Source organism: Vicia villosa, linkage group LG5 (genome assembly GCF_029867415.1).
Source record: "Vicia villosa cultivar HV-30 ecotype Madison, WI linkage group LG5, Vvil1.0, whole genome shotgun sequence".
Taxonomy (NCBI): Eukaryota; Viridiplantae; Streptophyta; class Magnoliopsida; order Fabales; family Fabaceae; genus Vicia; species Vicia villosa.
The window spans coordinates 137,987,507-138,048,454 of record NC_081184.1 but is presented as its reverse complement, the minus strand read 5'-3'; the positions used below and the strand labels follow the sequence as shown (position 1 = coordinate 138,048,454).

Sequence of the window (60,948 nt, the reverse complement as noted above, 5' to 3'; positions counted from 1 at the left end):
CGGTTTGTAAGATAAGTCCAGTCAAAAGCTTATTTTGATTTGAGATCGGTTCATCCCGGTTAAAAGATTTCTTTGGTTCAAGATCAATCAAATTTAAAATATCAACTTGGTTTATGGTTATCCTGGTAAAAACCTCGGTTAGGTTTGTGAGTTTATCCTAGTTCAATAGCTAACTTTTGAGATAAGCCTGTGGAAAATCTCGTTTAAGTTGGGGACTAACCGCTTCAAGTTGCTGTTTGGAAAGAAGACTAATTGCTTCAGTCCGTTGTTTGAAAGAAAGACTAATCACTTCTCTCTGGTGTTTGCTGTTTGGTTGAAAGTTAGCCCAAAACTTCATTTTTTCTTATATAATAGGGTTTAAGAGCTCAACCTACTAAAAGCTCTTAAGAATTAATGGATACTCTCAAGATCAAATATTAGAGAGAGGATTAAGTCAGTTTATTTCGACCAAACTGATCGGTAAAATAGCAAGTGTACTATTTTGCCTCTGTAGTAATAATAGGGAAATTCCCCGAATGTCGATCTCAAGGACTGCGTAGTAATATCGAGTTCAAATTATAGATCAATTAAACAAAAACTAATATTGGGGTTTTGTTTGCAAATTGTCACTAAACAATAATTAAAATAAGCAGAAAAGTAAATTGGCTTTTTGACAAATATGAGTATTATGCTAGGGGTATAGTGTGTGATTGTTCCTGTAATAACCTTGGATTTAAATCTCTTCAACAAGTTCATAACCTTTAATTACCGCCCTTTAGATTATTTTCCCCTAAGTCCTTAGTGGGAAAACCTTTGAACATTCATCCTAACTCCTAAGTCCTTAGAGAATTATGATGAAATCAAGCCTTTATGTTATCAAGAGTTAACCGGTAACTATAGGGTATCCCTAGTCCTAGGTGATATCTACTATAGTCTAATCGTACAAAAACCTTAACAACCGCTGTCCAGCTGGTTGTTAACCATAAATCAATCTTGTTGGTCCGACAAAGAAAGCATAAAAACCTTGTACAATTAAATTAAATAAGAAAACAAATCTATTGATGAACTCAGGAATTCAAAATCATTACAGAGTCAAATCAGGGACACCCCCTAGCATTAGGCTTTAGTTACTCATATTGTTCAAAGAAAACAAATTATAAAATAGATACATTACAAGAATTGAGATGAAAGTTGATCTTCAACCGCTTCCGTTCATGAAGACCTTCTTCTCTCCCAAACCCTTGTTTTCTCCAATCTTCAATCGTGTCTTCTCCTAGCCAAAAAGTGCCTTCTCCTTGTCTCTCAGATCACTTTTAACTTCTCTAGGTTTTCAGATCCCAGCCAGAATACCAAAATTGCCCCTGGGTCTTTAAAATTGTAAAAACATCAAAATTCAGAAATTCTGTCCGCACAGGCTGACACGGCCGTGTCACTTGACACAGTCTGACCGTGTCCGTCTCTGCCTCTTTTGGCTTTTACTTCAACTTCAAAGTTGTAACCCTTTTCGTTAGCGAAATTTTGCCACCAGAACCGCGTCATTCCGAGTTACGAAGCTCCAGTTATGATCAAAATACTACACGCATGTCACGATTTTCAGCTTCTTTTACACCAACACTTGTGCAATTTCCATCTGATCCAGAATTAACCTACAACCACCAAGTAGAGAGATAAAAAGTACCTAATAGACAAAGATAAATGGCACAAAAACAAAATGCACACAAAATAACTAGAACTAGATGAATCAAAGAAAAACACTTAAAAACAACCACGAAGTGTTACCAAGTATGGCGATCTTATGCCGAATTTATGAAGAAATTAAGTAGAAATGGTGACCGATCACAACCCCAAACTTATCTCATTGTTTGTCCTCAAGTGATGCAAGAGATCAAACCGAGGTCACCTTAAACTTTTCTTTTCCACAACATAGTCGATGTCTTTCGCAACTTACTTCCCTTTCTTGATTAAGCTTTTGGGCTTATCAAACCTTGTTGCCCATCACACTTCACAACAGAGTGTATTTCACCTGCAAACTTTTCACACTTCTCACATTGTCTCTCGGGGTTAGAGTGTTTTTCGCTCAACATCACGATATGCAATATCAACCCTTGACTTTGCATACATCCTACTTTCACTACACAAAAAGAATTCACACACTTTTGAGGACTTTTTAGGTTGTAACGGGGTTGAGGTGGAAGGAAGGATAACCAAGAGATTGATATGCAAATGGTTTATGAACTAGCACTTATGTTATTTTTCTTGTCTTTGTGTTCGGTTTTGTGTGAGAGGGTTTCTTCTTAGACTCTCCTTTTTACCTAATTATCGGGTAATCAACATCGTTCGAGTCTTTCAAATCTTTTTAGGCAAGTGTTTCAAACTATTTTTTTTCTTTTTTTTTCTTGTGCTTTACACATTTTTCTTATCTTTTTTTTTTTTCATATCACACTTGTCCTTTATTTTCTTAAGCACCACCCCAAACTTACAATTTCACACAAGTTCAAAAGAAACAATAATTACACAAGTGCCAAACAAAAATGATAGAATTATGGTTAAGGATGACATGTGTGGATTTAAACAAACAAGGGGGAATGGCTCAACGGGTTTAACGAGGGATAAAACAAAAATAAATGAAGGACGGAAAGGCTCTGGGGAGAACAAACAAGTGCCTCAGTGTGTGATTTCATATTTGTACTGTGTCGGTAGGACAAACGCAAAATTAGAGAGATAAAGTCATATCTGATTTCACTCTCATGATGATCTTTACATGTGTTTGGCTTTTTATATTCCTCACCATGTAGGCTAAGTTTGCAGCTTCAACACACCCTTTATGTAATGTGACTTTTCTTTCTGGCTCGATTTCACCACTTACCTTCTCAGTCCAGTTCTTCAAGTTGCGTCCGACACTTTCGGCTATGTCCACTTCCAAAGTACCTCAAGAGATTAAGTTTAGGTTGCACCTTTCATCCACTAACTACCATTCATCATTCATTCGGCATCCATCACTCAATCTATAACACAATGTCAACACAACACACAAACAAAAACAAAAATGGAAAACAACTAAAAGAAAATGAAAAGAACCCCTCCCACACTTGAACTAAACATTGGCCTCAATGTTTTAGAATAAGCCTTGGAGAGGTTACTTACAGAGAGTATTGCACTCCAATGATCACTTCCGAGCTTTCACTAGAGACGCCCTCTTTTATTTCCTGAAAATAAAACAAACAAACAGAGAAATTAATTATTAAAACCGTGGGTTGCCTCCCACGGAGCGCTTCGTTTAACGTCGCATGGCTCGACGGTCCATTCCTCTTGTTAGGGTGGCATATATGTCACAAAGAACACATCATCTTTTTTCTTTCTTTTGTTTGGTAGCAATCCCATGAACTTAAAGTACTGATGATGTTGCTGCCAAATCCTTTTTAGCTGGACTTTATTAAACAAGGCATAAATGTCTTCCAATACTTTGTCAATTTCTTGTCTTTCATCTGCCTTGTTATAAAAATAGTTTTTGGGGATACTCTTTTGTTGAAGATTTTCTTGTGGGATGTCCACATCTTCAAAAATTGTTAAATTTGTGGTTTTATCCAAAACTCGATCATCTTCAAGTCTCCTTATTTCTTCTTCCCCATATTTCTTTTTTACCTCAAATTCTTCTATTCTTACTGCATCCTCTTCATCTGATGTTATGCATTTTTCTCCTGGTTCAACATATTCTTCTTCCAACTCTAACTTTCTCCAAATAAACTTATCTGGATAAAAGTTAGCTTCCTTACATTCATTCATAAGGATTCTTACCTCCTTTTTATATGCTTTAAAAATTTTAGTCGCCTCTTCCAAAGTGACTGCCGAATCAGGCGACCAACATGCAGGAGATATAGGTGGCAATGTATCAAAACAATACATAGCTACAAAACTCAGACAATTTGTTAGTAGCAAAGTATAGAAGAATTCATGAAGCAAAAATAATCAGATTTTTTTTTATCTTTTTTTTTTATAATAAAATCAAATTCAAATAAACAAAAACTGAAAACAAAATTTTAGTTGACGAGCAACAAAATTTTAATTGAACTAAAATTAAAACTCTATATTTTTGGCAGTCCCCGGCAACGGCGCCAAAAACTTGATCGGTAAAATAGCAAGTGTACTATTTTGCCTCTGTAGTAATAATAGGGAAATTCCCCGAATGTCGATCTCAAGGACTGCGTAGTAATATCGAGTTCAAATTATAGATCAATTAAACAAAAACTAATATTGGGGTTTTGTTTGCAAATTGTCACTAAACAATAATTAAAATAAGCAGAAAAGTAAATTGGCTTTTTGACAAATATGAGTATTATGCTAGGGGTATAGTGTGTGATTGTTCCTGTAATAACCTTGGATTTAGATCTCTTCAACAAGTTCATAACCTTTAATTACCGCCCTTTAGATTATTTTCCCCTAAGTCCTTAGTGGGAAAACCTTTGAACATTCATCCTAACTCCTAAGTCCTTAGAGAATTATGATGAAATCAAGCCTTTATGTTATCAAGAGTTAACCGGTAACTATAGGGTATCCCTAGTCCTAGGTGATATCTACTATAGTCTAATCGTACAAAAACCTTAACAACCGCTGTCCAGCTGGTTGTTAACCATAAATCAATCTTGTTGGTCCGACAAAGAAAGCATAAAAACCTTGTACAATTAAATTAAATAAGAAAACAAATCTATTGATGAACTCAGGAATTCAAAATCATTACAGAGTCAAATCAGGGACACCCCCTAGCATTAGGCTTTAGTTACTCATATTGTTCAAAGAAAACAAATTATAAAATAGATACATTACAAGAATTGAGATGAAAGTTGATCTTCAACCGCTTCCGTTCATGAAGACCTTCTTCTCTCCCAAACCCTTGTTTTCTCCAATCTTCAATCGTGTCTTCTCCTAGCCAAAAAGTGCCTTCTCCTTGTCTCTCAGATCACTTTTAACTTCTCTAGGTTTTCAGATCCCAGCCAGAATACCAAAATTGCCCCTGGGTCTTTAAAATTGTAAAAACATCAAAATTCAGAAATTCTGTCCGCACAGGCTGACACGGCCGTGTCACTTGACACGGTCTGACCGTGTCCGTCTCTGCCTCTTTTGGCTTTTACTTCAACATCAAAGTTGTAGCCCTTTTCGTTAGCGAAATTTTGCCACCGGAACCGCGTCATTCCGAGTTACGAAGCTCCAGTTATGATCAAAATACTACACGCATGTCACGATTTTCAGCTTCTTTTACACCAACACTTGTGCAATTTCCATCTGATCCAGAATTAACCTACAACCACCAAGTAGAGAGATAAAAAGTACCTAATAGACAAAGATAAATGGCACAAAAACAAAATGCACACAAAATAACTAGAACTAGATGAATCAAAGAAAAACACTTAAAAACAACCACGAAGTGTTACCAAGTATGGCGATCTTATGCCGAATTTATGACGAAATTAAGTAGAAATGGTGACCGATCACAAACCTCTATAATTCCTAGTGTTATCTGTCTTACCCTTTAAGTCTTTATTTTTTATTTTTTTTATCTTTCCGCTACTAATTTATTAAAACGTTTTAAAAAAAAATTAAACTCTGAAAATAATTGTAAAATATTTTCAAACTACCATTTTTCTAAAACACAAAAGGCAAACACCCCCCCCCCCCCCCGCCTTGTCTAATACACTCGTGGTCAAAAGTATAAACGCCTTGGATTAGTTGTAAAAGTAGTGAGGAGCAAGCGCATTAAATGTCTTTCCATCATTGAAACATTAAGTTATTTTTCCCTAACGGGTGACTTGAGGTGACAAGTTAAGGGGATGGCACTCATCATTGTGTACTTGAGTGCACTCGAGTTTGTTTATGTTCCCTAGGAAAAATTCAATCGTAGATCTTATAACCTCTTGCTTCCATTGATCTGGTCTATTGCGTTTCATATAGAGGATGTAAGTAGGAGGACTTTTTAAATAAGAGATAAGAGGATTAAATCTTGACCATTGGATGTGATAAATGATCTTGATGAAGTCACATTCAAGCAATGATAATAAATGTTCATCAAGATCAAATATTAAATCTAATGCTTAACATTTAATTCTCTTATCTCTTATTTAAAAAATCCTCCTAATAATATATATATATATATATATATATATATATATATATATATATATATATATATATGTATATATATATATATATATATATATATATATATATATATATATATATATATATATATATATATATATATGGCATTTCTCTCTTCCTTTCTAGGAATATTTACTAGAGCGATTTTTGTTTTTTGCATAGAGCTTCCATTCTTCCGCATTAAACTCTTCTTTCTTGTCAACCTCAGGTTCGCCAGGTACCTTCCTTACCTCTAGTTTTTCATATCTTTAGCATTTCCTTTATCTTAGTCAATATGAGTGATAGTCTCGTTAGTTTGCCAAGCCATTCTAAAAGTGATGAATCTCCTGCAGTTAGGGCGGAAGTATCTTTTGGTTTCGAAATTTTCCCCTTTTGTCAATGAGCATCTGGTCCATGAGATCATATCTATAATTGGTGATTCTGGTTTCGAGAGAATCTCGAAACGTTATTCGGAAGAGGTAGCTTCCTCTAGGGATTCTTCTTTCGATGCTCTTTTCTCTTAAGATGAAGTTGAGGGTGATCACGCTCTCTAAAGATGAAGTTGAGGGTGATCACGTGTTCGCTTTCATGCCTCATTCACCTCACGGTACAAGAACTTTAACTTCTCTTGCTTTCTTGACTCCAGAAATGCAGGCTAGCCTGAAGAGGGAGCATGCTAGAGGCTACGTCAAGGCCTATAAGAAAGACCACTGTGATGCAAATATCAAGGATCATTTGGAACGAGGAGCCCAACTAGATGGAGTTTGTTGGCTTAACGCCTTCAAGCATTTTAAGGTCGACACACTATCTCGAAAAGGTGGCGCGGAGATAGTAGGGCTCATCCTCTTTAAGTACTCAAATGGCTGTAGATGCAACCAACATCATGGAGATGGTCATGATCAATACTCTTATTTAAAGAGCTATACAACTGAACTGCTTGAGTAAAATCCAAATAACATGATACTTATGTGCTTATTCCAACACAGGTTCAACTTCTGAGAGAACTTATGTAGCCCAGAGGCACTTAAGGTAGCTTTCACATACATATGGAGACCTCTAGTTGGACTAGATGCTTGCTTTTTAAAAAGGGGAATTAGATATCAATTAATGGTAGTTGTTGTCAAGAATGGAAATAATGAGACAACTTTAATAGCTTATGCAAGTGGTAAAGGAAAACACAAATAAATCATTGATTTGGTATGTAGATCTACTAGTTAAAGATCTATAAATAAAATGTACAACAAAGAGGGTATGCATTCATCTTCGATCAATAAAAGGTATAACACTTATAATTTCATATCTGCAATTCACAGTTGTAATTTTTTTTAATAGAGTGGTATCCTTCCTTCCGTGCCGACTAATCCACCCGAGAGGAGTTTTTTAAGCTCCCCCACGTAGCCTCCGAAAGTTGGCCCCGGGCTCCTTCGAACTAAATGCCTCAAGGGAAGCACGCCCTTGAGGCCCAAGCTCCACCGCTAGACCAACCCTCTCGGGTTTTCACAGTTGTAATTAGTTCATTGTATAACACTTACCATTATTAATTCGATGTCATTTTAGGGATTGGTGTATGCAATTCAAAACATCAATAAATATTGATAATGGGACCGTTTGTTGTGGTTTTTTTAAAAAATTATTTTTATAGTGTAACAAAATTTAGTGAAAAAAATTTTTACAGAGAAATTTTTTATAAAAGCTTTAAATGAAAATTTTATTTGAATAGTTATTCTTAAAATGTGATTTTAGGTATTTCATCTATTTATGGGTAAAAAATTAGGATATCAAAATTTCAAAAAATCACTAAATTTTGAAGCTATTTCAAATAAATTTTCATAAAAATCATTTTTAAAATACAACTTTTTGAAAAAATTGCGATTTTGATAAAGTTTTGATCTTCAATAATCTATGTTTATGTTCTAAGATGTCAAAATTAGTGTTTCATTTTAGAAAAAACGAATATAAAAAAACTTGTAATATTTTGAAAAACAGTTTTGGAAAATCTATTTTCAAAAATACAAAGATAAAATCCATTTTTTTAAAGCTGAAACAAACAGTTCCAATATGTGTATGTCCTCGAAACTTGAGAGATTCATCTTAAATAGTAGAGTAGATATTATGGTTACAAGGACTAGGACAACTATTGCCACAACAACCATTGGAATCCAAGAACTTGTTCAAACTTAGCACGAAATAAAGTACCAATGTTGAAGTTATAGTTGTTGAATACAATCATCAAACCTTCATCCAGTTCATCAATGGATCAATGGATCGCAAAGGGAATGTCATATCCAAGATCACAAGATCATACCAGTTAAAATACAATTTTAGATGATAAGGACAATACCAAAAATTCATATCCTGCAAAGACGAAATGCTGCCTTAAAACCATGGAAAGTGTTGTCGCACCTACCTTTTGCAATAAAATTCTTCTACAGAATTACATGATTGTATAAACATACTGCCATAATAAGCCAATAGAGAAATAAGCACAAACCTAAAAACTCACTGGGAAACTTAATGGAGGCAATTGAATAATTATAAGAGGATGAAACTACAGAAATTTAAATCATTAAAATGTTTGAGTATACAAAGATAGTTGTGCCTGTATCCCAGGGGTGTATATCCTTCATTTGTTTTACAAGTACATACTATGAATAAATATATAAATACAAAAAGCCTTAGCTTCCGTTCCGCAGCAAAATTGATCACAGGTTGTTTTTATTCCCTCTCCCCTCTTAAATAAATGTTTAATTTCCCCTCAATCCGAGGATAATAATGCAGTATGACAAAAAAATCTAAGCATATTTGCTACATATGTTTTATGGCACAATTAAGGAAATAAATGTTTAATTTGCCCTCACTTCTTGCTTTTCTTTCTTCCTTTTACTTGTTTCTCCAAGCTTTTAAGCCTTTGACTGATAACAGCTGCAGAAGAAGAAGAGGATATCTTTTTATTTGACTGTTTGGATGAATCAATTGGAAATGAGCTTTGACCATTTGCCATTGATGCCGCTTGTTTTAGTGCTGGAAATATTGAGAAGGGAGATTTTGGAGAGCTGATGGGTTCTGCAGGAGGCAAGTCAGCAATACCTAAAGTTTTCTTTACACCGGGGACTCTAAGCACTGCAAAATGATGAAACAAAACCAAATTTCAGCATACTGAAAAGGTGAATAATGACGATATGGTATGGCAAATGAGAATTTTGAACTTCCTTACCCATTCCATATGAAAGTGAAAACAAATTTGATGTAATCCAGTAACAAAATATAGCCTGCAAAATTATACATGAACACAAGTTCAAATCACATCAAATGACAAATAAAAAAAATTCTAATGCGTACGCGTGTAGTAGCAAAGGGAAGTTGTTCCATCCAAAAAGAAGGCCTGGCTAGGAAAGTTTACCTTTGGAAAACTCATGGTGAAAGGAACGGAAAGAAGAGCAAGAATCCTTGAGAAATTTTTCATGGTGGCAGCCATAGGATTTCCTTCCATGCCTTCTTGCATATTACACTAAAATAAAAAACGAAATGTACAACCACACACGCATTCAGATAAGATCTCAAAGAGTCAAACTACAAAGATAATTGAAAAGTTGAATGTAAAGTCTCTTGGAAATGAAGTGCGCACCTCTACTACTAATAAAAATGACAATGCAGTTATAACTGGGAAAATGTATAAGGCATCTGGAGTTGTAAGATCAGTGAACCAGAAAGCTCCACCTTGTTTGAATGATGGCATTTTTTCAGACATGTTTGTTATCTGCCATTAAAGAAAGTAAAATAAAATTGTGAGTGGATAGAAACAATATTAAGGCTCATCAGATTCTACAATTAGAGGGACCATCAAAGCAAAAGTCAGCTTACCGCAAGAAAAAAACTAATGAAGACAGGACCTTGAATAAAGAGTCCCTTCATTGGCGTAAATGGAGTCACACCATATCTAATGAAACAAAAGAACCATGAAGTTTTGTTTACTGTTTAAAATAAAGTTTACTTGGAGCCACAGACCAATTACATCATACTTCCTTAAATACTAACCATAATGAACCTTCATATGATTATTGTGATCACAATTGTAACTAAAAGAAATGTTTAAATATCAGATTCATTATTTGACTGTTTAGAGAAGCAACATTTTCATTTTAATGAAAACAGCATAATCAAAATGAGGCCAATAATATAGTGACACACACGGAGTATTAAAAGGGATATTTAAGTTATGGCCATCACAAGCCACCACAAAGATTACTCCGGTGATACATTGTATCACATCACCGAATGTAGTATTTACACTGAATTTGGAGATCGATCCTGGCTATTTGCATTTTGCAGTTATACATTAAACAAACTATGAAAATGCTTACTCTTTGAATAGTTTTGACATCTCCTTCTGACCTTCAGCAACAGCCTCAGGATCCATTGTCTGAAAAATGGATTTTAATGTGACTAGTGAGAAATTGTCTTTTGATATAACAACGTATAACATGCATGTAAGAAAATCTAAAACAAAAAATTCCATTGCTCCAATATGACAAAGAACCCATTTCTTATAGATTATTTCATAGACAAGTCACTTTATTTTAACGGAAAAAGCATTTTTAAAGGATTTTGTTGAAATTGTTGTTTTAGATAAATAAGAAGAGAAACAATAAGAGCATTAAATTATTGCTAATATCCAATGGATATTGAACTGATACAAAAGACTAAACACCAGTCCCGAACTAAAAGGATACAAGACTCCTATTATTGGTTTTTCGGTTTGATTTGTTGTAATGGCCCTTTTGGTTGTTGTTGCGTTTTTTTCAGTTTTGCTTGTTTTTCAGTACTCATTGGGTGGCTTGTCTATTCCTTGTGTTGTACTTGAGGCTTTTAGTGCCTTGTTATTTATATTATTATATATATGATTCTATTTGCTTTTCGAAAAAGAAAAAAAAGACTCTTAATCCTAAATAAATAGGAAAACCATGAAGGAAATCATGATATTAAGTAATATAAAACTAATCCTAGATGAGAAACTAATATACTCTATGATTAGACACAGATCATAGAAGATAAACTAGGATACTCTGAAATTAATAACTCTTAAAGAGTCCCACATTTGATGAGATATGCAAGATCAGTTGAGCCACCTCCTATCAAGTTACACCAACCAAGCTACTCAGATCACACTCCAGATGTCCAATCCTAGACGTGAGGGGTGTTTGTTAAGAGTTCCACATTTGTTAAGAGTTCCTCAACTTACAACCGGGTTTTGAAAGGATGTGTTAGGCACAACCCAAACTCTAATATGCGTTTAAATCCTACCTAAGATCTGTTTGACTACCTCATATCATGTTTCCGCTATCAGACCACTCAGATCATATGCCAAATGTCCAAGTCTTGTCCTAGGCGAGGGGGAGGAGGAAAGGGGTTGGAGTTCCATATTTGAAGAGATATGGCCTGACAATGTGTTTATCAATAGGGTAATTTTTACCTTACAAGTTGGTTTTGTTAAGCCCAACCCAAACTCTAATAATAACAAAGCATTTCAAAGATATTCTATCTTTTTGCAGATCACCATCGCAATACACCGAATGGGCTACAAGAACAATTGAAGATTCTCATATGTTTTTCAAGATCGTAAAAAACTACCTTCTAGAAGACATAATCATGCAATAGTATTGAAGGATAGGGCGCAACCTAAAAGGCACCCCGTAATTATTTAAAAAATTGAGATAGAAAACCCGTTGGTAATGTGATAACACAAAATTATACCGCATTTTCTGTCTCGATTACGACACAATTCGTAATGTTTATTTTATTACAATTTTCTTTAATTATGATTTTACGCCGGTATTTTCATTGTTTCAGGAATTTAATTGAATAAAGAGATTGTTATCAGCGATATCCAGATTGTTTTTCGGAATTTGGTCGGTATTTCACTGGAAGTGTATATATAACAATCTGGATATATATATATATATATATATATATATATATATATATATATATATATATATATATATATATATATATATATATATATATATATATATATATATATATATTCCAGTAAACAACCGCAAGTCTTCCAAACTATAATAAATATGATTTGGTTACTCGCAGGATCGACTAGATTGATCCTAGGACACATAGTCAAGAAGATTGTCATCAACGTTCATTCGAACCATATTCATTATTTGTCTTCTTCAATAAGCGTTGTTCGATTAAAGAACAAATAGTCTTGACAATCACTTTGTTATATATAAATGTGACTTCAGCGAAAAGATAAGTAACATAACATAGAAAATTAAAAGGACTATTGAAACGTAAAGAATCTTAAACTGCAGAAATGTAAAAGACTTTGAAAGTAAATAACATGAAAGTAATTCGAAAGTAAATGACATTAAAGTAAAGATACAGAAATGTAAATGGCAAGAAGTAAACGAAATGCAGTAATTCTGGAAGATATTTAAAAACAAAAGATAATACACATGTATTAAAATGGTGGTGTCATACGTACATTTTCTCAGCGAACTCTTTCTCTTAACGCTTGATACTTGAGTAAATATGTGAGTGATTTGTACAAAATGTATAAATCCAGATTGTTATATATCCAGATTGTTATATATACTTGAGTATATATATATCCAGATTGTTATATATACACTTCCAGTGAAATACCGACCAAATTCCGAAAAACAATCTGGATTTGATGTATTTGTTGTGTCATATCGGCGCTATGGCGTACCATTTCATCGTACATAAAATCGAGAGTCATAGGGATAGGCCTCATTCTTCCTCGTGTATTTGAGGGACCATCTTGATCTTCGGGTGGCATTTGCGTGTTGTCTTGGTTGTTACCACCTTGTTGTTCTAATTCCTCCTCCATTTCGTCCACAACCGCGTTGTCTTCTTGAATGATAGCTCCAGGAGCGGGTGCGTTTAAATCATAGAGCCAATTTTACAAATTCCTTGGGTTGGTACCTGCTCTATTTGGTAGTACGATACTTGGGACTTCTCTGTTACCTACCATCAGCGTATATCCTCTAGCAACTCTGTGCTTAATTAAACGATCGGAACGACAATTGTTGATGTCAAGGTAGGCAGTTATTAGTGCGGCCATTTCCTCTATTCTATTCAACAGGTTCAGCTTGATGGCTACGGACGTAACAAAACCGCCAATACAAAATGGAGTAGTTCCTTCTCTTGAAACAAGGTTGTGGATATGTTGGAAAATGAAGGAGCTAGCGTTTATCTTCCATTCTTTTGAAAAATAACATTAAATGATAAACAACTCTCTCGCATTAACTTTGTTGTTGTTGGAACGAGCCATGATGGTGTTGGATAGAATGCGGTGAAAATACCGTATTGTTGAGTTATGAATTTGAGAGGCAAATAACTTATCCCACCCAGCAGGGCGTTCACCGGTTAGGTGTTCCCATACTCCGAATCCTATTGCCATCCAATCCGTGTCGGAGGGAATACGATAGTGTATACCTGGAGTTCGCAGGAAACGGAACATTTCGCTCAACCGCGTTTGAGTTAAAGAATATTCATTGTTGAGCAATCGAAAATGAGCGAGACATCGGATAGGTACATACTGTCACCGGGGGTGACAAATGAAAAGGAACTGAGAAATTCCAAAGTCAGAGATTCGACGGTGGGGTGCCTCAAATTGCAGACGTATTCCAAGTTGGACCACTGTAACATATCTCTAACATCTTCATATATTCCCAGCCTGCGCATGCACGTCTCATCTGGATATCTTGTAGTTGTAATGGAACGCTGGTAATAGGCTAGGTATCTATCTCTCTGGAGCTCACCGCGTTCACCTTGGCGGAAAACAATTCCGATGAGATCGGGTTCTCCCCGATTTGGTTGAACACGTTGGTTTCCTCTTCTGGCCATGGATATAATTTTTCAAGGTTGATTGTATAAGGCCAAGGAAAAGGAGAAGGGAGAGTGTTTGAGAAATGATAGAGAGTTTGAGAAGGGTTGAAGTATTGTGTAGAAAGGAGGAGATATAAAAGGTTATGGAGAGTTAAATGGGGGAGATTGAAAGTTAAATTTGAATTTTGAATGTGGTGGTTTGACTGTCATACAACATAGGGAATCTTGGAAGAAAAGAATTGGAAGACATGCGTGAATGCTTGTCTGCTACGCAGACTGAGAAAATGAAAAAAAAGGAGTGTCGTGGGGCACACCCACTGCCGAGCGGCAGTGTGTTAAATAAAGAGTGAGTGTCGAGGGGCACTCTGCTTCTTTTTTTTATTTTTCAAAAGGAACAAAGTTTATATCAGTAGCTTCACGCACAGCACCACATGTATGGCATCAGGTTCTCATGCATAGTTCAAATCACTCATCACTTCCTATGCATGCCAAGATTCTTAAATAACAGGCCTTGGGAAGAACATTGTCATGCATGCTGTGACTACAATAAATGCATGCAATGTTATTGGATCAAACAATTAAGTGTGAAATAATATACCACAAATTAAGTCTTTATACACTTTTTTTATAATAGATAATAATTAATTAGCACAGTATAATTATTACTTAAGTAAATGGTATAGAAATAAACATCTACCATATGTAGCAGAAATAAATAAAAGAAAGAAATTCTTTACCATTTACTTAAGTAATAATTATACTGTGCTAATCAATTATTATCTATTATAAAGAAAGTGTATAAAGACTTAATCTGTGGTATATTATTTCACACTTAATTGTTTGATCCAATCACATTGCATGCATTTATAGTAGTCAAACTCTATTAATTGGCAGTAGAACATTGAAACATGTCACAGCATGCATGACAATGTTCTTCCCAAGGCCTGTTAATTAAGAATCTTGGCATGCATAGGAAGTGATGAGCGATTTGAACTATGCATGAGAACCTGATGCCATACATGTGGTGCTGTGCGTGAAACTGCTGACATAAACTTTGTTCCTTTTGAAAAAAAAAAAAAAAGAAAGAAGCAGAGTGCCCCTCGGCAGTAGATGTGCCCCTCGGCACTCACTCTTTATTTATCACACTGCCGCTCGGCAGTGGGTGTGCCCCACGGCACTCCTTTTTTTTTCATTTTCTCAGTTTGCGTAGCAAACAAGCATTCACGCATCTCTTCCAATTCTTTTTCCTTCTTTTCTTCCAAGATTCCCTATGTTGTATGACAGTCAAACCACCACAATAATTGGCATTGATTCCACATTCAAAATTCAAATTTAACTTTCAATCTCCTCCATTTAACTCTCCATAACCTTTTATATCTCCTCCCCCTACACAATACTTCAACCCTTCTCAAACTCTATCATTTCTCAAACACTATCATTTCTCAAACACTCTCCCTTCTCCTTTTCCTTGGCCTTATACAAATCAACCTTGAAAAATTATATTCATGGCTAGAAGAGGAAACCAACGTGTTCAACCAAATCGGGGAGAGCCAGATCTCACCGAAATTGTTTTCCGCCAAGGTGAACGCGGTGAGCTCCAAAGAGAAAGATATCTAGTCTATTACCAGCGTTCCGTTACAGCTACGAGATATCCAGATGAGACGTGCATGCACAGGCTGGGAATATATGAAGATGTTAGAGAGATGTTACAGTGTTCCAACTTGGAATACGTCTGCAATTTGAGGCACCCCACCGTCGAATCTCTGACTTTGGAGTTCCTCAGTTCCTTTTCATACGTCACCCCCGGTGACAGTATGTACCTATCCGGTGTCGCCCATTTTCAATTGCTCAACAATAAATATTCTTTAACTCAAACGCAGTTGAGCGAAATGTTCCGTTTCCCGCAAACTTCAGGTGTACACTATCGTATTCCCTCCGACACGGATTGGATGGCAATAGGATTCGGAGTATGGGAACACCTAACCGGTGAACGCCCTGCTGGGTGGGATAAGTTATTTGCCTCTCAAATTCATAACTCAACAATACGGTATTTTCACCGCATTCTATCCAACACCATCATGGCTCGTTCCAACAACAACAAAGTTAATGCGAGAGAGTTGTTTATCATTCAATGTTATTTTTCACAAGAATGGAAGATAAACGCTAGCTCCTTCAATTTCCAACATATCCACAACCTTGTTTTAAGACAAGGAACTACTCCATTTTGTATTGGCGGTTTTGTTACGTCCATAGCCATCAAGCTGAACCTGTTGAATAGAATAAAGGAAATAGCCGCACTAATAACTACCTACCTTGACATCAACAATTGTCGTTCCGATCGTTTAATTAAGCACAGAGTTGCTAGAGGATATACGCTGATGGTAGGTAACAGAGAAGTCCCAAGTATCGTACTACCAAATAGAGCACGCACCAACCCAAGGAATTTGTAAAATTGGCTCTATGATTTAAACGCACCCGCTCCTGGAGCTATCATTCAAGAAGACAACGCGGCTATGGACGAAATGGAGGAGGAATTAGAACAACAAGGTGGTAACAACCAAGACAACATGCAAATGCCGACCGAAGATCAAGATGGTCCCTCAAACACACAAGGAGGAAGAATGAGGCCTATCCCCATGACTCTCGATTTTATGTACGACGAAATGGTACGCCACAACACCGATATGACACAACGAATACAGCAAGAGCAACATGACTACGCCAATTGGACCAACAACGGTATGTGGGATTTAAGTGACCAAATGCAAGCACTTTTTATGCGGGTGGATGGCCTCTACGATCATTTCAACATCCGACCACCTCCCGACCAAGGCGACCAGTAGTATAAGCATCGAGGACTATGCTTGGATTAAGCATAGGGGAGTTAGAATTTATTTAATGTTTTATGTCTTTTATTTTCTAAGTAGATTTATTTTTCAGCATAATTTCCCTTTTCCGCAATTTCCCTTGAATAAAATTGAGTACTTTCGAGTTCATAATGCAAATTTCGTGTGTTTGTCCAAACTTTCCCTTTTATTTGAACTTGAACCATAACAAAAATCTAAAAATTTAAATGCATAGATCTAAACACCCGAAGAGTACTTAAGTTACCAATCGCTTGAAAATAGGTACGGTCCCAATACTTTAGGACCCCACACATGTTGAATCATTTTGAGTATTCACTTTACCGAAACCTTAGACTTTAAACCTTCTTAATTACCCCGAATAGTTTATTTAGCAGTCGGCACCATCTTAAACATGAACTACGTAGGAAGCCGATGAATATAAGTGAATGATCCCTAAACTTTTAATTAAACTTTATTAACTAACGGCAGCACCTAACTAAGTTAGATGATCCTCACCCGGTCGTTTAGCCCAACAGTGTTGATTCCGGCAAAAAAATTGAAAAATATATATATAATTATTACAACCGCTGCAGATTGGTTCAGTTTTCTCTGGTGCTGAACTCGGTAGGGCGAACTACGGTTGATCCCCCGCAATTTGTTACGGATAAATAAAAGGAGTCGGAAACCTTACGCACCAAAACTCCTCAGTTGCGAAAACGATAAAATAGGGATCATTTACATGCTTATATTGCTTTATAATTCTACTGCCATGCTTGTGTTAATGTCATCATATTCTATTTTCTATTTTATTGAAAAATATAGTATGTCCGGCTAAATTATTGAACCGGTGTGTAAGGTCTCAGACGGACAGGTTTAGTAACGATTTGGCATAAACTTCCATAAAGCATTTTTTTGTCCTGATTTCCTATTTTAATGTTGAGTCGTATTTCTACGGAAGTAAATTACATCCTAAGGTCTAAAATCAAAATAACGAAAGTATGAGGTTTTTACCGGATAGCGGTCATCGAACATCAACTCTAAATACAGCGAGAGCGCTTTAGAGTTGATTATATTTTATTCGACTTTCAAAAATTATTTTTCAGTTTGTAAAGATTTAGCGAGAGCGGACTTTAGGACTGGTAGTATAATCTGAGTCAATAAACACGAGAGTGTGAGGTAAGGGTTTTTAATTCGAATAACTTATTCTGAAAAGTGACTACATTTATTTAAAAATATGCCATTAAGTTGCTAAACCCGGAAGTTGGACTATTACACACCGGTGTCTAAACACCTGATTAATTAATTATTGATTACCTTAGTTTAATTAAGTTTCACTTCTAAACCAACAAAAATCAAAAGCCTTAGCTACCAACTGCTACGAAAGACCGTATTATTTGACCCTCAGTCCTTGTGGGTTCGATATCTTTTAAAACTTAACGACTAAGTTGTATACTTGCAGTGCAAATCCCTATTCAAGATCTATAATTACCGTAAAGGGAAAGAATAGAAGGTGGAGTTTTATCTTAAAAAAGAGATTGGGAAAAGAATATGGAATTCGGCTATTTATAGTGATTGGTGGGTTGAGACCTGGGATGTTAGGATTCGTAGATTTTCACTAAAAAGAATGAACAATTTGCTGAAAGATTGAGAAAGGATATAAGTAAATAGGAGAAAAATCTCTCTTCCAAGGTTAATAATGATATATATCCTTGTATTCTCTTACTTATACAAATAAATGTATAACAACCTCAACTATTGAATATTCTTACAACGTTTAACTACTCTAATAAGACATGATTCTATATCCTATCAACACACCCCTCCCCAAAACAATCTTGTCCTCAAGGTTGACTCACAAGGATCAGATTTCTATTATATTTCATCTGCTCCTCTTGCATAAGAAAACTAGTCACACTCACTATGAATGGAAAAAATGAGACTACTCGAGTGGAATTATTTATTTTGATCCCTACAGTTTTACCAATGACATCGATAATCCGGTTAGACACTTAACCAGTGAACTATAAAAAAAATCCAGAAAAAATAAGCAAACTAAATTTTAAGATATAAGATAATAGAACTTGTCAGGCTCCTGTTGCTTAACTTACATGCATAACAATATATATAGCAAAGCATTATATCGAATATTGCTGGTATTAAGAAATGACTTGATGAACTAGAGCATCATTACCTGTCTATCAATTTTTTCCTTTATCTCTTCTAAGCGAGGCCTCATAAGCTGCAATACACATGAAACAGTAAGCTTAATAAGATAGATAGGGATAACAAAAAAGTGCATTATCAAATATACAACAAGCTTTAAGACCTTTATTCAAAAGGGAAAAAAGTGAAGGAACAAAATGGTGAAGTGAGTGACTAATAAACCCTACAACCCATATCAGTGACACCGTACTTCAAAAATGGAAAGAGAAGCAAAGGGAAAATTTCACTCCAAACATCCAATTAGTATCCTGTTGAAATAGAACAACAAAGGAGAAAGGGGCAAGTAATAGCCATTGGCATTACTACATTTTAGCAAGAAAGGAATATGAAAGCAAAGCAGCACAACATACGGTAAGCTTAGAAGTGGCCTTGAGTTGATTTATTAAGAGTGGAACAGTTGCACTTCGAATCAAGAGAGTTGTTAGAACTATGGCTGCCCACCTGATACAAAATTCATCTGCCATTAAATTTTATTTGGAGTTAGGAATTAACAAATCATTAAAGAACAGTGTAGCTAGCATAGTCTCAAAAACTCTATATTTCCATTTAGCTTAAAAAGGACATATAATAAGCCAAGACTCTAATTTGTATATTCTTAAAGGAAAATCATTAGCTTCATTACTTATTACCTATGAATCACGAACACAGACACAGACGCGCCTTTCTTAAAAGGCATCGGTACTACAGAGCTTATTACTAATAAATAGCGAGTCAAACTCACCAATTTAAACCAGTGAAGGAATGCACGGCATCTATAACATACTGCAAGGCTTGTACAGGCAAATAAGAATCAGCAGCAGCAATAGCAACTTCACTAACAACTGGAGCCTGAGAAGCTACAGCCTCCATGTTGGTATCAATAAGAACATCAGCTACATCAGTCATTGCGGTAATCTTATCCGAATCATGATCCATTGTCGACATATTTCGACAAAAACTATAAGCAGCGAAAGGAGAAAGGTTTCTATGTTGAGAAGATGAGAAAAAACCCGTTGATCCGTTAAGAGAACTTCCAAAGGATCTTGATTGAATAAAACTACTGATTCCTGTTGAACAAGGTTTTTCGTCTGGCTGGTCACGCTTCTCTTCGCCGCTATGGATAACATAGGTGAAAGACGGGTGGAACTTTCGGTCTATGAGGTTACCTCTTTGCAAGAGGCAACGTCTATAAGCCATGGATTTGTTTGAAAGTTCTGTAAATCAACGTTACATGAAGAAATTAGAAATGATACAGAAGAGAGAGAGGAAAATCTGAAAGAGATGAATGAAAAGAGGAAAACCTGGATGAGTTGATCAGAGTTTGTGGCGGCTGACGACCAACTCCGCCTGCTTTAACCGGCGAGATTCTGGTTGTTACGGCTGATGATGTGAGTTCAGTACGATGCCAACATTTTAGGGTTTTAATTATTTAATTACGGTGACTCTTTTTACAGTCATTCTATTTTTTAACTTAATCAAGTAAAATATTATAAGCTTGGTGCGGGTTTGATGTCTTAACACGAAAGGAGTCTAATTAGGTGTTTGGGTCGGGAAAAATAATTGTTTTGTTTGTCTTATCAACTAACTAACTAGTACCTAGGGGTGTTCAAAACCAAACCGGCCCAATAGAAAACCGCAAAACCGAACCAAACCAAACCGAAACCGCAAAAAACCGCATTTGATTTGGATGTGTTTGGGTCATTTTTTAACAAACCGCGTGGTTCGGTTCGGTTTGCGGTTTGTATTTTACAAACCGAACCAAACCGAACCAAACCGCATTATGTTACAATCCCCAAACTTCAATTAACTTATATCCAACCAAAACTCAAACCTATTATGCCTTAGCCTTACAATTACAAATGATTCTCTCTTCTCCTCACTTAAGGTTTCAATTTAAGTATTCTCAAATCTCTCCTAGCGGTATTGCACTTTCTTCTCATATTCTTTTCCAAATACATATCATATATTATTTTCTAGTCTTTCATCTCTTAAGTTCTTTCTTTTTCTCCTTATTATTTTTATTCTATTGTTCTCTGTTCCAATTACGTTTTTAATGTTCCTCTTCTTATCTAATTGCATCTCTTATGCTCTTTCTTTTTCATCTTCTCTAATATTTCATCTTTTTTTTATTCTATTTCATTATAATGTTTTTGATATTATTTTATTCTACTATTTTATGTTTTTTATTCCACTTTTATTTAATATTATTTTTGTATATTAAATAGAAAGTTGTTATCCAAATATGATGAACTTTGTTGTTATTTGATAACGCATAAATGACTAAATATAAATTTATGTTGTCATCAATGTACGTATGTATGTCTCAATAAATTTTTGTAAAAAAAAACCGAACAAACCGAACCAATCCAAACCGCATTGATTTGGTTTGGTTTGGTTCGGTTTTATTTTTAAAAGCCAACCGAACCAAACCGAACCGCACACTTTTTCCTCTTGCGGTTCGGATGATTTTTCTCCTCAAAACCGCCCAAACCGCACCGCGAACACCCCTACTAGTACCTAAAAATGGAAAATGATTATTAGTAAGAAAAACAGAAAATAATAAAAGCAAGAATAAAATCTCAACAATAGAAAAACTTGCATGAATACGAACATAAATCATTAGTGTTATGAACAACCAATAAGAAAAGAGAAATTTTTAAATTTATTTAAAATTTAACTTCTTTTTTAATTGGATTCATGGGGTGGTTGTGATCAAGTAGGAGAGAGAGAAAAAATATTTTTGTTTTTTAATTAATAAAAATTTGTGATTGGTTGTTTGCAAAGCCACTTGTTATGTTTGTGCTCATGCAAGTATTTTTCTCTTTCTTTATCACAACCACTCCATGATCTCTATTAAAAAGGAAATTTAATTTATAATAAATTTAAAATTATCCACTAAATTAATGCCACATGTATATTCTTGTGTTTCTTGTTCAAAATCTTTTGTACTAAATAGCATTACTGCCTAAAAATACATGCAACAACATTGCCTATTATGCATCAATGATAGGGCTGTTTGTGATGCGGGGTTTGACCTTACAAATATTTTGAACTATTAAAAAAATGTGTGATTTAATTTGGTTCGATTAATTTTTATAAATAAAATTGAATCAAACTAAATCAAATCAATGCAGTTTAGATTTGTTTGGTTGATTCAATCTTTTATAAGATTGTTATTGAACCGTACATACACATGTAGAAGACAATACAATTTTAGAAGTCGACTATGCCCTTCTAGAACTACACAAATAGTCGGGTGACACTTGGGGGCTAAGGCATTAGCCAAGAAGATTATGAGGGAAAGGTATTTCTGGACGACCGTGGTCCAGGATGCCCAGGAATACGTCAAAAAGTGTGACCAATGCCAATGGCATGGAGATGTTTTCAACGCTCCATCTACATGATTACATGTTTTGACACCACCATGGCCATTCTTGTAATGGAGACTGGACATCCTCGATCCATTCGTCCCAGCACCTAGGCAACTTAAGTACTTAATCGTAGATGTGAACTATTTTACCAAGTGTATTAAGGCAGAGGCACTGGCGAACATCATAGCATCCAATGTCTTAAAATTCTTCAAATGGAACATACTGGCTAGGTACAAAGTCCTTCAAGCCATTGTGAAGGATAACGGGATGGACTTTATCGATAAAAAAGGATGAGAAACTTATTGGAGGAGTTGAAAGGTGGAGCACCTCCAAACAAACAATCAAGCTGAAACAACTAATTGAGTGCTAGTTATGGGGCCTAAAGCGAAGACCAGAGGAAGACAAAGGTAATTGGGTTGATGAACTGCCATAGATGTTATGGGGTTATTTTACCACTCCTAGTCGACCACATGAGAAACCCCTTTATGACTCACGTACGTGTAAAAGTGGTATTCTAGTGGAAATTGAAGAATTGAGTTGGAGGACAACTAACTCTTTACCAAGAAAATGTAATGACAGTGAAGAGATCGACCTTTTAGAAGAAAAATGATGATTGTCGCCTTCTCCAGCACAGTCGTCAAGCAAACCACATACTCTAGGTACAAATGTGGTGTCCAATTAAGAAAATTCCAAAAAGGGGACTTGGTGTTGCAGAGAGCCGACTAAGGAAGGAAAAAAGTCCGAGATGGCAAATATGGAAGATTCTACTGGGTGCGGACCAACACCGAGAAAATAGTGTACTTCTTGGAGTCCCTCGAAGGAGAAGATGTACCAAGGACTTGGAATGTCGACAAACCAAAGCGATATTATAGTTGAAAGGTCTTTATTCTCTTTTTGAAGACGGCCGAGAAAAAAGATATCTCATACCCTAGCAACACCATATGCCTAAATAGCTGATGCTTGATGCACTTGATATACCATTTTTGGAAACTCCTTTTGACGAATGACCTTAACCTTACTCGAGAAATATGCATAATTTTATTCATTAACAAGAGACCAAATCTTTCCAACTGTTTGAGAACCAGGGTGTTCAAGAAATGCATGAGGTGAAGCAACCAAAGTTAGCGTTAAACCTTCCCCGAGACCAATCTTTCCCTCGTCTTGCACGGGTAGTAGAGTCCTTCTTCCATAAGGTCCTTGGCCAGGTGGAATTTAGATACCTGTACTAGTAGGAGGAATTCTCCCAACCCACACAGTAAGGATTACAAAGTAATCTCTACTACAGACTGATCACGAGAGTCGTGTATTTCTGTTGGGACCATAACAAGAATGTTTAGAGTAAATGGACCAGTGGAGGACCTCCTTCCTAAATCACCTCAAGTAGATGGCAAATTGATTAGCCCCCGCAGGAGAAAGGACAACTTTAGAAGTCCTTTTCATTTGTAGCATCGTCTGGTGAAATGTCATCTTATATGCATACCAAAATATAAGTAAGATAAGGAAGTAGTCACCAAGAAATGAGTAAAGAAAAAAAGAAATTTCATATATTACTCACTGAAGATGACATGCCTCTCCTATTTGGTAGCGACTTCCACTTGCAAACATGTTTTTATGTACTATTTCTTTTATTTCCTAAGTGTTGTCCTAGAAGGAGCAATATCGTCAAAAAAACTCAAGTCGTCAAAGAAAGACACAAATTCCCTCTTTAGATAGGTTTCTTCCTATGACAAGTCTTTTGAGTTGAAAACATAAGACATGGCATCTGCCAAAAAATGAATCTGATGCCAGACATTGGAAAATTTACTTGAACATCAAAAAGGCGACTCAAACTCTATGTTGCATATGCTATCGTGATCTACTTAAGGGACGTAACCATGTAATATTGATCATTGGAGTTCTTCACACTCTTCGAGTAAACCTCAAACACCTTACTATTATGCTTAAGAGAAATCTATCATTGATTTTGTGCTAAATCAACGAAGTTGCGCTGGGCTTTAAAGCGATGAAAAAAGAGTGTCAGATTCGCCACATTTTTCTTATACTAGCACTGATACTAGAATAATTTGACGTAATCCAAGCTCATCGGGTCTAGTTACAAATGAGCTATTGCTAGGTGATTTAAAATACCCACCTTGAAGTCGTTAGAAGGAAGGCATAAACTTATCAAAGAAAGCACACATTCATGGAGGAGGATGACACACATATCATACATGTTGCATATCCTCTTATTCCATTCGGGGGAAGCACCCTTAGTCTAAGGAAGGACCCATCTTAGTAAAGGCATGGCTAATATTATCCTTGGAAGTGAAGGTGGAGACAATATCTGATGTCTCTTGATTCATCCATACATTTGAGTTATCTTTTATCACGTCTCGGGCTTTTGGGCGAGAATTGTCCATTTAAAAGTCCTGCCAACATATAAAGAGAAACGACTGTAAGTAGAAGCACAAAGTTGATATAAAATTAAGTTTCACATCCATGTCAAATGTCATTTATGTAAGGGCCAGAAACCCTAACAAATTCACATAATAGATATTGTCACACAATGTCCCACCATCAGTGGTAAGTTTCTTCTTAAAAATCCCTCATTCTCTATAAATCATATAAAACAAACAAATGAAGAAGGAGGTGGCACAAATGAGTTGAAGCAATCAATAGCCGAAGGATGTTTTAAACACAGAAGAATAGTCCTCGAGATCCACAAGCAACAAAAAGGGAAAATGGTAAGTTCAAAGCTCTCCATGTATCTTACAATGAAGGCGATTGTGCGATCCACAATAATAGATATTGGGATACGCAAACCACACCACCAATAGTTGAGATCTTAGTTCATACTGGCCAGAACACTCTAGTACCATATTATAAGAAGGCATCATTATTTCCAGGCATAGGGCCACATGTCGAAGTTCCTCTGTTAAACGTTGTTAATCAAAGACTAAAGACATGCATGAAAAACCCTCGTTCTACAAATATGAATAAGAGTTTGAGGGACAACTGCTTTGGACCGCTCGCGAGACCTATGACAAAAAGTCTAATAGAAAGCATCACGCGAAAAGATGTGCAGAACATATAGGACTTCGCCCCAGTTGACGATACGTGATTCCGACCTCCAACACACTTTCCACCATTTGATCTAATTGAATGATCACTCGCATAAGACATCAAATATCATGGAGACGATTTTAATCATATATCCTACATAAAGTAAGACGTGAGTCATTTTAAATATTCTCTCATTCACACACTCAAACTATTTTTTCATCCTTTCATTAACATGACTGTTTGAATGCTAACATGTTTACTCCGCATATAAGAAATTCAATCTGCCACATTGAAACTCAAATGTGTTCGATCTCACCTATCTCTATTCATGAATGGAAATAAATATTCTTTTAGAAAAAAATACATCACCTTTGGATGACAATCGTAGCTGCCCAACTTCTCCAAACTCCACTTTTTCTTGACAAACGCAAACTTTTCTTTTTTTATGATAGCGCAAACTCCACTTTCCCCAAGGGCACAAATAGTTTTTCTATTATAGGATTGGAGCACGTACTTTTAGAAATTACATATTTTCATTTAAATACGTTACAACTTTAACCCATTATTAGTATTTAAATATTTAAATATTCCTTAAATAAATTAATTTTGAATATTTTCAATGTACTTTAGATTTTGATTAACTCTCCCCACTTATTTAGTAGATAAATAAGAATCCTCTTATCTTTTAACATATACTTTGAGTTTTTGTTGCCTTTCGTTGTTTTGTTTTTATTTTGGTTGTCCTTTCTTGGAATTTCTTTGGACCAGGTTGTTCTTATGTAAACAACTGATTGATTTTTTTTTTTCTTTTTAATAATTTAAAAAAAGCTAAATCTAATGTTTTTGTGACTTGTATTTATTTATTTTGATTTGATTTTGTGAATAGATTGAAGTTGTGGATCTTGAGCTAATAGCTATGGCTTCATCTCTGTTACTTGCTGTGGTGTTTGTGTTTGATCTCATTGCTTTTGCTCTTGCTGTTGCCGCTGAACAAAGGAGGAGTACTGTGAGTCTCACACACCCTCTCTCACACACACATATTGTCTGAACTTTTCCTTGAATTCTGGTTTATTGTCTGAAACAACCTTTGCTTGAATAGATTCTGTTTCAACTGTAGTAGTTAACAAGCAGATGGGAAAACACAATCATAAGTTGTTTCATCTAAGGTTATGGTTGAATTGAGCTACTTGTGAGCTATTTAAGCTTGAATCATTAAATGCTCAATTAAACTTATTGACTGAAATAAACAAACTTAGGTTTTGAGATTAGACTTATACTACTCCATAAAATGTATCAGTAATTATTTGTTTTTCTAATGACAGGCCAATTTAGCACAAAATATTGAAGGTAGAAAGTATTGTCAATATGATTCTGACATTGCCACCGGCCTAGGTGTTGGGTCCCTCTTTATCCTTGTTGCCAGTCAAGTCATCATTATGGTTGTAACTAGATGCTTGTGCTGTGGGAAAGCCATGGCACCCAGTGGATCCAGATCATGGGCAATTTGTTTATTCATTACTGCCTGGTATGTTTTACCTTTTTCAGTTTAATTTCTATTCATTCACAAAGTAAATTTTGTTTACCCATACTTCAGATCTTCTGTAGCAACGGTATCTCTGAATAAAAGTGTGTCTAGTGTCTAATACTGATTGGACACCAATATGGTCAATCATGAGATCTTAAGTAGAATAGGCCGGATTGTAAAAGATCGCAAAACTCGAATCATTAGCACGGTACATAAGATCCTACCGAAAGAAAAAATGGTCAGGGCTGTCTTTGAGGGCGTGCAAGGCGGGCTACCCCACAGGGCCTCAAATTTTTTACAATTAAATTGTAACTAAATAGGGCCTCATAAATCTTTGCCACCGTTAAAATGGAGGTAAATAGGACATCTAATTATTTTGTCATGGTTGAACCATGACTAATCTACACAGGGCCTCTAAAAAATTGAGACGGCCTTGAAAATGGTAATTTCATATAGCACGTTTTTTTACAATCTTATTTCCAAAAGCTCGATTTTGACCACACACGAAAAAGATCTTTCTCAGATTGTAACACTCTCAGGCATCTTCAACGCGTAAGATCTTATGAACTTACGATCCATCACTCGATCTTGACTACACTTCTTGACACTGACACATGTGACTAAGTTTAATTTTTTCAAATTATAATTCATATTTAATTAGTCAAAATTATATAGAAAGAGCAGGCAAACGGGCAACAAGCTGCGCCGCTACCCCTTTTTGGATGGTAAATCCAATCCTCTTAAAAATTACATTCATGGTCCTAAAAGACACAACATTGCTATGCATGAAGCTTTGCACTCTCTGTAAAAGGTCAATTGCTTCTGGTGCTACAAAACCAAAAGTGTCAAAGGCAAATAGTATGAAAGCATGTTGATTGTCGGAACAGGCTTTCTCAAGCTTGGACACTTTACTTGAAGCAGCTTTGTGAGCTGCCAGCTCCACAGTAAAATCTCCGGTCCTCAGTCCCACCAATGGAAAAACCCAAATCAAATCTACACATGCATGTTTCCCTCCTACCCACCCATAGTCCAGAACTTATTCTGGCCTAAGTTTCGATCTCCCCTCCTGTGGGCCAGTCAAAAAATTCACAGGTGTCTCTTTCTTTGAATTATGGCTCATATTGTGGACTGTGGAGATTATTATAGGTAAGTGACTGGGGTTACGGGGACTTCAGGAGTATTATTATAAACTTAGCCCTAGTATTATATGTATTGCTTATAACATTATAACCCCAATGAACCCTAATTGTTAGACAAAAATAAAGTAAATTATAGTTGTTCTATAGTTGCAGAGATAGACACCATTGGTCGAACTATGTTAACTAAGATTGATTGTCTTTTACTTTCGTTTCTTTTTATTCTTCTATACTGGTTATTGCTCTAACATTATTAATGGTGTCGACGTGTTATTATTGTTGTTGTATCCCGTGTCCGTGTTAGAGTTAAGAGTCAGTGATTTAATCACCTTGATTCATAAATCAAATCATATTACGAAACCACTTTGTCATATTAGTTCGTAAAATATGTTCACAAATATTTACATGATAATGTGATTTAATCAAGATTACATGACCAAACTTGGTATTTTCTTTTGTTTTTCAATTTTTGATGTGTGATGTTAATAATTTTCAGGTTGACATTTTTTATTGCTGCTTCATGTCTTCTAGCTGGCTCAGTGAGAAATGCTTACCATACAAAGTATAGAGATCTAATGGGAGAGAGAGCACCTTCATGTCAAACCTTAAGGAAAGGAGTATTTGGAGCAGGAGCTGCTTTCATTGTTCTTACAGGCATAGTCTCTGAGCTTTATTATGTTAGTTTTTCAAAAGCTAATAATAGTGGAGTCCCTTCCTATGCTAGAGACACAGGTGTGACAATGAGCAATTTGTAAACTTAATTAATGCAATGTTGTCCCACTTTTAGAACTTGGGATTGGCTTACATAGATCTGAATTGTGAGAGTCTATTTGTAATTATGAAGCTAGTTTGAAAAAAGCCCGTTTAGACTATGCTTATGGTCTCTATATTTAGATTCCTTTGACTCTTAAATCATGTCACAATAGATTGTGTTATGCATCCTAAGAATGAGATTGGAGGGTAGGGTGGTTTATATTTCATTGTTGTTTTGACTTATAGAACACTAACCTTATACTGAGATTATAGTATAACATATTAGGTATTATAATAACCAGAGTCGATTTAAGTTTTTGGAAGTCCTGTCTAAATCAGTCACAATTCAACCGCGTAAAAACAAATTGGATCATATTTATCCATTTTTTAACCATGACAAATATTTTATGATACGCTCTTTAGCCACAGTTTAACCGTGATGGATTTTATACTCTGTGTGGTAATCTGTCTTACATGTCTTTAAAGACGGTCCTGATAGGAACGTTAACTCTCTAAGAGATTGAGATGTTGTTGTGCTGTTGTTTAGTGGTCCAAACCAACTTGGAACGTGACTCAACATATTGAATATTACTACTAGTTATAAATAGACCAGAAAAGCATGCGTATGAATCTGATCAAGATCATTGTGGCTACTTGTTAAGGTAGTGTTTGAATCCTCACATCACATGCATAAAGTACAAAGCTGCAATTGTTTACCAATGATACTTTTTAATTTATTGCTCTGTGGGGAAACTTTGTGACTAAAAAGAGCTCTACTAATATTTTATATTGGTCCATGGTTGCCTCTTCACTCATCAATAATACAACAAACGACAATCACAGAACAATCCTTCAATATTTGGTGGTCCAAATATACCATACACTAATCACTATTCTATTTCAATTGAACTAATGGTCTATTTAGATAAATAACTTGCACAGATATTTCAGTTTGAAGACATGTTTGGTGTCAGATACGTGTTCATGTGAGTATCGTGTTTAGTGCACTGACACTCCAATAACAAAATCATTTCTTTCTTTTTATGAAAGGTGCCGACTTGACAATGTCGTATTAGATGTTCGTGTCTAATAATCGACACTTCAATATCAAAAACATTTTTTCTTCATGAAAGGTGTCGACGTGTTAATATCGTATAAGAATCATTTCTTTCTCTTTATATGAATGGTGTCGACGTGTCAGTATCGTATCAGATGTTTGTGTCTGGTACATCGACACTCCAATATCAAAATCATTTTTCTCTACGAATTGTGTTGACGTGCCAGAATCGTATCAGAATCATTTCTTTCGCTCTATGAATGGTGTCGACGTGTTAATATCGTATCAAAATGACCACGTGTCTGGTACACCAACACTCCAGTATCAAAAACATTCTTTCTCTTATGAATGGTGTCGACGTCTTAATATCGTATCAGATGTTCGTGTCTGGTACACCAACACTCCAATATCAAAAACATTATTTCTCTCTATGACTGTTGTCAACGTGTTAGTATCGTATTGGATGTTCGTGTCTGGTACACCGACACTCCAATATCAAAAACATTATTTTTCATTATTTCTCTCTATGAATGATCTTGACGTGTTAGTATTGTAATAGATGTTTGTGTCTGGTCGGTGTTAGAAGCGGGCATAATAATAGTAAATATAAAAATATTAATAAACAAGTATACAACAAGTATTTTTTTAAACCCCGGATCAAAGAATGATCTCAAGATGCTGATTCAGAAGCAATTAGATCTTTATGATAATATCATTCCCAACAAATAAACATATCCACAAGAATCTTCCATCACATTCTCCTGTCTGTTCAGTGCTGAAGCAGATTCCATATCTATATCAATCATCCACATAACAAAACACTCAGAAAACTTCAAAAAAAAAATAAAAAAATCCTATATTAAGAACTAAAGCTGCACTACTTGCATACACTAAAAAACCAATTTATTACAAATTAAAGAAAAAAAAATAATAGAGAGATGAAAAAACAAAGAGGCAAAGTGAGTGGATTACAGCTAATTGGGACCCTTTTCTTGAACCTGAAGCTGAAACTAAAACATGACAGCTTCAATCCAAATACTGTTTTTTTTAGTAACAATTACATATGCAGAAAAAACTAGCACAGAATAATTAACATGCTCCATTTGGAAAATTAACAACAACACTTGCTTAATTATCTGTATGAAAAAACACAAAAAAAAAATACACCCCAATTAAATTAAATAGACTAATTAATCTATGGACAGTAACAAGACACTACAACATGTTGAATGTTGATGTTACTTTTTCCTCTTGTTCTTTTGGTTTCATGGTTTGATATCAGAATCATCCCAATAAGGATCCTTTAAATCAGCTGATACCAATGAATCAATGTCTTCCCAGTTCCAATACTTTGAAGCTTCCATGCCACCACTTGTTGCTGGTAATGATAATGATGTTGGTATCGGTATCGGCATCTCCCATGGCTTTGTGTTAGGAATTATAGGTTCTTGTTCCTGTTCTTGTTCCTCCATTGTTTTAAACTCTTGTCCATAGTAAAAAACATTGGAAGATGAACAAGTGGCTGTGTCAAATGAACTTGAGGAGGTTGAAAAGGGAAAGAGCAAGCTTTGATTCTGATGAGGAATAGGTAGAGTTGAAGAAGTAGTAGTAAACATGCCAAAATCTTTGCTTTCTACTAATAAGTCTCTTGTGTTCATCATCATATTCTGTTGTAGAAGCAAAGATGGTGGATGGATTAGAGCTTGATATAGAGATGAGTTAGGAATGGTTTTGTGATGATCACTCACTTGAAGAGGTGTTTGAATTGAGGTGGTGCAAGTAGTGGTTGCTATGGTGGTGGTGGTGGTGGTGGAAGAAGTAGTTGTTGTGGTTGATTTTTTGGTTCTCTTATTCTTTCTGCCACCGCCAACCGGAACATTGCGTAGAGTTCCACCTTTAGTCCAGTGTCTTTTACAAGCTCTACAAAAATGGCGAGGCTGAGACTTGTTGTAATTGTTATAGTAACAAAACTTTGTGTTTGTTGAGTCACATCTTGGACAATTCAAGTGTTCTGCTGATTGCTGCTGAGGATTTTGTTGCTGTTTTCTCATTAGTTGATGAGGCTTTGGAAGTTCCAAATCTTGAGATTCTAATAAGGTTTGTTTCCAATCAAGTCCACTGCTAGAAATAACCTGTTTAGAACTCAAACCCATATCTTCAAAAGTAGTAATAAACTAGAAAAACAATAAGATCAAACCATAAAGAAGGTAAGAAAAAAAACAGCAAAAGTTGAGTCTTTTTTATTATGATCTAGATGATTCTGATGTGTATATGTAATGGCTATTTATGATGTTATAAACAAGAAGATGATGAGAAAAAATGAATTGAGGTAGTGTGTGGTGAAGGGTTTTGATACTGTTAATGTATATGTAGCAGACGGCGCAATCCTATGAAATTTAATGAAGACTATAAGAACCTAGGAGTACTCTTACTTCTAGCACAAGTATTATATTATTATTATTATAGAATTATTATACTAGTAGTAAATAAGGGAGAAGAGAAAGAGGAATACTTAACACTTAAGGTGATTGTGAGTGGTTAACACGTGGGAGGTTTTAGACCAGTGATAGTGGTGTATGTGTTTTGGTTGTAAAATGGACGTAGATGTTGCATGATGCTATTTTGTGGTATGCTATTGTAATTTGATTAGAGGGGGACTTGGCTAGGCCACCAAATTCAATTACAAAATGAAAACAACTTTGTTCCCCTTATGTTTCTAAAAATCTTTGAAAATGCATTTTTTGGCATAACAAGAATTGTATTTTCGTCAGGAATATATATTTTAACTGCACAACACGATGTTTTTTCTTATCCTCCAACGATATCGGAGATTGTCTTAGAATAGATAACAGTCACCAGAAATATTTCAGAGTCAAATCACTATATAAATATTTCAGAGTCAAATCACTATATAAATAAGAGTCTCACACTTTTCAGATATGATCACACAATTAATTCTCGCGTGATATTTGCTAGCACACTATCTAAATTAAACGTCATAGTATCTTTTACATATACACCCTCTTATCTAGAGAAACAACAGAGTTAGGAGACAAAAAAATAGATCCCAACCTAATGATCAGTAAGACAAAGCTCACTTGACCAGTTCATACAATTCATCCAATATAGATTCATACAGAAACATACATGCACTATGATATATATATCGGCTAATTTTTTATTTTTTATTTTAAAATTGATTACCATTAGAGGTAAGGGGAAGGGGTGGTAACTGTAGGGCCAAATGTTCCTAGCAGTAAGTTTAACAACAGTTGGCAGACTCATGAATCATGATGGTGCCTAGTGGGACACGGGGGGAAAATGAGAGGTTTAATAGAGGTGGTGGTGATTTAGTGATTTATTATGGTCTCTAATGCCATGTGATTAGATTAGATTAGATTAGTGTAACCAAGTTGGGTTGGGGATATATCTATGTGGTGCATGCACCATGAATGTGTTAAGTTTCAATACTATGCCTAGAACTTAAATATGGACTGTGGTCCTCATATAGAACACAGTTGGTGAATAAATGAAGTTGTAGCAATGATAGTTAAACAATTCATTATATATTTTCACTGAAATAAATGTCTATAAGAAATAAAAAAGTGAAGCAAAGATAGATATCATGGTGTAAACATTTGAATTGTAGGTGGTGTTAGACTTGAGAGTTTGAACACAAATTCAAATTCAGGTAGAATGGAAAAATAGAAGCCGGTGGCTGGTCAAAGAATAGCCCAAGTGTTACATTCACGCATTTCAATTTTCACAATATTTCGCTACCTTGATAATAACGCTGGCAAATATACTCTCATCAAATTATATAAAATTAATGATAAATTTATATTGTTATTATTATTTTTTGTTTTTTGTTTTGTTTTTTATAAGTTTTTTAATGAGAGATGGTTATATTTAGAATATGTCGGGACCTAAATGCAAACTTCAATTTAAGCTAGTATTCAAATTTAATTTGAGATGTTGTGGAAGTCAAATTTTTTGTATGCTGAGTCCAAATGCGATGATATTTTTAAAATACTTTTAGTAATAGATGATAGTCTTGGTGAATAACCATGTCAGCGTGAAGTGTGAGCTACACTTATATTCAATGAAGCAATAATTTTAAATTAAATTTTTTTCTTAATCCTTCTTCTAAACTGGTATCTTATTAATTATTTATAATAAAAATATATTTTTGTAATTATATTTTTAAAAATAATAAAGTTCATATCCTCATTAGAGATACCCATATTACACTACCATTTTTTTTCTTTCTAAAATATACACTCCTCAAACTTCTAATGCAAAATGTATTACATTTTTTTCTTTAAAAAAATATTGAGATTACACTATCCTTCTCTTGTGATAAAATATACACATCCCTTCCTTTTATGCAAAATATATTATATATTTTCTTCTGAGAGATATTCATATTACACTATCTTTCTCTATTAAATTTTTCTTTTTTTTGTCTAGTAACCTAGTGACCATAATTTTACTCCTTAAAGGGGAATATATAGAATGTCACAGTTCCAAACCCGCTTACAAGCAACCAGACTATTTATGTGAATAAATTATACACCTATACCTTCTTCGTCAAAATATATTAGAAAAAATGACATCTGTCTCTCCTAAAATATGAATAAATTACATTCTCCATTCTTCTTAGCGACTCATCTTTCCCTTGTTTGCGAAGCTCGCCCAAGTTGTTGAAGGTTTTAGGGGTATAAACTCAATACTTTCGGCGAATATGGACCCCAGTTGAAGTTCTAGATTTAACATATACTTCTTTCTCTCATCGTTGACGCCTTTGACTAGTGTCACTTCTACATTAAACCTCTTAATGTAGGTCGTATCAGCTAGTTTTTACTGACTTGGATTGCCTTTTCGACACCGAAGTGCATGAAAGACATCTTCTTCTTATTCCAATACTTTCAGCGAATTTGAACCAAGATAAATGCCTTTTTATCCATACATAAGATGAATAAACAAAAATTTTATTATAAAGGGTTGAGAAGGAAGAGACATGCAAAAGAGGAAACGGAGAAACCAAACAAGGAAACAACAAGAAAAGGTGAAACCAAGAAATATTCACGGATCAACCGAGAGACCAAGGAAGAATTGTCTCCCGATACAAAGATTACACATCATTGAACGTATCGAGAGACTATTTCTTTGAAGAATGCACCAATATAGATATTAAAGAAGAACATGTTGAAACACCAAAGACACTCTAAGAATGTTGAGGAGTGGACAAAATCGATATTTTCATTTCCACTTATGTAACGTCCATAACACAAAAGAATGGGTACAATTGGATGATGCTGTCAAAATCTAATCAGGAAGAGAAAGTTGTCTTGATTTTGCCTAAGAAAAAAACAAATATAGGGAAAGGAGGCAGTAAGAAGAAAACTTGCTAACGAGAATGAGTGAAATAGTCCAAATGGCTAAAACAAGAGACATTTTAACCATGTAAAAGAAAATAAATTAATAGTTGGATACATCATCACAGGGGGACATTCAGTGAATGGGAAGGACTAATCATCTTAATAAATATTGAAAAGGAGCCACACTAATTATGTGAGAAACTCCCTATCAACATCAAGATAGAACCAGAGGGTGCAGAGGAGGAAATTATTAGAAGTGACCATTTAAACGAGATCTCGCGTGAATAAACCACATTGTCCATGAGTAGGGTAATTTCAGAAGAGTTCCCTCATAAAAGTTTTAATATATTAAATTATATTAAAATATATAATAAGAGATCGAAGAGTAGCTTATAAAAGAAAGATGAAATAAATTTTAATCCAAGGAGGAAAAATAATGTAATTTATTCATCTTTTAGCGGAGCAGGATGCAGTTGTTTTTAATATATTTTGTCAAAGAAAGGATGCAAAGGTATACTTTATTTATCTTCAACGGGCATGTGATTTCATGAGTGTGAGTTTAATCCCACGACACCTATTTATTCACCTTTAAGGGACACGTAAAATTCTGGCACTAGACTACTAGACCAAAAAAGTAAGAGGGGGAGCTAATGTAAGACGAGCTTCTCTTAGGAGAGGAAAATATAACATAATTTACATAAGAGGTGAGGAGAATGTGTATTTTTACATAAGATGGGGTGGGTTTAGATTAGTATGAGTATCTTTCAAGGGAGATAATGTAACATAGTTTGCATAAGAGAGAATGAGAATGTATATTTTAACACAAGATAATAAGATAGTGTAATATGAGCATCTCTCTCAGAGGAGGAGAGTGCAATTTACTCTAATAGTTAATATGTTTTACTGAGAAGATTTCGAGTCTCATAATGATTAAAGATAGAACTGATTTTTTTATATATAATGACAGTTCTCCCTTATAAAAATCAGTTTTGTAAGGATGAATTAAGTCGAACTCTAATTCTAATATGATATCAGAGATTATCGATCAAATTAGAGTTTTTTTCTTAATACACTGGTTTACGCCATCACTATTGAGCTTGGTGCATAGACATAAACGCTGGGTGACCCGAATTATCGATATATGAGACTTGCTTTTTCCAATATACTCCATTACACTAAACAATATTGCGATTGATGCATACATATAACTGGATGGTGACCCAAATTGATAGGCTCTTGATATCATAATAGAATTAAAGTTTGAGAATGATTTATAAGATAATGGGTGTCACTTTATATAATTTCTTTAAAGATTTTATGTCTAGCCAATGTGGAAATTGAGATTTTCTAAATATGTTTAATAGACCATTCACTATGAATTAAATGAAGGAACCATTAAAAATATGCATTATTGTTAAATTATTTGTAGTGAAACTTTAATTTTAAATGAGTAGAGGTGTATTCGGATTGGTTTGGACCATTTTTTGGTTAAAAAAAGTTCAAACCGGTGATATTTCTATCAGTTTGGTTTGGTTTTTAACATTTTTAAAAAATAGAACCGAACTAAATAATCAGTTTGGTTCAATTCGGTTGATCAGTTTATAATTTTTTTTTGCAAACATTATATTCATTAGCATACTCTCCATTATCATGTTTTTTTGGTGTATTTTATGCTATTATTTTTAAAATAATACATTTTATGTAATTGATTTCATGCTCTATTTTTTAAAACAAATTACAATTTGCTCTTAATTCATACGAAACAGACATGATTTCCATTGCATCATGAAATAAGTCCACTATCAAATATAAAAGTTACCATTTTGGAAAGGGATTTAAAAGTAACAAATAGATCACACCAAAACACATATCAATTAACATGTTTCACACCTCAAACACACATCAAAACTATTTTGAGTAGCCGTTCATTATAGAAAAAAAGAAAGAGAAAATAAATTAAATACAATTTATATTTAATTTTACCTTAAAAGATTTATTATTAAAACAAAATAATTAATTGAATAAAGTTGATTTTTGTAATGCTATATTTGCGGATAGATTCATCATTAAAACAAAATAATTAATTGAATAAATTTGATTTTTGTAGTGCTATATTTGCGGATGCCTTAAACCAAGGTGCCCTCGCCCAAAGGACACGTCGCCCGAGCGATGGCCCGGAGATCCGTCCAGAGGAAACCCTGACATATGGGTCAAGAAAGAAGGAGTCTCCATTAACTCCTAAAATATAGGCGGTCAATAACTTTTGCAGAGAATGGGGGAGTGGTTTATGCTACTAAGCGTGATTGAAATCCTAGGTTTTAGAGACCTCTATAAATACATCGCCTCTCAAGGAGATCGAGGGAGACCTAAGTAATACATATTCTTAACACTCTAAAGAGCACAACGCTCCCTATAGTCTCAATACACGACCGTCAATGATCATAAACTTGCTATTATGTATCAGCAGTCATCAACATCGCCTCTCACCTCACCTGAGTAGGTCTATTAAATAACCTCAAACACCACCGGACAAGGCTTCTCGCCGCCGTGGGCAGACCCTCACCATCAAAATATGTTATAAACCTACTAAGGCCTCTGAGTATTCATGCTCTTGAGGAGGAACATGCACACCTGTAATTTTTTACCAATACAAATTTTTTCTTATACTCCATCCATCTCAAAATAAAAGTTGTTTACCATTATTACACGAAAAAAGAATAAATATAACAGTTTTTCAAAATTGTCTTTAATTACAATTGGGTATTTATATAGTCATAAATACATTGTTGTTACTAAGTATACTCATATATCAAGTAATATAATATTGTACTATACAAGAGTGTCGCATATTATATGTTATGATCAACATAGATATAAAGACATAATTTCAATTATACCAAGATCATTATCACAAAACGTTATGTCAAAACACATGACATTCTCATAACTTAGATAGAGTGACATGTTAGATACAACTCATTGTTACAAGAACCCACTAGGTCACACACAGAAGAGCAAGTATACGAGATAGTAAATAAAAGTGTTAAGATTCATTTACGATTCAATGTTGGTAGTTCTTACGATTCAATGTTGCTCAAACAATTACTTATCCAAGTATCAAAGTGTTTGCAAATTCATCACCTCTTCTCTTTGTGAAACTTCATTTTCGTTCTCAAAAAATATATTTCAACTTCAACGCTATCTCATATCCATTCTAGATCATTAATGATAACCACGAAAATTGAAAGTCTAAGTCACACACTGAGGAATGACAAAGATATTTTAGCACCGTGGTCTTGAATTGAGAGTTACTATTCCAATACACAAGAAGAATCATGTATGGCTCGGCAATTGAGTTTAAAGACGATTTATAAACTACAATCACACTCTTCTATTTACTCAATATCTTATACAATAGACATTAACTATGAAGAATTTGCACGAAACCTCAAAGAAGACGCTTTAATTAAAAATATAATCATTAAGAAATGTGGTTGGGACCAACTCATTTCTAAAAAACAGATTTATAGTATGATGATTGCCCTCACTTATAAGCACATGTTTATGTGAGATATTGTCTGATGTGAGACTCTTAACACACCCCTCACATCTAGGATTAAACATCTGGAGTATGAAATTAAATGATGGATGAGACGATAGCGGAAACCTATTAATAGGTGACCCATCGAATTTTAAGTCTGATCATCCATACAAAACTTACTTATAGGGTGATGACTATTCTCACTTATAAACACATATTCAATTCATATATTATCATAAGTGAGACTCTCGAGAGTAACTTCAAATCAGAACACATGCAAATGCGATAGTAAGTTTTCACAATTGCAACCCATATAATATATCCTAGAAAATAAAAGTACATTAAACTATAACATATAAATGCTAATATAAGTTGTCTACTACCATAATTGTAGCTTGATATTCAAAGTTGCTGCTCACTATGATTTTTAAAAAACCAGTTAATAGCAGTAATAACTTTGCACTTTAACTTTTATACATTACAATATTTAGATAGATAGCTTGATTAAATATAGACATGAACCAAGTGGTTTACTAATGGATGAAGTGAAAAGAAATAATCATAACATATAGTTTCTCCAACTTGGTTACCATAAGATTATGATTTGGGGACCACATAAGGCACATGCAAATATATAATTAAGCCACGATTAAGGACATAGATCACCATTAAAAAAATTAATTAAACTTGACTAATTTTGGAAGGTTGATCTAAAATATGAAGAGAGAATTAGAATGTGCATGTAAATCAATCTTGGTCGGCAGGCAGGGTAGGTAAAGGGTCCATGGTGTGGTATGATATTGAAGAGGACAAAACAAAGAATGTTTGTTGGACAAAGTTGAAAACGACATTAATTAATTAATTAATTAATTAATTAATTAATTAATTAATTAATTAATTAAATCTCAAGTTGATCTCTTAATTATTTATTTCCAACTAAGATGCCACTTATGTCCATCAAACTACTTTACATAAATAATTCACTACTCTCACTAATTAGTCCCTTTAAATATTTGATTAAGGAACCAAACAAGAGACTCGCATGGCTGTGCTTTCGTGACTCTTGCTGTTCTTGGTGGGACCAACCAACAAAACCACATGCTTGAATACTCAGTCGTTTTTGAAGGAATGTATGATGAACTATATTATAAAAATTTCAATTTTTTATAATTAAATTATAGTTAAATAATATCTCATAGTAAATTTATCTAAATTAAATCATAATTAAATAAATTTTTTAATTATTTTACTATGGTTGAATCATGGTTAACCTATGTATCTATGCATAATCTCTATAAACTCAAAACAACTTGTATATTGTCGAAGAGAAGATATAATAAATGTGATATTAGCCACCTTTGTAAGGAAAACATTCCTAGAGTTTGATGCCATGTGTGTTGTGATTCCATGAAGTTAATTAAAAAAGAAAAAGAATTGAAAGATCATTTATATATATTATAGTATGTATAAGGTAGGTGTTGATTTCTTGGTAAGTTGGTAAAGTGGAATATTATAGAAACAAAGTTATTCAACCCCGGTGGACAAGAATATTTGATTTTTATTCTACCGTGTTGCATGCTATGTGACATGTGTTGTATATTTCATGTGAGATTTTTGTGACAAGAAAATGAAAGTGATGTGTTGATTAGAATAAAAGAATGGACATAAAGTATGATAGTTACGTCAATGGTTGCAATCAGTATGGGAATATGTACTTGACATAGAACAAAACTGAATTTGGGATTTTTTGAGAAGAAACCCTTTAATTTAGAAGTTAAACATATAGTTAATGGTTGGAAAGTAAATTCGATTTAGAAGTTAAACATATAGTTAATCGTTTGAAAGTAAATTCGATTTAGAAGTTTAACTATGAAAGTAAATTCGAATTCGTGATTCTTCAATTTTTCACTTGAAAAAGTATTTATATCTTTGTCGATATAGATAAATTAAAATGCTAAAATTGGTTATTGTCATTGCGTTGAAGTGTTTAACATATTTTAATGGACATGTGTAATTTTAAATTTGTCAATATTAATTATCTCGTTTAAATCTATTCTATTGATGATAGTTCATCATTACATGTTTATTTTTAGTATAATTTGTATTAATTTTAAATATTTTTAATGGTTTATATTTGTGAGGTTTAAATAAGGATTTCGAAGAGAGAAAAATCTTGGAACAGACCAATATGTGAAAAAACCATCATAACTAGACAAATCATGTGGTATTTTACTACTATATAAGTTATGATGACGAATGAATGAGAGAGCATGCACACACTTATAAGAAGAAAAGAAGAAAATGAGCAAGATTAAACAAAACACATCGCGCAAGACAAACAACGACATGTTATGAAACACAAAAACAACATTTAGCCTATAAAAAAGTAATGATGCTCCATTTAGGAAACACAACACGTTTTTACAATCACCATGCCGACACATCATCAACATTGCGAAATCACGACGCGCCACTAAAGCACTGCGATGTAGTTTTGCGAAATTAATTTTCTTTTATCAATTTTCAAACGCATACAGTTGTTAGAGTTTCGAACTTTATCCCATTTGAGGTCGAATTTGAAGCATTAGAGCAGAGACAATAGAAGGCATAATTAAGGATTCCCATCCCTCATCCATTGTAATGTGTAATGGCTTTCTTTACAATAAATTTGTCATGAACCCCTTAAAGACAAGCGACTAGTTTCCCTATATTCAACTCCTTGAGATGAATTTATTACTATTTGTATGAATCACGTTATCCATGTAGATATGCTCTTTATAATGATAAATTTCTTATGTTATTCAGTAATATTGTGTGTTTAATATTTTTTTTCCGTTTAAGAATTGAATGAATTTATTCAAACCGTGTTTGAGAACAAACAATATATATCGTTATTGAAATTAAAGATTATTCAGAAGTTGTTTAAATCACTAGACATAAAGTATAGTCAATTATGATAGATATTTTACGGTCGATCAAACCTTCATTGGTGGTAACTTCGTCCAAGATATTGAGGGATTGCAATGAGGCGAAGTGTGTTGCATGACGAGAAATAGTGCGAAACTATTTTGTAAAATAATCGTGATATAAAAAGAGTCATTATAGGTTCAAACATGGATTAACCAGATAAAAGGGCTAAAGAATTCAAAGGGGGGTTTAATAATTTTTCTCGTTATAATTTCCAACTGCTAGTTTAATTTATGCATTTTCACAATATTTGCACAACTAATTCAATTTACGTTATGCCTAACCCTATTCACTTTTTTTAATTTGATTTTCAGATAACAAATATAATTTCCCTAATCTTGTTAGAATTAAAACAATTCTTTTAGAGAATACTTGAATTTACTCATCACTTGTGATTTTTGTTGGCCCAACTTATAATACACTTGCATTTTTAGTTCAACATCCACTAAAAAACAATGCGGAATGTGTTGCCCATTGTACTTACTAAAAGTACAAATGTGTAACGACCCCTGGTCAGTAAGGGCTTTTAGAGGCTTTTACGATTGTCGTGATATTAAGAGCTAGCTAACATGAGGTGAGAAGCTATTGTATGTGTGTATTTCATTTATGTTGTAGTTCACCCTTAAGTATCACGATACTGATGTATTTATAGTCCTAGGGGTCTTAAATTGATTTTTCCTAGAATGTAGCAACCACTCCAGGAAAGGGTGGTTGATTCTCTAAATTCTAGGAAGTGTAGTTAAATCTCACGACCTCCTATGTAACATGGGTTTACCTAATACACGCTTTACACACAATCGCACATTATGGACAGAGATATTAGATATCTAGGTGACGTATAAAAAAAGGGGCAATGTATCTAAAAGTGGGGCACTCGAACCAATAAAAGGGTTACTTGGTGAGAATGGTGGGCTAAATGTGTCTTAACCCCTGATTCTTTTTTGGCATTTCCTCAGGAGCCTAGTTGAAGCTTTAATCATGCCTCTAATTCTCAAAGTTTCAGATGATCCGTCTAGATAAGGGTCAACTTAATAGTTTGGGCGAGACTCAATTGTGCCTTCTTGATGAGACTTAGTTGAGTCTCTCAGGATAAACTTAGTTGCATCTTCCCGAAGAGATTTAGTTGAGTCCCTCGGGAGAGACTTAGTTGCATCTTCCTCATGAGACCTAGTTGAGTCCCCTAGAAGAGACTTAATTGAGTCCCTCAAGTGAGACTTAGTTGAGTACCTCATGCTAGACTTAGTCGAGTCCCTCAAGCGATACTAAATCAAATCCCTCAAGAAAGGCTTAGTCAAATCCCTCAGGAGAGAAATAGTCAAGTCCCTTAGGCGAGACTTAGTTGCATCATCCTGACAAGACTTAGTTGAGTCCCTCAGGCGAGACTTAGTTGCGTCTTCGTGACGATACGTACTCGAGTCTTCCTTGAGGTTTTAAAAGATCCCTATAAGGTAGTTGCTCGTAGATGGCTAGGATTTTCATGTGGAAATCCATAAATTTAATTACCTCGTGGGGTGACAAGGATATTCCTATGAAAGTCCATCATTTTGATTACCTCGTAGGGCGACAATGATCTTCCTATGGAAGTCCAATGTTGAAAGTATTTTGGGTAAATAATTTCTAATATATCGTATCCACAGAGACTGAGTAATATTGCTGCCGTTCTATAGTCGAATTATAATGAGTTAGTGAAAAGTATTGGTTTTGATTGTTTGATCTCAAATTGCAAATAACAGAATAGTAATTGAATGATAAAAAGCTTAAAGATGAATAACAATGGTGAATGAATATGTTGAGTTCTAGGGTTCATCAACTTATTCATATGCAATAATCAATTAATCCACAAGTGAACATTATCTAAGTTATTATCTTCATTCATCCTCAAAACTGATATTATGTCTAATGATCAATCTAGAACCACCTCTACCGGTATGATATTCGATCTCTCAGAATAACTATAAAGATAAAGGGAATTAACCGTGATGATTTATGAAAACTTCTTCAAAATCTCATCTCTGAGTATTAATCAACAAGTCAATGTGAAAACCTAGGGCAAAAGTAAAAACCCTATCTCTCGATTGATAGTTCAACAATGATATAAAATAAAAGCAAGGTTTTTCATTGATAATAAAACTTAAACAATTGTTCACAGGAATTAATCAAAGTAATTGCATATTCATAGGTTAACTACTACCTTAAACTCAACACAATGGGGTTTAGCTCTCCATAGCCATGAAGAACACACAAAGTTTCATGAAAGGATTCATCTTCATCAAGGGAATGTCTTCAATTGATGTTGAATTCTCCGTCGGAAGTGGCTTTATGCTCTGGAATAGGATTGCTCTCTGAATTTCGTTCACCAAAGACCTCTCTCTTACGAGGATTAGGGATTCTATTTATAACAATTTATCCTTGTAACGCAGCCACCGCGCCTCGGCACGTATTGGCGCGGCGCGAACCCAAGTCAGAGGGGATGGCGCGTCTCGCCCCTTATTGACGCGACTCGGCCTTTGTTTCACCTTCCTTCTTTGTGATTCCTCCTCTCTAGAAGCTCTACGCCTGCGTGTTTCTTCGTCTATACTTCTCAACTTCAATATCTGCACAAATAACATCCAAAGTGACGCAAGTTGTTCTACAATTAGTGTCGAACCTCTAGAGTTCGATTCTAACCGTAAAATCCTTAAAAAGCATAAGATATGTTTACTTTCAGCTCAAAAGGTAGTTAATTTGACACATGAAAACACTACTAATTCACTCCTAACATCCAACAATTTAAATATCTAGTAGGGCGGAAAATATCTTCTTGTGGAAGTCCATTAGTTTGATTACCCAGTACGGATACGAATATCTTCATGTGGAAGTCTTGCAATTTAATTACCTCGTATGGTGACAAGGATCTTCATGTGAAAGTCCAATAATTCAATTACACTACAGGGAGGAAAGGATTTTCTTGTGGTAGTAAGTCATGCCAATCTTAAGACTTACTATGCTCTTTAAAATCTCCATTATTGGAAACTTTTGGTATCTTCCAATTGAGTCTTTAGGTCCTCTCATAATTTAATTGAGTCTTTAGGTCCTCTCATATTTTAATTATGAGTGAAAGTCTTGTAGGGCGGAAAATGGACTTACTCTCATAAGTTATGCAATTGGGGAATGAAACTAGTTTTCGATAAGTTTCCAAGAGGATCTAATTTTGCATAGCTTCACTCTCATAAGTTATGCAAAAGGTTCTAAAAGTCTCAATCTGCAAGAGGATCTATGCAAAATGGACTTACTTATTTAAACCATTGATATCTTTTGCCAGATATGATCGCTGACATGTTGTCAATCTTCTTATTCCAGATTGATAGCTGACATGATAGAATCCTCGTATGACTTGTTTTCTATCATTGATATCATGGTGTTGTTATTACTCTCAAGAGTTCAATATTCTTGGGAATCGAGTTTGATTCTTGAGATAAACCAATCTTAAAATCTATGTGTGGTTCTATAACTTTAACAGAAAAATTTCATTCGATTATAGAGATTAGCCTAGAAAGTCTCTTATCGGTTTGTTAGCTCATCCTAGGTAGAATCTCATTTTGGTTGGGAATAAGCCTTTGTAAAATCTCAAGATCAACTTGTATCAAGAGTCAATTATACCATGATTTTATTGAAGACTTAGGTTTTTAGGCCCTTTTGGGCTCGAAAAAGTTATCAAACTTAAAAAAAATCGATAAATCATTTTGTCATCTAGTCTATCAAGTTTGACCTGGAGAGGAATTGCTTCAAAGATTTATCCTTGCAGACTGTTATTGTATGAGCTATAAAATAGGCATTGTAATTTCATTGAAGCTATTACTAGAGCAAAATCTATTCAATCTTTTGGTAGCGCGTTTCAAGAACTTCTAATACCTTGGAAATGAAATATACTAAATTATAGTTAGTATATACCTCACTTATGAAGACAACACTTACTCTTCTGCTAAGACTGAAAGGTTTATGAACAACATTTCTCTGACAAGACCAAGAATTTGGAGAGGGCGAGCTTCAACTATCTGGAAAAAAATTTGGGTCGTGTGTGTGTGTGCGCGCGCGTGCGTGCGTGTGAAATCTTTAAAAAAATAAAGGAAATGTAATTTTTATTTATAAATCATTTATCATATATTATTTAATAATTTAAATTAAAAAAATAATTTTTTTTCATAATTTTTTAAGTTAATTTCATTCATTTAAAATATACTTATATATGTGCTCACAAACACACACTTATTTAATATAAGAGAAAAAATAAATTTATGAGTTTTTTTATATAATTCAAGTAATGCAGACTTTCTAGACCATTTATATTATAAAATTCCAAAATTAAAGAGTATTATAGGATATTAATTTAGTGTTAATTAGAAATAAAAACTTTATAGTATTATCCTTAGGTTTAATATATATTTTTAAATGTTTAAAAAAATATTTCTTAATAAATATAAAAAATATCAATGGTTATCTAAATAATATTTGGTTGATAAATTGAATTTTGAGACGAAAGTTGAAAATATACATTTAAAAAAAAAAAAAAAGAGAATATAACTGTTATATTTTTTGAAGGAAATAAAAGTGTTATATATTTTTATATCCAATAATGGATAATAATATGGAATAATTTTTATATTTATTGTTGAAGGTAAATAACAATTAAAAAAAATTCTCAATTAGTGTTTTCTTCGATAAAGAGAGTTTTTTCATAAATTAAATAAAGTTTCCTGCGGATACATTATCAGTAGGAAATTCCGCAGGTATACCTGCGGATTTTGTAGTATAGTTTGATTTTATTTGAAAATGAATTCCGCAGCAAAATCCGCAGAAAAGTTTCCTGCGAACTTACCTGCGGATTTTGTACTGTAACGAAAGTTTTGGTTTATTTACGTATTGCGCAGTAAAATCCGCAGGTATACCTGCGGAATTTCCTACTGATAATGTATCCGCAGGAAACTTTATTTAATTTAATAAAGTCCCAGGAAAATCCGCAGGTATACCTGCGGAATATTTTCCGCAGGAAAATCCGCAGGTAAATCGTGTATTTCTAGTAGTGTTTAATAAAGATTTAAACTTAAAAAACAAATTTTTGTCTGAATTATTAGTTTGTCCCTTATCCAATCTCCTTAAGTATATATCTAATAATAAATGCTTAATTAAATAAAAAAGATTTAACCTCGGTATATCAAATAATTAATGCTTAATTAAATAAATAAAATATTTATATTTAACTAGTATCGAAACAAGATAAAAATTTAAATAATGAAAATCTAACTTTTGTCATAAAAATAGGAACGATGTTTAACAAGTAAATCAAAACAAGATTTTCTTAACAATAAATATAAATAAGATCAATGATTGGATTGTGAAATCTAATCGATGATATAGCTATAAAAGCTCAAGCTCTAGCTTTATATTTAGAAACAATTTATATCACAAATTGAACCAAGACTTAAACCAAAAATCAGTTTATTTTAATAATAGAACTTTGTTGTTTATATTCTAATTTCTTCTAAGTGGAAACCTTCATCCATGGAAACCTTCTTCGGCATACATGTGTGCTCAACTCGCGAGCCAATCGAGTCCTCACGTAACATTCATGATTTTAGGAAATGTTTCTTCGTTGATTTTGAGTTCAACCACGCATATTTATCTTCTCAAGTTGATGCCACGACCGACTTAACATCCACAATCAGAGAAGTTGTGCCAATTCCTATTGAAATATTATGTAATTGTATGGAAGGGGATCGTAAGACTTTCATGTATGGCAAATTTTCTTTCGTGCCAATTAATATATTAGATGCGATTCTACTAAATATGGAACAATGTGCTAGACAAATGATTGCATACAACTGTGAAGAACGTCACATATTAGAGATGAGTGTCCACCTTTATGCCGTAACACCAATTGAAGAGGAGGAAGAAGTTCTTAGAAATGAAGATGATTATGGTGAAGTCCAAGAAATTGTTGATTTGATGGAGAAATTAGAAAATCATTATCTTTTTTCTTCTGATTCAACTGGACAATGTTCTATCTGTTTGGAAGAGTTTTGCAATACCACCGAATTTATTCGAACAAAATGCTCTCATGTTTTTCATAAAAAGTGTATTGCTTCATGGATTCAACAATGCATCAACCGTTCATCAACTTCCACTTGCCCATTGTGTCGACGCCTACTATAAATAAGTGTCGATTATATGTGTACTCTTGTTTCTTAGAGTATATTGTTCTTCAATTGTAATTAATTTTAATGTAAAGATATTTTTATCTTAGTTATTTGAACATGTTTTAGTTTTCCTTCTATAACTTTTTAAATTTCACTCTTATAGCATAATATATTTTGTCTTAATTTTTATACTCTATGGCCATCATAGTAAAAAAAAAAAATATTAAAAAAAGGTTAATAATGTCCTAGTCATTAGAGTGGCTTTTTTCTCTACCACCTCATTTAATATGTCAAGCGAGGATGAAAAATTAAAAAGATCAAATAGAATTACATAGAAAAAAATTAAAACTCGCTTAAATAATAAAAGGATTTAACTCTTAATTTAATAAAAGTGATTGTTAACTTGATTTCATATACTTTCTCTTTGTATAAGAAAATGAAATTGATAGTTATTTACCTTTAATTTTTAAACTAGATTGCGGAGATTAAATTTAATAAAAAAGTCAAAATAAATATAGTTTTTAATGAATATAATTTTAATTTTTTTCTATAAGGTTTTCTGGTTATATAAAGTTGCCCACTTTCAATTTTTTTAATGAATAATTTTTCAATATATTGTTTTTCTATATAGTTGTCCACTTTTAATTTTTTTAATGAATAATTTTTAATATATTGTTTTTCTATATAGTGTCCACTTTTATATATTGTTTTTCTATATAGTTGCCTACTTCAGAGTAATTATTTTTAATTTACATCAAATCATATCTTTTAAATTAGATTTAATCGAATGGTTAACTAAGTAGAGTTTTAATTACAAGATGTTAATGATAAGATTAGATTAAATTTAAAAGCTATAATCTTAATATATGTAAATCCAAGGTTGACACGATGACAACCCTAGCCACATGTCACTTTGGTAGCAACTCTAAACACAAATTCTAACCACATGTCACCTTGGTAGCAACTTTAAACACAAACCCTAATTGTATTTTTACTAATTTATCCTTACATTAAAAATAAATAATAATAACTATAATAATAATAAATATAATAAAAATAATAATTATTATACTTATAACTAAAATAATAATAATATAAATAATAAATTACAATATGATATTCATCTAATAATAAAATAATAATAATAATAATATTATATTATATTCAACTACCATAATTAAAAATACTATTATTTATAAAAATTATAACTATTTATCTATTATGCACCCAACTATTATATTAACATTATATTAATAATTATTAGAAATATATGAGAAATATATTAGAAATAAATTATTATAATATTTTTAATAACCGTTTTACACATATTTTTAGAAAAATGTAGTAATTCAAAATTTATATAAATTAACAAATTATTATATTCTTACTCGATTTATTTTATTGAAAAATGCATTTCAATAATAATTACTAACTTATATAATTTTTTTCTATTTAGTTTTTAATGTTATCATTGCATTTTAATTACAATTTATTTTTGGAACAAAAATCAGTTACAATCATTTTAATTATTGCAAAAATTAATATTTATAAAATGAATAGTTTTATGAAACGGCCAATAATAATATCATTTTATTATTTTGAAACCGATAAATTTGTCTCACTTTTTACCTTAAATAGATAAACTTTTGTCACTTTCTTTCTCACAGTATATTTTAGAATTCGATACATAACCTGACAAACACATGGAATATACGTCTCTTGCAATCATCTACTATTCTACGGCGTTTCAAAAAAAGAATTGATTTTTGCATCTTTATCTAATATTCTAATCCAAAATCTCTTGGGTAGTTTCATCTTTTTTACATCTATTCAAATCTATTTCATATCCATGTTTTTCCGAATAAATTTTATTTTATCATTTTGATCATATTTAAATTTATTTCATATATATTATTTTGATTATATTCAAATTAATTTATACTCATTCATATTTTGTAATATAATTTCTAATTATAATTTTGCAGGTTTTGCAATTTGAATGAGAGTCTAATCGGCACAAGCTCCTACAAACAACAATCTTAGCATTAATTTTGAAATATACGTCTCATGCAATCATCTAGAGAATCTAAATTCTAGAAAAAATAATATATATATATATATATATATATATATATATATATATATATATATATATATATATATATATACTTATGTTAAAATGTTTTTATTTTTTGTATTGATTTTTAATTTTTTTAATTTAATTTCCTTCGTTTATTTTTATTTAAATCCTAGAAACAATAATACGTACGCTTATGTTAATATAATTTCTAATTATAATTTTGCAGGTTTTACAATTTGAATGAGAGCCTAATCGGCACAAGCTCCTACAAACAACAATCTTAGAATCAATATTGAAATATACGTCTCTTACAATCATCTAGAGAATCATAATTCTAGAGACAATAGTATATATGCATATGTTAAGATGTTTTTATATTTTGTATTGATTTTTAATTTTTTTTAATTTAATTTCCTTCCTCCTTCTTCACAATTCTAGAATGGTATTACTTATGTTTTCTTTAGAATATAAATATATGTTGTTTAATATTCTTATAATAAAGATGCACATAAACTTATCAGCCGTTCAATTTTAAAGTTTGTAGGCTTCTATGAATAACAATTTCTTAATGAATAATAAAATATACGACTTTTGCAATCATTTGAATAAACAAATTTCTATAACAATAATACACATTATTTCGTCCACATATAACCATATATAATCATACCAATTAGATTATTATTTTTGTTTAATTTTCGTCTTCCACTTATTATTTCTTTTGAATATAACCATACCAAATAGATTATGACTTCTTCCACTTATCATTTTTCTTTGGATTAATTTCTTTAATCTTAATTTTAAAATGTTTTTGTGGTATAGCAACATCGAATGGTTGATGTTGTTATTCTTTATAAACAAATTATATTCGTTTATGACAAACTATTTCTAACGACATCGAATGGTTGATTTGTGTATCTTTATCTAATATTCTAATCCAAAATCTCTTGGATGGTTTCATCTTTTTTACATCTATTCAAATCTATTTCATGTCCATGTTTTTCCGTATAAATTTTATTTTATCATTTTGATCATATTTAAATTTATTTCATATATATTATTTTGATTATATTCAAATTAATTTATACTCATTCATATTTTGTAATATAATTTCTAATTATAATTTTGCAAGTTTTGCAATTTGAATGAGAGTCTAATCGGCACAAGCTCCTACAAACAATAATCTTAACATTAATTTTGAAATATACGTCTCTTGCAATCATCTAGAGAATCTAAATTCTAGAAAAAATAATATATATACTTATGTTAAAATGTTTTTATTTTTTGTATTGATTTTTAATTTTTTTAATTTAATTCCCTTCGTCTATTTTTATTTAAATCCTAAAAACAATAATACATACGCTTATGTTAATATAATTTCTAATTATAATTTTGCAGGTTTTACAATTTGAATGAGAGCCTAATCGGCACAAGCTCCTACAAACAACAATCTTAGAATCAATATTGAAATATACGTCTCTTACAATCATCTAGAGAATCATAATTCTAGAGACAATAGTATATATGCATATGTTAAGATGTTTTTATATTTTGTATTGATTTTTAATTTTTTTAATTTAATTTCCTTCCTCCTTATTCACAATTCTAGAATGGTATTACTTATGTTTTCTTTAGAATATAAATATATGTTGTTTAATATTCTTATAATAAAGATGCACATAAACTTATCAGCCGTTCAATTTTAATGTTTGTAGGCTTCTATGAATAACAATTTCTTAATGAATGATAAAATATACGACTTTTGCAATCATTTGGATAAACAAATTTCTATAACAATAATACACATGATTTCTTTCACATATAACCATATATAATCATACCAATTAGATTATTATTTTTGTTTAATTTTCGTCTTCCACTTATTATTTCTTTTGAATATAACCATACCAAATAGATTATGACTTCTTCCACTTATCATTTTTCTTTGGGTTAATTTCTTTAATCTTAATTTCAAAATGTTTTTGTGGTATAGCAACATCGAATGGTTGATGTTGTTATTCTTTATAAACAAATTATATTCGTTTATGACAAACTATTTCTAACAATCAAGATTCTTACACTGTAATTAGTACATATTGACAAAATTTAATTATCATTTTAATTTTTATGAAGTTTTGTTTCTTATTTTTTTCTAATTGTAATACTAACCTACATTCCTATTAAACCATTAGACTTATTAAAAATATTAAAATATTTTTCTCACTATTTATGATTATTTATCATTTTAAATTGTAACTCTAAAAAAAATGAAAACTCCATTTTACTATACTAATGACATTATCAATCAATGAAAACTCTCTATAATAATATTCGAATATTGTAATAAATTCATATATAAAATAATATTTTAATAAACTCATTAGAAAAAAAATCCTATAAACATAATAAAATGATCCTCTATTTTATTTTTAAAATTTAACTTTTGCTCAAATACCTGCTTATAAAACTACATATAATAATTACTTAAATAAAATCATTTTAAAAAATTACACAAACAAATTAATAATCTAAAATTTTGAAGTTTAAAATATTATATACAATAATAATAAATTATTGGTCAACCTTTGGAGTAAGTTGATTCTCTCTCTCTCTCTCTCTCTCTCTCTCACTCTCTCTCTCTCTCTCTCTCTCTCTCTCTCTCTCTCTCTCTCTCTCTCTCTATATATATATATATATATATATATATATATATAGTCAAAGATTGTATCAAATTTTATTGTTATTGGTTTAACAATATGATAAGGTGATTTGTTTGACAACTAAATGAAGATCAATTATGATTTAAATGGAGATTTAAATTTGAATTTTAATTGTAACATATTATATCTTGTTGGAGAGATTTATGAAACATATAATATCCAACAAATTCTGCATTATATTTGGACGAAATCAAGTCAATTATTCATGAAGAAAAACCCAAAATTATTATGCTATATAAGGAGCTCAAAACCTACATTGGAAACCAAGCATTCTCGTTGAAGATTTTAGAGTTCTAGGCTTATAATGGTCCTTGTTATTTTATGTACACCACACTATGTTTCAGTAACTTTGCATAGTTATAGGTTTATCTAGTTGAGTTTTAAATTCAAAATTATTCATATTGTTGACTGAAGTTGATCACTAGGATTTAGTGACGTGAAACACTAAAAGGTAAGAGTTTGAGAGAAAAGAAAGTCAGATGGTATCTCATATTTAGGAGGAGTCCTAAATATAAATTTATTGGGTAATCTTAGGAAGAGACATTGAAAAACATATGGTTTGTTTTTTTTCTTGTAAGACTAAGTGTACTAAACTACTAACAAGTGAACTTCCTTTCTTGGATTGGAAGCCAACCCTCCAGACGTAGGTGTTGCTTGCATCAAACTGGATTACCGATTGGTTGTGTTATTTATAGCTTTTTGTTCCATCATATCGTATAATTTAGATTGTGTTAATTATGGTAATTATGCTTTAGCTTGTCGAACCAATTTCCAGGATATTGCATTCGACATCTGTTCCATGAGGAACATAATTTCACTTCCTAGAATGATATCTGAGACCAGGAGCTTATTGAGCTTCGTCATAACCTTCCTTGGATCAACCCTTTTACTGGTGACTAGGGAAACTTCCTAAGGCGCTTCATGCTAGTGAGGCCCCATACTCCGGAGGCTCATCTTGCTTTCTTCTCTAGTCTAGTCGAGTCCTCTCGTATTTACAAGAGCAAGTTTGTGAAGTACTGGTTTTTGCCTCATTTCCATTCTATAGCTCACTCTCACATCATCAAATTGGATTCACTCTCTACTAAATAGATTACAATGAGGGAGGATTCAGAGTCTGTATATCAAGGACTTGGTTATGTATAAGGTTTCAGCCCTGGTGAAATGTTATTTTCCTTGTAGAGGAAAAATCTAATCGACACTCTCACTATTATAAGTATGGCTGTGTTAGCTGCTAATTTCGACACCACGCAATTGTTGAAAAAATTAGAAGAATTATGGAACAAGTGGTAAGCCTTTAAAACAATTGATGTGTTTCCTTGGTATCTGTCGAAGTCGCTTTTGAAAAGGAAGATGTTAGGCCTGAACTTAAAAAATATTATCTAAGTTTATTATGTCAGTTCGACAAAAGAGATTACTTCGACAGGGAAGTTAAGATTGGAATGAAGGCATAACGGTTATTTGTCCTGATCTGTTGTATTTAGAGACACGTGAAGATTCAGGGCAAGAAAGAAGCATGCATAATGCAACATGGCATGCTCTGGTCGAAGGTCCGTTAGAAATAGTTGTATCGAATTAGTATATATAGGGATCTTAATGTGTAGATTCAGGGGGTGTTCATTTGTTCAAAATCTCATTAAAATCACTCAAAGTACTTGTGTGTGAGAAACAGTTATTTTTGAGAATGTATGTATAACTACACCATCTTTTATCCTTTTTACAGTTTATACAAATTTAACTTTTTCAGAATTTATCAAGTTCTTGTCATTTACGTTGCTGCAGATTTACAATTACCTTTACTTTGCTTTAATTTACTTCATTGATTCTTTTACAAGTCTTTGTATTACTTTTACGAGTTGTGTAAATCAAACATTCTTCGAAACATAAACTTAATGTATGTCGAAATGTTATTGACCATAAATGAAATGTTTTAGATATAAAGCACATGTCATAGGATCAATCTAGTCGATCATGTGAGTAACCTAGAAGTTTAGCATTTTTGGAAGACTAGCGCTTGTTTACCTATTCTCATTGTAAACAGGCCGATCACGTAAAGAGGAAAGAAATATTTGGTGAATATGGAGTCCTAGAGTTTTTTTACATGAGTGCGTGTACTTAGTAGATAAAATTGAGGAAGCAAGCAAAATTTTCCAAGTACACAGGGTTCACAAAATTTCAGTTTTTCGACTTTGTCTCCACCAAGTAAATTTTGTTTCCTAGTTCAACCAGACACCTTTCATTGACATAGCCCAATCTCATGTGCCATATTTATGTCTTCGATAAAGGTTTCGTGGATGCAACATTTGCATAACCACTTATAACTTCATCCTCAAGGGTATACAAGCCTTGTTTCTTCACGCCTCTCAAGACTTCCTTCGACCCTTTCATGACTCTTAGGATACTTTCCTCTCATTATAAAACATATCCTTTCTTGTTGAATTCACCAAGAGAAATCAAATATGTCTTCAAGTCATGAACATACCTGACTTCAATCACCAACTTTATTGACTCATCATGGAGCTTGAATCTCAAAGATCCAACACCTCCAATCTTGTAAGTTGTGTTATATCCTAGCAACACAGATCCACCATCTTGATTACATAGTTCCTCGAACAAGTCTTTGTTTGGAGTCATGTGCCAAGTGAAACATGAATCCATAATTCACTCTTTACTTGTGTCGCTTCTTGAAACCACAAGAACATCAGATGATTCGAAATTATCTTGAATAGTGACATCGTTGCCATTATCCTTACCTCCATGATATTTCAGGCGTTCAGGACACACTTTTCTTGTATGACCTCCCTTCTTACAGTGATAACATCGAAGACTAGATGCATCACCACTATAAGACTCCTGCTGACTTTTACCCTTCTTCTTGTCAAACTTGTCATCTCTCTTTGTGAATTTCGCCTTAACCGATAAACCTTCATCAATCGAAGACGACTTGTGCTCCTTTGGTTTGTTCAAATCATTAGAATACAAGCCTGATTGAACTTCTTCAAAGGACATAGACTCTCTTCCATACAAGAGAGTTTCTTTGAAGTGAGCATGTGATATGAGCAAAGCACACAGCAGCAACAGGGTTTGATCTTCATCATCGATCTTGACATTGATATTTTCAAGATCAAGAGTCAGCTTGTTGAACATATCTAATTGCTCAGCCAAGACTTTATCTTCACTCATCTTGAATGAATACAGAGCTTGATTCAGGTAGATGCGAGTGAACAACAATTTGGTCATGTACAAACTTTTGAGTTTCGACCACAAACTCGTCGTCATCGTTTCCTTTGAAAGCTGTCGAAGAACCTTATCACTAAGGCTCAATAAGATCGTGATATGGGCTTTCTCTACCATTGTTGTTTTATCCTTCTCCGTTAACGCATCGTCCATGGTTATGGCTCCCTTTGACGCTTATAACCAACCCTAATGAACTAGTAGGGCTTTCATTTTCAACCACCATAGACCGAAATTGTTCATTCCGATGAACTTTTCAATCTCATACTTTGATGACGAAATCTTCTCCACGCTCACCGCACCAATTTGTTGTGAAATCAGTGCCAATGACAAAGTATAATATGTTTATTTTCTTGGCAAGAACCCCACAAGGGTAGGAAAGAGGGAAGTAACAAGAACATAATGAAATCGGGCATAAACTGTTATTCTTTACTTTCTCTTTCAAACAAGATTCCAAGTGTTACAGAATAAAAAACTAACACACTAAACTAATGGGCTTTTACACACATACCCATTATACAAGCTAATTTAGGGAACAAGCTAACTTAAACAATTGGGCATTACAAACAGGCCAAATTCGACTACAACATGTGAACGGACTTCGAGGACATGCTAAGATCCTATCGAATTGTCGAACCAAGAAGCTACTCTTCGACCATACTAGAGTTCGATCTAATATCTCACAAGATCTTTGACTTGTGCATTCTCCTTTTTCTAGGAGATCACCAACTGAGATTGTGTGTAGCTTGACTTCTTCGAGACCTTTCCCTAATTCTAGAATGAATCTGGCGATGAAGGCTTCATATTCAACTTTTACTTCATCTTCCCTTGTTGATTGTGATGGAGAAGTCAAAGCGCAATGACATTTTTACTGCAAGCCCTTCGTCGCCAAGGAGGATGAGGCTGACTATATTTCCCCTGGTATTTGATGAGTTATCTCTAAAGATGGTCCATTTAGTGCATGGTTCAAAAGTGACAATAGTCAATTCTACAATGATTTTCTTGAAGACTTGGGTTTTGAGGCCCTTTTTGGGCTCTAAAGAGTTATCAAACTTAGAAAACTCAATAGATCATTTTGTCATCTACTCTATCGAGTTTGAACTGAAGAGGAGTTGCTTCAAAGATTTATCCTTGCAGACCATTATTGTATGAGCTATAAAATAGCATTGTAGTTTCCTTGAAGTTATTACTAGAGCAAAGTCTTCTCAAATATTTTGGTAGCACGTTTCAAAGCCTACTAACACCTTGGAAATGAAATATACTAGAGTATGGTTAATATATACCTCACTTATGAAGACAACACTTACTCTTATGCTAAGACGGAAAGGTATTTGAACAACATTTCCCTGGCAATTCGCATTTACAAGACCAAGGAATTGGAGAGGGCGAGCTTCAACTGTGTGAAGGCTTTTTAGAGTTCATTTGAATTATAATAATGTAAATATATTTAAAAATTTAAGATTTTTAAAAAATAAAAGTAATTTTCATTTGTAAATCATTTATCTTATATATTATTTAATAATTTTAACTAAAAAATTATTTTTTTCATAATTTTTTAAGTTAATTTCATTCCATTTCACATTTGTGCTCTCTCACACATAATTAATATACTTATATGTCTAATTCGAGTAATGTAGAGTTTCTAGACCAATTATATTATAAACTCCCGAAGTTAAAGAGTATTATAGGATATTAATTTAGTTTTAATTAGAAATAATAATTGTATAGTATTATTCTTAAGTTTAATTTATATTTTCAAATTTTGTAAAAAAAGTATTTTTTTTAATAAATAAAATAAATAATAATATAAAAAATATCAATGGTGATCTAAATAATATTTGGTTGATAAATTGAAATTTGAGATGATAGTTGAAAATATACATTTTAACAACAAAAAAGTTGTAAATATAACTGTTGTATTTTTTTAAGGCAATGAAAGTGTTATATATTTTTATATCCAATAATGGATAATAGCGTGGATTAGGTTTTTTTTATTTATTGTTGAAGGTAATATAACAATTTTTTTTTTAAATTAGGACCATGTTCTCCGAAAAGTAATTTTCATTTGTAAATCATTTATCTTATATATTATTTAATAATTTTAACTAAAAAATTATTTTTTTCATAATTTTTTAAGTTAATTTCATTCCATTTCACATTTGTGCTCTCTCACACATAATTAATATACTTATATGTCTAATTCGAGTAATGTAGAGTTTCTAGACCAATTATATTATAAACTCCCGAAGTTAAAGAGTATTATAGGATATTAATTTAGTTTTAATTAGAAATAATAACTGTATAGTATTATTCTTAAGTTAATTTATATTTTCAAATTTTGTAAAAAAAGTATTTTTTTTAATAAATAAAATAAATAATAATATAAAAAATATCAATGGTGATCTAAATAATATTTGGTTGATAAATTGAAGTTTGAGATGAAAGTTGAAAATATACATTTTAACAACAAAAAAGTTGTAAATATAACCGTTGTATTTTTTTAAGGCAATGAAAGTGTTATATTTTTTATATCCAATAATGGATAATAGCGTGGATTAGTTTTTTTGTTATTTATTGTTGAAGGTAATATAACAATTTTTTTAAAATTAGGACCATGTTCTCCAAAAAGTAAGGACAAATTTCTTAATTAATTTTTCTTCGACAAAGAGAGTTTTTTCATAATTTCGTAAAATTGTTTGGGAGGATCTTTCGCAAACAAATAAAGATTTAAACTTAAGAAACAAAATTTTGTCTAAAGTATTAGTTTGTCCCTTATCCAAACTCCTTAGGTATAGATCTAATAATTAATGCTTAATTAAATAAAAATAAAAAAAAGATTTATTTGACTAGCATCAAAACAAGATAACAATTTAAATAATGAAAATCTAACTTTTGCCATATATAGGAACGATGTATACCAAGTAAATCAAAACAAGATTTTCTTAACAATAAATCTAAATAAGATCAATTATTGGATTGTAAAATCTCATCGATGTTATAGCTATAAAAGCTCAAGCTCTAGCTTTATATTTAGAAACAATTTATATCGGACAAATTGAACCGAGACTTAAACCAAAAATCAGTTTATTTTAATAATAAAAGTTTGTAGTTTATATTCTATTTTCTTCTAAGGGGAAACCTTCATCCATGGAAACCTTTTTTAACTTACATGTGTGCTCAACTCGTGAGCCAATCGAGTCTTCATGTAACATTCACGATCTTAGGAAATGTTTCTTCGTTGATTTTGAGTTCAACCACGCATATTTGCCTTCTCAAATTAATGCCACAACCGACTTAACATCTACAATTAGAGAAGCTGTGTCAATTCTTATTGAAATCTTATGTAATTGTATGGAAGGGGATCGTAAGACTTTCATGTATGACAAATTTTCTTTTGTGCCAATTAATATATTAGATGCGATTCTACTAAATATGGAACAATGTGCTAGACAAATGATTGCATACAACTGTGAAGAACATCACATATTAGAGATGAGTGTCCACCTTTATGCCGTAACACCAATTGAAGAGGAGGAAGAAGTTCTTAGAAATGAAGATGATTATGGTGAAGTCCAAGAAATTGTAGATTTGATGGCGAAATTAGAAAATTATTATCTTTTTTCTTCTGATTCAACTGGACAATGTTCTATCTGTTTGGAAGAGTTTTGCAATACCACCGAATTTATTCGAACAAAATGCTCTCATGTTTTTCATAAAAAGTGTATTGCTTCGTGGATTCAACAATGCATCAACCGTCATCAACTTCCACTTGTCCATTGTGTCAACGCCTACTATAAATAAGTGTCGATTATATGTGTACTCTTGTTTCTTAGAATATATTTAGAGTATATTGATCTTCAATTATAACTATAATTAATTTTAATGTAAAGATATTTTTATCTTAGTTATTTGAGCATGTTTTAATTTTCCTTCTATAACTTTTAATTATAATTTCACTCTTATAGCATAATATATTTTGTCTTAATTCTTATACTCTATGGCCATCATAGTAAAAAAAATATTAAAAAAAAGTTAATAATGTCCTAGTCATTAGAGTGATTTTTTTCTCTACCACCTCATTTAATATGTCAAGTGAGGATAAAAAATTAAAAAGATCAAATTACATAGAAAGAAAATTAAAACTCGCTTAAATAATAGGGTACGTAAAAGGATTTTTAACCCTTAACTTTAAAATAAAAGTGATTGTAAACTTGATTTTCTATACTTTCTCTTTGTTTAAAAAAATGAAATTGATAGTTACTTACTTTTAATTTTTAAACTAGGTTGGAGATTAAATTTAAAAAAGAGTCGAAATAAATATATTTTTTAAGGAATATAATTTTAATTTGTTTTTATATAAGGTTTTCTGTTTATATATTGTTTTCTTATATAGTTGTCCACTTTTACTTTTTTTAATATATATATATATATATATATATATATATATATATATATATATATATATATATATATATATATATATATATATAAAAGATGAAATGACACCAAGGTGTCAGATTTAGTAATATGACATCTCAAATAACTATTTACGACATATTCATATAACAAAATCAACAGTTGGATAGAAAACTACTATGATATAGATCATGTCTATAAAATTTAACATTAATCGGAAATTATTTGATATGTCAACGAGATGCATAAAAATCGACGTCTTACAAAGTCTCGACAAAATCGTTAATTTTGATCATTCTCTTTAACATATCAAATGATTTTTGAGTGATGTAAAATTTTATGAACATGATATATATGATGTTATCTTACCCATTTATTATTATTAATTTAAAGGTTAAGATAAATTCACTTAAAATCTAACATGAATTTTTAAATGAAATTTATCTTAGTCATTGGATTAATAATAATAAACGGGTAGAATTTGGTATCAAAAGTTAATGTTTGACACCGGTGTCAAATGATCCCCTTCA

The 60,948-nt window shown here is 32.7% G+C and overlaps 3 protein-coding genes across 3 annotated transcripts; 1 reads left to right on the top strand and 2 right to left on the bottom strand.

The window, feature by feature from the left end:
- Nucleotides 1-8,651: 8,651 nt before the first annotated feature.
- Nucleotides 8,652-20,525, bottom strand: LOC131602715 (mitochondrial inner membrane protein OXA1-like). Its single transcript, XM_058874887.1, has 10 exons — nt 20,327-20,525; nt 19,768-20,239; nt 19,397-19,487; nt 19,015-19,062; nt 10,470-10,528; nt 9,970-10,045; nt 9,734-9,865; nt 9,509-9,616; nt 9,323-9,377; nt 8,652-9,228 (listed from the first exon to the last, which is right to left on the bottom strand). The coding sequence occupies exons 2-10, from the start codon at nt 20,220-20,222 to the stop codon at nt 8,963-8,965; spliced, it is 1,290 nt and encodes a 429-aa protein (XP_058730870.1). The 5' UTR covers nt 20,223-20,239; nt 20,327-20,525; the 3' UTR covers nt 8,652-8,962.
- Nucleotides 20,526-26,052: 5,527 nt separating this feature from the next.
- Nucleotides 26,053-28,971, top strand: LOC131602714 (uncharacterized). The gene is made up of 4 exons (XM_058874886.1): nt 26,053-26,206; nt 26,325-26,444; nt 26,761-26,963; nt 28,596-28,971. Exons 2-4 carry the CDS (start codon nt 26,355-26,357, stop codon nt 28,852-28,854), a joined length of 552 nt encoding a protein of 183 aa, XP_058730869.1. The 5' UTR covers nt 26,053-26,206; nt 26,325-26,354; the 3' UTR covers nt 28,855-28,971.
- A 2,049-nt stretch (nt 28,972-31,020) lies between these two features.
- LOC131602713 (dof zinc finger protein DOF1.4-like) lies at nt 31,021-32,370 on the bottom strand. The gene has a single exon (XM_058874885.1). It carries the CDS (start codon nt 32,060-32,062, stop codon nt 31,175-31,177), a length of 888 nt encoding a protein of 295 aa, XP_058730868.1. The 5' UTR covers nt 32,063-32,370; the 3' UTR covers nt 31,021-31,174.
- Nucleotides 32,371-60,948: the final 28,578 nt, after the last annotated feature.

What these genes read in the sequence shown, in the direction of transcription:
- LOC131602715 (XM_058874887.1), bottom strand. Translation starts at nt 20,222, where the DNA reads ATGGCTTATAGACGTTGCCTCTTGCAAAGAGGTAACCTCATAGACCGA. An exon ending in ATGTCAAAACTATTCAAAGA is followed by an intron (nt 10,046 to 10,469) that starts GTAAGCATTTTC and finishes TTGTTTCATTAG; the next exon opens with ATATGGTGTGACTCCATTTA. An exon ending in CATTTTTATTAGTAGTAGAG is followed by an intron (nt 9,617 to 9,733) that starts GTGCGCACTTCA and finishes TTTTTATTTTAG; the next exon opens with TGTAATATGCAAGAAGGCAT.
- LOC131602714 (XM_058874886.1), top strand. Translation starts at nt 26,355, where the DNA reads ATGGCTTCATCTCTGTTACTTGCTGTGGTGTTTGTGTTTGATCTCATT. An exon ending in CTGAACAAAGGAGGAGTACT is followed by an intron (nt 26,445 to 26,760) that starts GTGAGTCTCACA and finishes TTCTAATGACAG; the next exon opens with GCCAATTTAGCACAAAATAT. An exon ending in TGTTTATTCATTACTGCCTG is followed by an intron (nt 26,964 to 28,595) that starts GTATGTTTTACC and finishes AATAATTTTCAG; the next exon opens with GTTGACATTTTTTATTGCTG.
- LOC131602713 (XM_058874885.1), bottom strand. Translation starts at nt 32,062, where the DNA reads ATGGGTTTGAGTTCTAAACAGGTTATTTCTAGCAGTGGACTTGATTGG.